Genomic DNA, 72,089 nt, shown 5'->3' with positions numbered 1-72,089 from the left:
TGGTCATAATTTCTGTTTGGACCAGGGTTAATTATAGTTCAGAAATGCATTCATAGATTTACACTCTGTAATCATGTGTTTCTAAGAGTAAAATAAGACATAAATAAGTTGAGTTGAATAGCATTTGGAATTTCCAAAGTGATGATAGTTTGTGTGGTGAGTGTTTTTGTCATTACTTCTCTTCCCACCTATGTCTCTAGGTTCATAAACTTTGACTTAAAAAAAGTGTGCTTGTAACAGTAGTTTACTAAAGAGTGCTGTGAAGGTGGAATGCTGGAGTGGCCTGTGTGTGGCAGAGCTAGCTCCAGCTCATATTTTCCTGCTACCCAGCTCCCTGGCTTTCTGTGAAGGATTCATAGTGATGGGAAAATTCTGGCCAATGCAATAGTGCCAGGCATGAGAGTGCATATTTCTTTTACTCTAGGCAGATATAGGTTATAGAAGGATTTCTGTGTAAAGTGTATTAAGTTCAGGTTTTCTTTGTAGGAACAAAATAGACAGATATACCACCACATTGACAGAGGGTGGGCTCACTGGGAAGTAGATGTTGGATGTTTGGTTAGGATGTGCTGAGCTTTAGGATATTCTTCTGAGAGTGTTTAGAGAAGAGAGCCAGGAATAGGCAACATGTATCTGGGATGGTGAGGGAGGAAATAGGATAAACTCACTTTGTTAGCAGCCATCTGTTACTCCCACAGATACTGCTGTCTTGTGCATGAGTGGTTAAAAACATGAAACAATGCAGCAGGTTTGCTCCAAAGGATGGCTTTACAAAACCTTGGCAAATATTCCTAAGAGGGTACAAACATTCCTCAGTCAATAAGAACAGCTTGCTCCAGTCAGTGTTTGTAGGAAGGCAATGATGAGAGCCGGTAGTAAGAGCTACTGAGCAGCTCATCACAATATATGATGAAATGCTACATACATACAGAGCACCATTTCAGGTAACTACACAGGTGTTGTACACATAACATGGACGTTATCAACTGTGGAAATAGGAGCGGAAAGCAGAAATGACTACAACTAGTACAAATTTACTTAATATGAGGTTGATTAATCTCATCAGAAAGGTGCTAGTGTGTTTTCTCACATTAGTAATACTAGAAAGAACTGCTTTTCTGATTATACAGATAGTGGGGAGAGGACTAGTTCTTTTCGCAGAGGGCTGTCCTACAAATAAGATGTATTTTGACCATCTGTTGCCAGATGGAAGTGTTCTACTTCTGAATCACTGGCTACAGTGACATATTTATAAAATGAATCTTTTGTGGATAGATCCACAGCACAAAACAGTGATGTTATACACATGCTGAGGTTATATTTTCTGTTTACTTGGCCTAAAGTTCTACTATGGCCATATATTCCTGTGAACATGTTGTTATTTAGTAGACATTGTATCTTGTGGTTTGCATCTGCCCCTGCTTAGGTATCCCAATTGCCCAAGAACATGAAATCACTGGAAAACATGAACTCAACATAGAGGTCCTATTTAACTTTTGTGTGTGAAATTTGAGAATTTATTTGAGAATTCTGCAGTGAAGGCCTGTGGAGGCAGTGCTCTGGTGCTCAGGCAGGCCCAGAACATATTGTCAGTCCACTAATACACCTCCACCTACTGGTCTGCACTTTTCCTGTGAAAAAAGTTCATGTTTTTTCTTTCTTTTGCTCCTGAAGATATTTACTGTGGTTATGTATGGACTTATGTGTATTTATTTAATGATCAGTGATTCAGAGGAAGAAAAATTCTTAATAAGCTAACTGGGTGCTTTTTAGTTATGCAGTAAAATTTTAAGTTTCCAGAATTACTCTGTTTTAATGAAGTATCAAGATGATTTTCATGCTCAAGATCTTTGTGTTAAAAGACACAGATTTCATAGTGCTGTGTATAAATTAGGTCTTATTCAGTAATTGAGATTTGTTGGTAATTTTTTTCTCTTCAGAAATAATGCCAGGTCTTAAATATTACATGAGGTCAAGTGAACTGATTTATTTGGCCAAAAGGAAACAGAAAAACTAAATGGAAATTAAAGAAATAGCGTGTAGAGATTTGTAGGTGCTAACTTCTATCATATTAATCTAAATGAGGAACAGATGATAATCAGATTGCTGCAGTGACACAGAGATTCACATTGGTGATGTGGTGCACCTCTTTGATTTGGAAAAGCCACATCCTCTCCCATCTGCATTAGCATCACGTTGTGTTAATACAAAATTTACTTACATATTCTCAAGAGGGAGAGTGAACTCAACGTATTTTAAGATTCAGTTTAAAGGATAGCAACTGTTATACCGGTTTTCTTCCCAGTGTTTTGTTAAGCTCAGATTTCTAAAAGTTGCCTATCAGCAGTTCAATTTGAGATGCAGCTATTAATAAATATGAATTACTTTTGATATCTGTGCGACCATAGCAACTTCTGATTCTCCTTTGTGTATATTTTTGGAGAATATTCATTGGGAGATGTGTGAAGTAACATTTAATTTGTATGAGGTGGGGCTGAATCTTGTAATAGAAAAATGGTCTAAAAATCATATACTTGCTTTGTTTTGTAGTTATTCCTTCAGAACTTTTAGAACATAAGACTTGTTTACACTGGGTTTAAGGTAGATGCAACATAGGCATGGCCTTTGTCATTCCTGCCTCTTTGTACACTGATCATAGTTGATTTAGTCTTGCCTGGTCAATCCATTCCTGAATGCACTGCAGGATGCAGACTATTTTAAAAGTTCTACATATTTGAATATTTTGATTTGAAAAGAGAAAAATGAAGACAATAAGCTATTTCAGGATCTTTATGGGGAATTATTCCAGACAATTACATTATAATAACTATTTCTGTGAGTGTCTCCCTGCAGAGATTCCCACAGTCAGCTGCCTGACTGTGAGGAGGTGTTTTTGTATATGCTTTCTGAATGGCAGGTACTTTCTGCTATTATGGTGGACAGCCATCATTTCACCCATGTCAGCGCAGGACTTTGCTCTTTCATTCCAGTGGGGACTTTTTTTAAAATGCAAAACTACAGGATTAAGATTTGCTTTGATTTCACAAGTGAAGTCAGTTTATGAAATTCTTTTATTGTTTAATTCCATATTAATTTGCCTGCTTGCAAATAAGTACATTCTTCCTTCATCTTCTTAACATAAAAAATGACCTTGTTATTTCTGATAATGCAGCTTGTTGGGCAAACCCTAATCCTATCTCTGTAAACATAATCCAGTGAATCCTCTTCTTCCTGATAACACTTTTTACTATTTGAAGTCCTGTGGGAGATTTTGATTCAGTGTTTGACAGACTTACAGGTCTTTCTAATATTAATCTTCAAATAGCGAATAATCTAGGAAGGAGAAGGATACAGTTTCTCTCATTTTTAGCTTTCATCTCTCATGGTAATAAGATTTCCTCCCAAAACCATTTGCACTATTTGTTTTGTGTGTTTTTTTTAACTCTTCTTTTAAATTTCAAGACAGAGTGCACCATTTAGATCTCAATATTATTACATGTGTACACTCATCAGAAGTCCAGCAGAGAAAGAAGTAACAGGATTAATTTGTGCAACATATACCATCACATTTTCCCTAATGATTTCTACATATGTTGCACTGCTTCCAATACTGATAATGTTCTCTTCTGCATTCTGTTTTTTGCTCTTTACCTAGATTTTGCTGTCTCTTGGTAATCATTTAGGGCTTGGCAGGTGACATAGGGTCCTTTTTGACTATAGATTAATATATTTGTGAGGTGAAAAGATATTTAGAGGAAGTGGCAGAGTAACTGCTCAAGCTTCAGAGGGAAAAATCACCTGAAGTTCATGACTACAGATTCACCAATTGATAGCGTTTATTAATTTTCAAGTGACAAAAGCAGTTACGTGCCTTTTCTTGCTCTCATCAAGATGATTTGCAATTGTTCTTCTTTTGCATTTAGCTGATAGCAGCCTACTCTTACGTATTTTAGATTTCATTTGCTTCCATTTTGTTTTGGATATGCATGGATTTTGATCTGTGTTCTGTGTCCAAGTTACCGATACAGCAGCTATTTCTCCAGCATCTTGCCCATCAGTATGGACTGTGTTCTATTCCTTTTTCCTACAATACTCTTAGGAGAGAAATAAAACTTTCCTACGGGGGAGAATTGGTTCTCATCTTTCTCTTTGCTTACTCTGGCAGATCTAAAGCCTGAAAGAAAGATCTTTTTTTTTGTTTTGTTTTGAAATTTATTTGTATGAAAAGGATGATTGGGGAAAAATGTAATGTTTGTACTCAGCCGAATACTCCTCAGCATTTACTATTGAAAAAGAGGTAGTTATGTTACAGACTCCAAGATTTGCTGAAGCCATTTTCTATTTTTCCCAAAGCTATTGCTTTCCTTATGCAACATTTACTGGATGAATGAGCAGGCAGGTAGTGCTAATTTTATGGAAGCTTTGCAATGGAGAAACCTGCTTAGGGTCCTGACAAATTCATTCAAGGTGGTTTTTGTATTTCACTGCAAGAAATAGTGTCATTTAATTGCATTATTAATGATGAATTTTTGAAGTACTTAGGCTGGCAGGAATTAGTATAGCAGCAAAGCAAAACCACAGTTGAATCAATTCACTTGAAACAGAAAGTGAGAAATATTGTGGTTATATAGATGCAAAGATATTTCATTTAAGCACCTTATTTTCCAAGTTGTCATCCTGAATGATAGGAAAGACAAGTGAAGAAATTCTTTTAGCTTTAATAATGTTTACTAATAATGGCTTCTGAGAATAAGGTAAAACCTGATAAGACTACAGCATTATTTTCAATCTATTAACATTCTACTTGTTGTTACATACAATTCAGCTTCTCAAAACAATGAGAAATTCTGCTTAATGGTACAAATGCACTGAATTTGTGCTTAAATGAAATGCTACCTATGTGTATAAAGGTCTGTAAATTGCATCATCGGATTATGATCTCCTTTAGCACACTTATACCACTGCCTTGCTGCATGTCAGAATTTGATGATGTTTCCTGCCATTAAAATATTTTAAGTGTGTACAAATTGCCTTTTATCAAAAGTGGAAGACATAAGATGTACACTAACAATTACTGTTTATAAAACTGAAATTAGATAACACATGAAACACAGCACAGAAGCCATCTTAGTGCAGCATTTTTGTTTCATTATTGACAATAAGACCCTGTCTCTTTCATTTTAAACACCTCTGCAACAAGAGCTCTATTCAGTTATGCAGAGCACATTGCCTTCCCTCAGATGGAACAATTCTGGAGGTGAAATACCCCCTGTTTTCACACTATCATACAGAAGGTTACTAATGTATATGTTTTCTTGGTATTTGATTCTGGTATCTGCTAGTGCTGTCTTACTACAACTACCAGCTGGAAAGTAGATATAACCTTTGTGAAAAAACAAAACGAATTCACAGTAAGGAGTGGGAGAATACAGGAAGGAAAGAATACACAACTGTAATACTGGGCACTGGAAAAGACAGAGGTCATGGTAGCAAGCTGATAGAATTCAAGAAGCATTTGTCAGCATTTGCAGGTGTAGGGTTTGAATTCTAGATGATCCCGTGTAGAACCAGGAGTTGGACTTGGTGATTTCTGTGGGTCTCTTCCAACTTTTGGTACATATATACATGTGTAACAAACTGTGGAAGGTAGGCAGTACCAAGTTCTCAAATTTTCTTCACTCTTGTCTTTCACCAGAACAGGGACAATTGAGAAAACATCCATACAAATGGCAGCAACAGATAATACATGTAATGAAGACTTGGGGGACTTCCTTTCAGTGTGAAAGATTTGAGTTCATTTTATGTAGAAAGCTTAGTGGTGGCTTATAAGCAGCCTTCATTCCAAGCTGCAGACATGCTGTCTCTCAACTGAACTCTATTGTCCTGAGCTTCTCCTGGAAGCTTGTGCCTACTATTTCAAAAAAGGGAGAGAGCACAGACATATGATTTTCTTGTCTAGCAGTGAGGTGGACTGGTGGTGACATATGGCAAGGGCAGGCTTGTCTGGGGACTGATCCTGTAGGATGTTGGTTAGGCATATCCCCAGAACAGCAGCTGGAAACAGGCATGCTAATGCATACAGTGGGTTACTGCCAGAGTAATTGTTTCATAAGCTGCCTAGTAACTAGTTGCAAGAAAAGACTTTGTATTACTAAAAAAGAAGGTGCTCTTTACTGAGATCTATTTATAGGGATTCTTGTAGCATTTCTACCCTGCTCTCGCAGGTGCCTCATTTGGGCTTACTGATTTTCCTCCAAACTCATAGCAACAAAGTGTGGAAAGGCAGTTTCATACATGGTGTGTGTTCCAGGCTCCAGCAAGTGTCTGCTTCCACGTTACAGAAGAGGAAGTCTTGGGCCATACCACAGGCTCTACAGTTCATCCCCATTTTGGTACTTTGAGATCTTCAGGCATTGGCTAACACCCAGCTAAGTACATTGCAGTACTTAAGTGATGAGCAACAATGTGTCTCTACTTTGATACTGTGCTGGAGAAGAGGAATCTCTGGTTATGCTCATTCCTGAAGTAACAGCTAAAGAACAGCTGTCTATTGGTTCTTAATGCTCAGAGCTTGTTCTCTTCAGTGCACTGTCAGCCACTCAGTCAATAATAAATTACTGTTACGTTGGTATGTCTTTAATGAGCTGAGCCTATAGTCCCAATGTGTGTATCTGTGCATGTGCATCTCCATATGCAGTATTAATGCTCATGTTACATAACCATAGAAGCGAATGTCTGTAAGTCCCTGGAACTCATCAAGTGAAGATTGGAATCCAGTGGAATGTGGCCACAGAGTTTGGCACTGGATAGATTCATAGAATCATTAGGTTGGAAAGGACCTACAAGATCATCTAGTCCAACCATCTTCCTATCACCATCTCTAACCACTGAACTACTAAATCAAATCCCTTAGCACCTCATCTAAACGCTTCTTGAACAGTGTTAGGGATGGTGCCTCAACCACCTCCCTAGGCAGGCCATTCCAGTGCCTGACCACTCTTTCAGAGAAAAAATTTTTCCTCAAATCTAATCTAAATCTTCCCCGGTGCAACTTGTGGCCATTCCCTCTCGTCCTGTCATTATTTATCAGGGAGAAGCGGCCCACCCCCTCCTCACCACAACCTCCCTTCAGGAAGTGGTAGAGTGCAATAAGGTCTCCTCTGAGCCTCCTCTTCTCCAGACTAAACAATCCCAGCTCCCTCAGCCGCTCCTCATAAGACTTGTGCTCCAGACCCCTCACCAGTTTTGTTGCCCTTCTCTGAACACGCTCCAGGGCCTCAATGTCCTTCTTGTAGTGAGGGGCCAAAACCGAACACAGTACTTGAGGTATGGCCGCACCAAATAAATTGATTAATAGCAGAACCATTGTCTTCTATTTGCTTATAGAAGATAAATAAGTTCAGCCTTTAACAGTCTGAAAGATTTCAAGATATTCCATACTACTTGCTTATGAGGCATTTTCTTTTTTGTCGCTTTGAGTGAACACAAGTTGAATACGTAAAATTACTGCTGTGTTTGATAGGACCAAAGACTGCTAAAATATGCTCAAGGTGACAGGAATGAACAGTAATGGGTAACTGCTGAGGAAAACAAGAGAAAGCGGGATGGTTCTTTTATTATCTGGTTCTTTTATTATCTTTATGAAGAGATGAGAGAGAAGTTATTTTTATTTCATTTTTAAAACATCAATTTTAATCAGAGCAATTATTTTGTTTATTTTAAGAGTGAGATCTCAAGGGGCTGCCCAGGACTTAAAAGCACATTTTTTGCTCTCAAAGATGCTACCTCTAGAGATTTTATTTAATTTACTATTGGAGTCATGGACTGGCTCATGGGATCATTGTGTTCATGATGTGTGGCTTCTGCTCATCTTTTTCTGCAGCAGATTAGCACGGCAGGATTTTCTTCTAGACAGTCATAGCTTTTTTTTTTTTTCCTCTTTCTTTAACAATGGATTTTTTTTTTTTAATTTTTAACAAACTTTTTTTTTTGTTTTTAATTTTTTTTCTTTTGTGTTTGTGGTATTAAGAATAAATATTTTGTGGATTCTTCAGAACCAGAAATCTTCAGTACTGTAGTTGCAAGACATGACTTCACAGCTTGGTAATTCACTGTATTCTCGCGTTCCTGTGCTTCTGTAGAAGCCTGGTAGACTGAAAACTTTTAAGCCTTCATTCAAGTAATGCCACCCAACAAAGCCCTCTCATGTAAACTTCAGGAGCATACTTAAATTTCTTTGAAGTAATTGACACTAGAAAAGTTCTGCTGAAGAGATAAAGGATTTGTTTTGAAATGGAAGAGGTTGAATTAAGTAGGGATGTGATTAAAACAATTTTATGGGCAAATCTTTGCATACATACTCTTATTTAGAAAAAAATGGAATCAGTTTAATATAATAGTCAAACCTAAGTTATCTTGAAGCTCTTTCACAGCGGAAAGAAATGTGCAGTTCTTTATTCTGCTTTATTTCTCACCGTTTCTTATTTTGGTATGTTTATATTTTATCCAGGCCTATTATAGTTTGTTGTGGGTACGTTATTTTCAGCAGTGCTGGCTTCTCACAGGTGGATGTAACGTAGATTTGTTCTTTTCACAGGTGGACATGAATACAAACAGCAGACATCAGTCTCAGAGGAGCCACAAGGCGTTGCCATGCTTTATGCTACTTGAGGTAAGACAAACTGTAGATAAATTGCTAAGTATTTGGGGTGCATTTTTGAAGGAAGTATTCTCACCAGCGATCCTTAGTCTGCTGTTAATTTTATGTGGATTTTATGATCTGAAGTTCCAGAATCCAACCGAGTGAAGTACCTCTGGGCTGATCTCATGTAGATATTGGTGGAAGGGACTTGATAGTAATGCTTCATCAGTATGGAAGATGTTTCATTCATCAGTTTTAAAGGTGATGAGCAGTAGAATGGAATGTTATAGTACTTGTTTAAAGTCTTAATCTGTAAGGATTGGGAGACTGTAGTGGAAATGCTAAGTCATCCTGAAGCAGTGATTGAGCACCTGGTGGGGAGGCAGGACCTTTTATCACCAGGGGAGCGCAGGTGTGTGCAATGCCCCTCAGTGAGTGGAAGGGGTGGAGCCAGGATCCAGCTCTTCACAGACATTATTTAAGCGTTGGCAGTGGCAGTAAGGGTATCTTACTGATGATCCCAGTGTACTTGAAGCCTTCTGAAGGTATACAGCTTCTTTTCTTTGTTTCTGCGTCTGTTGGATTTGAGCTGGTTTTCACTTGCTGCAGCTTAAGGCCTTGCTACTCTGCTGTCATTGCTGTGCTTTCCTTCACATTATTCCAGAATGTCTCTGTAAATTGTTAATGTGTATTGAATATTGAGCTTCATTTAAAATGTGTTCTTTTAATCTTGATTTTATTTTTGAGGCTATTCTTGATATACTTAATTAAGGTGCTTTAAAAAAAAAACAAACTTTTTTTACTTATAATCTTTTAGATCGTGCTTAAAGCAGGCATAACCTCAATTACATCTGCCCTAAAGTGGAGCAGTGGAGTTGGAGCGTGGCATATTTCTGTTGGGCTATCACTGAGTTGCTTTAGGATGGCTGACTCATCCCCACCAAGAATTCAACAGGACTTGTCACCTGTGGGTTTTTTTTTTAGAGTGGCTCTCATGGCTGAATGCCAACTGCTAACTGAACTGTGCTAAAGTTAGCTTAGCTGAGGTTAAATCCAGCAAGGGTATGGATGAGGATGCTGCACAGCCCTAGCTGTGAGTATGGTGAGGAGCACACTGCTTGCACATATCTATGTGACAATGGTAGTTATAGCCACTGAGCTCCAGTGGGAAATCTTATGCAAGCGTTTAGATGTGAGTGCATTATACTGTAGTCTCACAAATTCTGTGATGTAGATGTCTTGATCCCCTTCTCCTTACCTCACAACTTGGACTGGGAAGCTGATGCTGGTTACTGTGGGACGCTCTGATCCTTCTGTAATACACTTAGAGATACCTGCTAAACGGAGAAAGAGTGATAGCAAAAACTGAGGTGGAATATAGCAGCGTGCCAAGGAAAAGTGAGAGGCATAGGCATTGTGACTTAAGTTACACTCATGAAGTGTTGGATGGATTTTTTTATTAGCATATTCTGTGAGTAGAAGTTGCTTCCATGTGGATAGGAAATTGCTTCATTGCCTGGTATTATCTCTGTCACATTACAGCTAGTTTTGTAACTTGGCAATTTATATTCACTCTTTTCAAGTAATGTTTGTGATCCACTGTGACACAAATCACTGTGGATCCACTGGTTTTTCTTGCCTGTGCTATATCATACTGAGACAAAATCAAGATGGATCAAATTTAATGGCATTAAAAGATCCAAAAACCTGATGTTTTCATGATACTGTTACATGTAAGTTTGTTATAAAAGTTACTGGGCAGATAGTACAGAGCAACCAAATCTATAAATGGGGATCAAGGGGACGTATTTCTCTGTTCTTGGGTGTTGGAGGGGGCACTCAGCCTTATGTGCGTCCTGCCCAACCAGTTGTAAAATCTAAAGATCAAATGTGGGCACAGAATTGTTGAGAAGCGCAGATAGAAGAAAACAGGTAGGTAATAGCAGTATTTCATTCTTTAATCATATAGTAGTGTATAACCCAGATGTGCATCAGCTATAATTCTTCTTTAAAGTAACTGTATAAGCAGTTAGTAGTAAAAGAAAAGGTGGAGATCAGAGTGATTAACATTAGAGGAATGCTAAGTGCAGTTTTTCTCTTGCAACAAGATATAAGGTTTTTTACACTTGAAGCTTGCTCTCAAACATTAGCTCAACTCTACTAAGCAGTGACGTTGCAACCAATGATAATGTACTTGTTAGAGCTGCTTTCTATTCACTTGGTCTTTCTTACTTCATGCTGTAGATTTCATTCCCTTAACTTACTTCTGACCTACAGAGGAAAGTTATCTAAACAGGTAAGATGTACAGCAACTTCCAGTACTACAAGAAACAATCTCAGCAGGCTTTGTACTTCTGGTGAGGTTAAGCTCTAAACCTTTCAAAATGTTAGCTTTTCTCTGCTAATCAGTCTCTTAAGCTACTGCTGTCAGCCTTTCAGAAAACATCTGTCCTCTTCAACTCACAAATTTATTGAGAAGGTGCACCTGGGTATTCTGTCATCTTTTCCAGATACCTTCATTAGTGCTATTCAAAGAGATGAACCCTTCCTTTTATCAGTTGTTCCTAGTGGATGGAATTTGGATTCTCAGTCCTACTGCCTAAGCTGGAAGAAAAAAAATATAAGTTCTCTAGGACTCTGAAAGCTCAAAAGCTGAATCTGTATGGCAGAACCTGAGCTGTGTAAACATCTGTTATTTCCTGTTATTGCCAAGAGCTTCAGCTAGTTCAAGGCATCATTTATTCAATCTGTTTTTTTTTCTATCAGATGTGGAATTCTTATGATGTGTTGCTTCATGATTTCTCTCTTCTTCTTCCTAGAAATTTTTCCATTTAAAAAAAGTGAATGTAAACATCAGATTTTGAGATTAATCACCTCAAATCCTTGCAATATCAGAAGTTACTTTCTCCAGCAATACCAACTAATTACAGACTATAAATGTAGTTCCAAAGGTCAAGTATTGTTCAAGAGTACTCCTCAATTTTCCTTTGAAAAGAATTTTTTTTCCTTCTTAAAATTACTTAGTATCACCAGATGCAAACTTTTGCTGTTCTTGTAAACCTATGTGATTTTAGGTTTATGAAAACTTCTATGAAAACTTTGTGGTGCTGTTTAAACAATTGGTATTATCTTTTGCTTTGTGTTCCACTTCTAGTTATGCATATAGGTATAGTTACTGAAATCTTAAGAGAAGATCCAATTCTTTCATCCTGAATTCACCTTTTAGAAATCACAAATTTACCTTTTTTGAACACAGAGGTAGAATATCTGTAACTCTGGCATTGGACAGAACCTTTAATTTACGCATCCATGAGACTGTTATTAACTTCTGTACCTCATATAGAGCAGTATTTGTAAACTACCTCTCTAAATTTTGTGAAAAAGTACCTTACTTCATAATGTACTTCCATCTTCTTAGCACAGAGCCCTGAACCGTGCTTAACTATGCTGATAGGTTTTGTGGCTTCATCTTTTTTCAATTTTTATTGAGGAAATGTTTTTGTGGCAATACAACAGTGATGGTGGTTTTTTTTGACTTTTTCTTTTTAATTTAATGCTTCTCAAGAGCTCCTGGCTGACATTCCTCTTTGTCTTGGTTATGCACTCTGCAGGGCTCTTTATGCAGTTTATTCCCTATTGAACTGTGAGCTTTCTCATAGCTGAGAATAAAGATGACTCAGACAATTTACAGCTGATTCAACAGTAGGAGGTCAATCTTAGTTTCTCCTTTACCCTTTGGGTTCTAAAGATTTATTTTCTGCCTAAGAAGGGTATTATGTATAATCTCTCTCTTGTGTAATTTTCACAGTCTATTTCTTCTTTTTTTTCCCAGCTTCCAGTACCTAAGTAGCTTGTCAGCAGTCTTAAAAACTGCAGCTGGTAAAGTACTTAACAGAAGATGCAGAAAGTAGTGGCATATGAATAGGTAAACTGCAGTTGTATGAATTTGTGGTGATGCTGGAACACCAACAAAGAACTAAAAAGCACTTCACGTATTCCATTGAAGTACGGCCTTTAGAGTCACCACTTGTCAAACATCTTTATTTTTAACTTTCAAAATATATCTTTAAATTATTACTTTGTTTTCAGTGGACACTTAAGGTATTTCACTGAGTATGTAAACTAAAGTCTGTGTTTAGGCAATTATGATTATAGTGTAGTTTATGACTACCAAGTGTATTTGTTATTGATTTATTTTTTTATTTATTTTTATTTCCATTTCAAGACTTGAAATCCTTTCTTTCATATGGAGTAAGATGCCTGATATTATGCTCATTATGCTTCAATGTGAAATGGAAGTGCACATAAACAAGGAAATGAAATATTAAAATGGCATGCAGATTTGGTTCTATTAGTACTGTTATGTATTTCTGCTCTCTTCTCCAGGATTTAGCTCTAAATATTCTCTGTAATCACTTGAATGCAAAATGTAGATCCTGAAAGGAGGTGCATAAAGTACCAAGATTCTGGTAGTGGCTCTACTCCATTTAATAGTAATTACAAAAAAAAAACCAACAAGTTTTTGGTTATGCTTTTAAGGAAATGAAAACTGTTTTAAAGCAATGCAGAACTTTGAGTACCATACATAAATGTGAACTACCAGAACAGGATTAAATATACAGAATATTTGATGGAATTGAAATTATACAGAGACTTAATAGGAAGAAGAAAGTAACAAAAAAAAAAAAAAAAACTGAAGAAAAAAACCACTGAAATTCCTGCTTACAAAATATGGCTTTCAGTGATTTCTACTGTTTTGTGGAAACGTGTTCCTTCAGTTACAGGCAATTCTTTGAAATGGTGCTGGGGAAATACATGAGTTTTGAAGGAAGGAGTAAGTGAATAACTCAGGCAGTCGGTGTTGTTAAGTTTTTGCAGAATGCTATAGAGTCGTGACTGACTACATCCTACCAAAACCAAATAAAGAAAAGTTTTTTGACCTTTATAATATTTATAATCTTGCTGAATTTTATTCAGCTCATTTAATGAAGGGCTTGTGGGGAAATTTCTCTCTAGAATTTGGTAGCCCTTCATTCCAACAGATTCTCTTCCTTTGCAGAAACAGAAGTTTCCTATTCAGAGAGCATTGTGTATGCTATTGCCAAATATTGATCAGACTATATTTTCTGCAGTTTAAATTACTCTTGAGTAGAAATAATGTGAGACATTCTTGCACAACTTCCTTTAAATTGCTAATTTCTATAGTTCATTTTAGTGACATTTTACAATGAAATATGTGCGTACTGCAATACATGTTGATTCCATATTGCTAGGCAGCAATATTCTGTTGTTAGAAACAGTCTGCAGGGAAACTTTGGCTATTTGTATAGAATTTTCTTTTCAAGAAAAGCAACACATTTTACTTGACAACGCCCTGAAAGATTAAACTTTGAACCATATCTAGCAAGATAGTAAACATTCGGAGAGAAGGGCATTTCAACACTCATCATTTACTGGGAGCAGTGCAGCTGTAGGAGAAAGAAGAAATTCTAATGAAGAACAATAATGGAGCTATTAAAACTTTTTATCTTCTACTGACAAGAAAAACATTGAAAAGCTACTGCTTCTTTGGAATATGTAAAACACAGTAAATCAATGAGGATAAAGAACATTTAAGCTATTTCTGAGCTTGGCTTTAATAAACGAATAACACCCACTAAGCAACTTCACTGCAGATATTGTTTATGTTGTTAAGCACTTGTGTAATAGAGAACCAGATGCAAGTAAATGGCCTGCACATGAAGATTGTGTTAGTCACCCCAGGTAATGCAGAAACAAGCCATCTCCCCTTCTGTATTCATCCTCACCCGCTGCTAATGAAAGCGATTGGAGTAGTCAATAAAATAAAGCAGGTGCAATTTCTCTTGCTTCTCTTAATGCCTCTTTTACTTAGAAGAAACGTAGCAAAGCACAAGGCAGATAGAACGGATGCTGAAAGAGCAGGATCCAAGGGAAGCAATTTTAGGGGAAACTAATCCATGAATGAATTTCTCTGGAATTATCTTGGAAGTCTCAAGAGATTTTCAGATTCTTTGAGCTGCTCTTCTCTCTGATGCAATGTTTTTTTTCTAGTCTTGACTGTGGGAAATACAGGAAGAAGAAAATTAATGGCATAAAGTACTTCGATTCAATTCTCCCTCTGGCTAGAGGCAGGGAAGGAACCAGGAGTTGTATGCTTGTGGACGTGAACTTTCATGTGTTTTGAGAGTAGTCTTAGTATGTGTAGGGATATTTTCAGTGTCTGTCTTTTTAAAGAACTTGTATGTGATAACTATCCCAATTAGTTTGTAAATTTCAATGCTCTGTATTTCTTTAAAACACCCACTCTAGAGATATTTTTCATGAAAACTGAAATGATTAAAATGATTATCAAGGAGTATCTATTCATTACACAAATCTTGTAAGAAACAGCTACCAATGCAGGAATAAACTGATTAACAGCATTGTATTAACAGCAGTGAATATTTCTCCCTCAATTTGTTATTTGTTATTGGGGAAGAGTTTATGACAGAAGCTTTTCTGTGCAACCACTGTCAGTACCTTTGTTTCTAGGGTTGCTAGTTGCAACATGATTGCAAGAGAGCTGCAGTATTGAATAATGAGTGTATGATTAAAATCTGTGTGGAAGATATACGTGATTTTGTGTATTATGTAATACATCATATAGGCTTTTCCTAAAATTACTTGCTACTTCAGATGATAACTAATGCCAGTGTCAACTGGGATAAATTTGAATTTGTGCAGTTTCTGTGGGATGATTTTTTTCTTTTTCTGCTGACTGAAATTTTTAATGTTCCTAATGAAATTAAATACTGGACATTAGGTTGCCTAGTTAGCTAAACATCTTGCTTAAATCCCATTTGAATACTGTCCTGGTTACTATAGAAGCAGTATTTAGCATTCTAGATATTGGTGTTGCCTTATGAAGAAAAGGTTAATGCCATAAAAATAGTGTGTCCTAAGGTGGATATGTTTTTAGCAACCACCCGCTCCATTTCACTGTTCAGTTTTCATGCTGTTTTCATGAGAATCTGATCTGTAGCCCCTATGTTCTGTCCTCACATCTGACTACTTTTGATTTCTCTAAATTAACAGAAGTCCTATGGAGGTGGGAGTAGGGGGGGAGGGGGGAGGCCAAACACTAACAGTATTTTGGTGTCTCTTTACTTTTGAGATGTTCTTTACTGCTTTACCACATTCCAGACTATTGAAAGTAAATGGACCTTAGATAATTCTAAGTTTGAAGACTTCTGGCTATGTGAAGTAAAGAAGAACTGCATGATGCTTTCAGTCTATTAGAATAAAGTCACTAGATAGTCATATGAGAAGTTCTTAGAATAGCTCTGGCAGGTATCAGTTGAGCCTCTCCAGAAAGAAATACTTAAGATATGTTCCTTGATTCTATCCTCTGTCCTTCCCATCCCTCAGTCACTTGCCAGGCCTAGGATTTTGGCTGTGCCAAATCACATTGTCTGCACGTAACCCAGTTCTCTTCATAGTGCCCTACTGTCATACTGGATCCTATCTGCTGCGTGAGCTGTTGAGCTGCTGCCTTTTAATCCTTCTACTCTGTCAGGAGCCTGCAGAGCAGTCACTTAGTGCTTTTTCCCATGACAAACCTGTAATTTTAACTTCTGATGCTCCTGCCAAATTTGTCAACGCATAATCTTTCCCTCCACTTCTTTAGTGATTTTTTTGTCCACATGATCACTAGCCATTTCCCTCTTTTATTACAGGCTGTTTTCAGAGTTGAGCTGGTTAGCTGGACGTAAGAAACATGAGTAAAGATCTCCAAAAGCAGTCATCAAAGTATTGACTTGTGTATTAACTAAACAAGCATCTATTTTGTTATGCAACAATTTGATAGTGTCTCCTAAATATAAGTTACCCTTTAGCTTAGCAAGTTCTTGAACAGAATATTTTTAAATGAGAAACAATCTTGACTAAGATAATTTAGCAAAGATCTGTAAAACTTTGATTTATGATATTAATGCTAGCAAGTTGCTGCAAAGGATCTTCAAAAGCTGCTTTATTTATTATTAGTCTGTCTCTTTACCTATCCAACTGCTCCTTGCAATTTGGGATTCACTGCTGAAAGCAGCAAAGGCTGTTACTGCTGCAGAAGTGACTTATCAGCTGTTGGAGTTTCTCTTCCTAGCTGCCTTTTCTTTCCTAGGTCTTTTTCCAGTGCTCGACAGTATGCTTTTTGCCTGGAACGTGGTTATAGTGAGCAATGTTGACCAAGTGACAGCGGTAGCATCTCAGACTGTTGTTTTTTTTTTTAAGGATTAGTCCCGTAATTGGTTTTGTATAGCAGCTTCTTACCTTCTCTAGGAAAGGGAACAGCAGGAGCTTTGTTGCTACCAGTGTCAGTAAGTGGAAGGGCACCTTGTAACTCTTCACCAGGTTAGAGGAAATATGGTTTTATTTTTAGATTTAAAATATATTAATCAAATAAATTACAGTGAATCACCATTAGAGTGGATTGCAGTCATTAAGATGAATGATGACAAATTTGTGGGTTGTAGTAAATGGGAAGTTAGATAATCACACAAAAAATAGATTTGGGGGGATTCCTAGTGGTCGTGTAACCCACTCATTTGTTCTGAGTGGGGCTGACTTAAGCAGTAGGTTAGGCTGCTCCAAGCCTTGTCCAGACTGGAATATCTCCAAGGATGAAGATTATGGTGATAGGAAGATACCAAGGATGAATATTATGGTGATAGGAAGATACTATCTGGATAAGGATGTCTGGAAATGGATGATTTCTGCAACAGTTGTTTGGTAGAGTCTAGTCATTCAGAAAAGTGCTCTGACTACCTGCAGCAGGGCAGGCCTAATGCCTTACGCAGAGATTGCCCTTTTAGTCCTGCTCTGAGCTGAGCCATGGATCCTTAAGAGATATTATGGAGGTGACATTCGGCAACACAGGGGGAGCTTCTCAAAGTACTGAGATATCTGTCCTGCAGTGGGCATTAGCAGTGGCTAGGTGAAAAACTGCTGTGGGAAATGGTGTCTCTGGCATGCTGATGGTGGTGCTCTGAGCAGTGGGATGGGACTGAATGACTGTTTTGTGCCTTTGAAGCTGTGTTTATCATTAGATTTCAAGTTTTTCTCTTTCTTGAGTTTTCAGCCTTTTCTGGATGCTCATAAGCATGCTATAAAGGAAAGGGTAGTATTCAGAGCAGGGATTTTTATGAAAAGATGAAGGCAACGTGAATATCCTAGTGTTGTTTCTTGTAGCTCTCAGGATCATGAATGGTGAGTGCTACACAAGGGAATAAATGAGCTGTGTCCTGAGTGATGAGTATTATGAATTGGTCTTCAAATGTTTTTAATATTTTGAAGTTTCAAAATAATAAAATCATCGTACCTATTTCTAGCTTGATTGTACAGATATCTAGTAGCAGTGAATTTTGTTTAATTCTGTTTGGTAAATTCTGTGGACTTTTTTTTCCTCCACTGAAACACAGTTCAGATATCCTGCTCTTCCTCTTTCTGTACTTCTCGTATGCTTTTAATTTTATGAAGGAATGGAACTTGGGAATGTGATTTCAGGTGTACCGTAAATGAGAAATGTCTGGTATCATTTGTAAGAACATAAGTAGTTCTACCACACAACTGCATGTGAGCTTACCCAGCAGAAACTGTTACGGAGAATGTACTGGACGCCTGCCAGGATGTGCTATATACACTTAATGATAACCAAATCTGGAAGTATGTAGTGATTATTGTGCATAATTTATGATATTAGTCTATTTGTCTTTCTCTTTTGAGAGAGAGTTAGCAAGTGGGTTGACTTAATCTTATGTACAGGCTTGTGCTTGAAAGTGTCTTTGGAGTCCTTTATAATTTATCTGTTTATGATACTATTGCTGAGGGCCAAGCCTGGTTATGGAGTGAGATAACTGTGCAAGTTAACTATACATCTGCCCCTGAACTGATGACTCCTCAGTGTCAGAAAGAGGACCTCAGACTTACGTACGGACTTGCCAATGTGACAGTCTAATTTATTTTACGCACTTCTGGATGCTACTTGAGTAGAACTTAAAAAAAATAGAGGTTGGATTCATCCAGGCAGAGTCCAACTTACAAGACATCAACTCGACAGGCACACAGAGGGTGATGTTTCACATGAATTTTCCTGCAGATGAGCCAGATCTCCTTTAGTTAATCCAGAAGTACTAGCATCTTCCCAGCAACTTCAGCTGCTGCTTGCAGATCTCTGAGCAATGTGTTTGCTGCATGCTTAAAAGCGCAGCATGCTGCTCTACTACAGGTGGCTAAACTGTAGGTGAGAGCATAACCACAAAAAGGTGACTGCATGCACTTAGGATTTCTTTCCTTTGTGCTTTTGTGCTTTTGGACTGACAGGTTTCATACAACACAGAATCTTGATGAGTGGGTAAACATTTACTTTAAGCTCATCCCTGTAGTATGGATGTACAGAATATTTAACTGATTAATTGTATTAATTTGCCTTACAATTTACAGTAAAAAAAAAAAGTTTAAAACAGAAGACAAATTGCAGCATGGCAAGACTGCCATACTTAAATGAGTGAAATTAATTCAGTAATATGTAGAGGGAATTTTTTGAATTGGTCTGTAAAACCTTCAGGCATTGTGCAAATGTCTGAACTAATTTTGAATTATAAGTTCTGTCCCTACAGATGCATATAGTACACTGCATTGGGTAGGTCCATGTGATTTTTTTTTTCCCACTTGACTACTGCACCATGAATAAGTGTTCTGCCTATGTCAGCTGCCAATTCCATAATCTGATGTATCGGTAGTTCAAGGTATCACTGGTTATGTATGAACGGGAAGTTCCATCATCAAAAGAGTTGTTGAACAGGATATTATTATTCTGGGTGAATGAGGTGAGGATGTTTATTACTCATTATTTTTATTGATCCAATTCTAAAGATTGACAGGTTTACAGACACTGTGTAACACTGCAGTTGCTGAAAATGTGTGTAGCTACAGTCACAACTTTGTAGTAGTGCTAACAATTTTCTAAGTAGAAGTATTTTTCCTAAGTTTATTTTAAGTTAGACTGAATAATCATTCTAAGAGCATTCAGATATCAGTTTTTGCATTGACAATAGTGTGTTCTGGTTTGGGTTGCTTTTATTTTTAATTATTTTATTTTGACAGCATGGTAGTAGAAGTGCTAATTCAGGTTTTAGTTCTCAAAATACACAGGCCAGTAGTACATAATGTGCCTCTGGCATCCCAAATTTTCTGTTCTAGCCTATGAAAATCTTGCAAGTAATAATACTTTATTTGAGGATAGCAAGCAGTTTTATGAAGATTAATTATCTTATTCATGTAAACACTGACTAGGCAACTAGTGTGCTCTGGCTGCTACTCATTATGTCAAACTCAATCATTTCATTGTTGCACTGTCCTCCTCCTCATTTGTTTCATCTCCATCTGCTCATTCTCTCATGCATGTGTAGTGCACTGTACAAGGTGCCCAAGATTACTGGGGCAAAATTCTGCCTTCTTTGGAAATATGGTCTAGCTCTACATAGCACTGCAAAACAAATAGAGTATTAATGCTTATGCTGGTACTAATTTTCCTTCTTTTTTCCCCTCCCTATGTGATTCAGGAGAAGTATAATTCCTATTTTGGAACTAACTTCCAGTTATGTACAGATGAAATTAAGAGTAAAATTAATCACATCTCACTGCAGCCCTTCAAAAGATGGGCTGTAGTCTAAGCTAGTCATCAAAGCTTGTTATGTTGTAGTAAGTGGTATCATCAGGCATTGATATTTCTCAGGATAGGATGAATGGCACTTCAGAGGATGATTCATCCTGCCATAATGTAGTAGAGCTTAGTCACCTGCTGGAGCTGTCTGTGTGTGTGAACTCCCTCCATGCTAAGACCATATGAAAAGCTTACATTAGATGCCTAACTTGTCTGAATCACATTTTGGGTGTTCTGGGGCAAGATCCCACTTCTGATTCTTTGCGGTGCTCTGCTTGCTGGAAAATTATTTTTCCTTGCATTATGAGGCTAGACTCTTCTCAGCAGTGTGTGGTGACAGGATGAGGGAAAATGGTCTCAAACTGTAGCATAGGAAGTTCTGCACAAATGTGTGTGGGAACTTCTTCGCAGTGCAGTGATGGAGCACTGGCACAGCTGCACAGAGGTGGTGGAGTCTCCTTCTCTGGAGACATGCAAGACCCGTCTGGACGCCTACCTGTGCAACCTGGGCTAGGGAGCTGCTTTGGCAGGGGGTTGGACTTGATGATCTCTAGAGGTCCCTTCCAACCCCTACAATTCTGTGATAATTTTTAGTAGTTTCACAGAATTGTAGAATGGCATTTAGTTGGAAGAGACATTAAAGACTGTCTAGTTCCAGCCTCTCTGCTAGGACAGGATTGTCAGCCACTAGATCAGGCAGCCCAGGGTGGTATCCAACCTGGTAAATGCCCCAGGCTTTACTGTTCTAATAACTGTTGGATGAAGTTTCAGAAAAACCTTTCCTCCATCACAGACACCCTTTGCTTCCCAAGTTAGTTTGTGGTTAAGTTTTTATGCATGCCTCTCTCCATTTGCCAAAATTGCCTGGATAAGCCAGGAGTTCTCTAAAAATTCAGTTTGTTCCTTCTCTTCATTGCTGCAGTATCATTAACATAGATGCAGTATTACCTTCTGAATGTGCTGGTCTTGTGTAATGTGAATATGTAACAGGGAAACTTCCATGGGGTTGCAAGATGCTATCACTGATAAAAAATGAAAGAAAAGTAAACACAATGGGATGATTTGATATCAACTCTTCCCATTAGGAAAGCTTTGTTGAGTTGACTGTACATCTTTACTGCCTTTTGCCATAGCAGTGAGTTATAACTAGAAAATTATTTACAGAAATTATGATGTAAAGCACATGAAAGATTAGCAAATTTGGTTTTGAACTGGAAATATGTCCCAGTTATATTTTCAAAGTATTACAAATAATTAAATCTAAGGTTTATTTTTGTCTGCACTGCTCTACATTGTGTCTCTTGAGATATTTCACTTACAATTAAGTAACAAATGAAAATAACAAAATGAATCTATGAGGACTATGAGGGGAAACTCTGCTCTAAGATCAGAGGAACTATTCCCAAGAAAGTTAGTTTCAAAACCAATCTGTCTGTCATCAAAGGTCAACAATTTTACCAGTGCCCTTCTGAAACCAAAATGATTGGTTCTGGGCTTTTTTTTCTGCTGTTTCACTGTCACTGCATATCACTGATAGAAATCAGCAGGGAATACTGTAATTGCAGAATATTTTCAGCTGCCTGTGTTAGTCACTGGAGACTAATGCATTCTTTCAATTCTATTTGTTTGATTTAATACATGCTTAGGTATTTAATGGGCAACCAATGAATATCATGCTCATTATAATAATAAATGTAGCACTGGTTTCACTTGATCAGCTAGCTGCATATTTACAGAGGCAAGCCAGTGATGCGCTTACCACGCTTTAAAGTATGTCCCCAATTATGGGAGTTTATGACTCTTGAAATGAGTACTTGCTATTATTATTTTTCTGCCCTTTCTAACACTTTCAGCACTGTTTGGTGCTTGGACTTGTGTTACCTATGCATTTTTAGGCATTTAGAAAAAATCATTTTGTAACGGATCGTATTCAATATAGTGCAGCAGTCAAGTTATATAGGAAGAACTACCAATTACATGGATGTGCTTTTTTTTTCTGCAAACAAGACAGAAACTAAGCCACATTTTGTCAACCATGAGAAACCAAGCCTTTCAGAACCAATTGTTTGACAATATGTAAACAAATCAATGTGCTATTAAAAATGCCAAGGACAGTTGTGGAGGGAGAAATCTTTCTCAGGGTCATATACACACCAGTAGTACTGTTGGGAATGTTGTGATTGTGCAGTACTTAAGAGGTTTGTTTATTTAATTTCTTTCATTGTGATTGGAGTCTTGGAATCAATGAAATCTTAAAATCAATGAATAACTTCAACACTCCTCTGTGACTTAAATCTTGTGTGCTCTGGTTTGCAGTTCTGTCAGCAAATGGCAAGTCCAGCTGTAGTATTTGAAACACAAAACACTAGATTTAGCCAATTATACAAGTGAATGCTGCATCTAGTAGATTTATTCCTGTCTCTTGCTTACCGTATGTTTAAAAGTCTGGAAGGCAGACCTTAGAGCTCCACTAGCATCACTGTTGTAAAGTAAAAGAGAAGCACAAATAGGCTCTCCTCATTGTTATGCCTCTCTATTTCTTTAATAGTCTGTGTTTCATCTAATGGAAGTCAATATTTAATCACTATCTTCTGTGTAACAACAGAAAAGGCAGTGTGCTGAGGAGTTGGATATAGGTACAGCCAGTAGCATTAGTAATTCAGCTTAGACTGAAAGGGTGCAGAGGAGATGGAGTCAGATTCTTGTCTTTGGGTTCCCAGTCACAGGAGGAGGGGACTGGGCCCAGAACAGAATGCAGGATGTTCTGGTTTAATGAATGGAAATATTGTCAGGGGTTGGACGCTGGCATGGTTTGTCCAGGGTGGTTTTGGCGTCTCACTTTTGAGATGTTTAACAGCTGATGACGTGGCCTCAAGAAAGCCCTGCCTGGAGCTGTGCTGACAAGGTAGTTGGGCTTTGTGGCCTGTTGAGATTCTTTCCAAAATACTTCAGGGGTTTTGCCAGCAGCTTCACAATGCTTTGTAAAGCAGGACTTTTTCTTTCCTCTAATTCCTATAGCAACCTCGGTGTATCTGTAATGCAGAAAATAGGCTCATAATAGGAAAACTCAGAAGTATTTTATTAGCTGGAAACTGGAACTTTATCATGCAGCAGTGGACTGTGCCATAGTCACAGTCACACAGGAGGAGCTTTTGGTGTTCCTCTGGGGCATCTGCTTGGCTGCAGCTGAAGAGCTGAGTGCACTGTGTGCTGCAGTCCTGCTCCTGGGTTCGAGCCTTATAACCTATCCATGTGTGACCTACAGTGGAAATTAAGGTTTATGTGTGGTTGATAATGGATATTAGACTCTGCACTACAGAAATGGGGAAATGAAGTCTGTGCTTGGCAGAATTCACCACAAGATGTCTCATGTCTCACTATGCATTATTCACAAAGGTATGCAGCTATGCAGAGCAGACTGGTGAATGCAATGCAAATGGCATGATTCAGATTATTCTGGGGAGTATGTTAAGAACATACAAAAATAGACTGGATGTGGAATCCAGACGGGAAAAGTGCATTCTTCAAGGGACAATTAAAAATAAACGTGTGGAAACTGACAGCACTGAAGATGAGCAAATCCCTTCAGAAAGGGGAAGAAAGCAAATAGTTAAACCCAAAGGGCAACACTAGAAGAATGATTGCATGTTGCAAAAGCAAGGCTATCCAATGCAATTTGTTATTTCTAACAGCCAAGATTCAGTAAGCCAAGTGCAATCTTTGAGGCCGAGGAGAAGAGTCCTTTCCAGCCCACTGCTGGTGGTAGCATGGTATGGTGTGAGGATGGGGGTGTCTGAAAGTAACTTCTTGGCTGCTGACTTCCAGCGTGTGTACTGGAGCTCAACACACGGGTAATTCCGTGCAAGCACAGGGCGCAGTTGTTTGTTCTTTGGTGGATGTGTGGATAAGTATTTTAAAGAGGAACACTTTGTGGTTATCTGTGATTTCTTCACTGAAACAGACTCGCATGTTATTTGGAGGTGCTATTTGGGCCGTGACAGCTGCTAAATGAAGGCTTTCAACATGAATTCCTTTAGAAGTTATCTGTATGCAGAATAGCACGTAATGCCCGTTTGAGGCTTTTAACATCAAAAGCATATTGCGACCGGGCGGGGTCGGGGCAGCCGCGATTTGTTCCGGGAGGGCCGCCCCGCGTGCGGACAGCTGAGCCGAGCTCAGCTCCACTACCGCGGTCTCCCGGGTACTGAAGCTGTGCCCCCCCGCATCTGTCCTCCGCTCCCGTGGGGGCTGAGGTCCGGGGCCGCGGGTGCTCCCCGGGCGGGGCGGGGCGGGGCGAAGCCACCCCCTCGCCGCTGCGCTCCGCCTGCCGCTCGAGCCGGCGCCTCGCTGGAGCCGGTGCCGGAGCGGCGGGCCGGGCCCCCGCCTGCCCTGCCCTGCCCTACCCCGCCCCGCCGCCGCCCGCGGTGGATGCCGCCGGGGAGCGGGGCCGCCGCGGCCGCCGGAGCCCCCGTACATGCGAGTGCCCTGTCCGCTCACCAGCATGCTTTACTTCCAGATGGTGATCATGGCAGGGACCGTGATGCTGGCTTACTATTTCGAATACACAGACACCTTCGCGGTCAACGTGCAAGGCTTCTTCTGCTACGAGGGCGCGTACCGCAAGCCGTACCCGGGCCCGGAGGACAGCAGCGCCGTGCCCCCGGTGCTCCTCTACTCGCTGACCGCAGGCGTGCCCGTGCTGGTGGTAAGCGGGGGGACCGCCGCGGGGCTGAGCGGGGCACGGCAGTAGCGAGCCGCCGTGCCCGCCCCGCGCCTCGGAAGTTTATTTTTAGCATCCATTTATATAACCGCCGGATCGTGTTTTGCCGGTCCTGTCCGACTGACTTTTGGTTTTAAAATAATGTGATTTGGGGGATTTTGTTTCTCTTTGGAAGTGTGTGTTTGGTGCGGGCAGGTGGCTACCTGCGGGGAGATCTGGTTGTTGGCTACTGCAGTGAACGCTTCGCCTGCTACTAATTAAAAACCAAACCCTCTGACAGTGCATTTACTTATTACGAAAATGAACTGCTCTGTTGATGGATTGCGATCATTTCTGCTCAATTCAGTCATCTCCGTATGTCACAGCTACTGATGTACATGTGAACTGAACCTGTGTTTAATGCAGTGTGACCTGTCAGTCAGGTTTAAAGGGATGCATCAAAAAAGAAGGTTTTTTTTCACTGTTTTTTCTTTGGTTTGGAGAAAAACGCTGAGATTTGTTGCATGCTCTGTTTGTGTTGTCGGATAATGAGGGCATTGGCATCATTTAAAGATCCCTGTGTATACTGTGAAGCAAAGACTGGGAAGGAGTGAGATGGAAGTATGCAGCCGTCAGGGCTGGATTAGAGGCAGTGTCACCAGGTGCACACACAGTTACATGGATGCGAACTCCCTGTAAAGAGTTTGTTTTAGTGAGCTGTTGGTCAGTAAAAAGGCAGCACATCTTTACAAGAAGAGGAGGCCTCTGATGGCAGTAGCTTCAATAGATATATAGCTTTTCAGGAAATTATAAAAACAAAATAAAATCTGGAAACAGAAAACTTCATCAAGCTGATGCAGTTGTAACTGCAGGCAGCATTCTGTTGAGCACTGAGGTAGCATTCTACAAAATCACGTGGTTGGATGCAGCCTTACTGTTGAAGATGTCAGACTGAAATCATTTACAGTAGATTTGCTCTTTTTTTTTTTCTAGAGAATGAGCTACAGTCTTCAGGAGAGCATTCTGTACAGCTGTTCAGTTTGGTGTTCCTCTGTTTTAGTATCAGTTGACTTTTTTGTTATCTGCTTGTTTGCTCTTTTGAACCCTTAAATGCTTTTGAGAGTTTAAAAGGCTGTTTTGTTAGTAGTGTTCTTCTGTTGCGTGTAGCGTTTGGTTTAATTTTAATAATTGTTTCTTTTGTTTGGCTCAGAACGCTGTAAAGATTTTGTCAGATATTTGCAAATGAGTCGGTAGTTTCTATTCATTTCCTGGGTGTTAGATGGTTATATTGGAGAAATCACTGTGGCATTTTGGTTTGCCAGTCTTGTAATTAGTCTCAGTAGACACTTAATAATGGAATGTAGTGATATTTAACTATTCTTCCCCCCCTGTGTCCCTGTCTCAGGCAAACAGGATGCACTGGTGGGTCAGGGCATGGAACGTCACGTTGCAGGTGACTGCTGCACTTTTTAAAAATTTCTTTTTATTTTACCAAGTGGAGACTTCAGTCTCTGAGAATGTCAACCTTGTGACTTTAGGTCTAATCGTTAACATTATTAAGTAGGAACAAAATCTTTCAGGCTACAGACACAATTCTGTTCTGATTCTCCTTGGGCAGTCCTCCTGAGTTTAGTGTTTCTGTTGGACAACTTCTGCTCTGTCATGCATGAGATGGAAATTGTCTTTCACTTAAAGGAGTGGTGAAGGTGATATTTCTTCACTGAAGCTGCTTGTATGCTTCTAGCAGTGGTAAAACTCTTGTTAAGATTTCACAAGGATTAATTGTTCTGTTTCCTTTGTGTTCCATCTAAGGAAGTTTTGAACATAGGTGCTCTGTATTTTTTTCTTAATTAATGAAATACGTATATTTATTACATGATTTGTTTTTATATTTCCACCTGTAAGTATATAAACACAGACCTATGAAAAAATATGGATTTGTATGAAAATGTGCTATGATTTGTCGAAAATTCCAATTTTTTCTCTTCCATTGCATTTTTTTGACATAGCATTATGTTAGTTCAAAGCTTCTAACTAGCTGTGCTCTAGTGTAACACTTATTTATTCTTGTTAGCTTGGCTTGTGGAATTAATGCTTTTTCTGAAGTTTTTAGATAGATCACTGGAAGGTCCTTACCTTGATGTTTAGGGTGACAGTTTTTGGTAGAATTGGGACTTGTTCTATTGGAGCTATGAGTACTTCAATCCAGGTTCCCCTAATGCATTGAATTTAATTTAAGTTGCTCTACAATGAGAAAAAAAGTTGGATTTTCCAAGCGACTTTGCTGTTTCCGCATACTTGCTGTCCAAAATCTGAAAAATTAAAGTGCCAGTGGCTGGCTCTGTCCTGATGAGCACCTCATCAGCAATGGGTGCTGTGCTGCTGTGAGCTGAGACACAACTGCTCCTCTACCACTTCTGTGCTACACCAGAGCTGCAGCATCTGACTTAGCAGGCATGCAGTGAGTGTCTGCTCATGGGGCACAAGCGTGGGCTGAGGTGTCTGTCAGGAGCTGGGTCCTTTGACAGGGATGTACCTGTGAGCAATATGCTAATCCTGGAAGTTCTCAGGTTAGTCTTACAAATGGTGCTTCCTAGTAACACATTCCTGCAGCTCTAGTGCCACATCACTGCCACGCTTCTGTTCTTGATTTTGCTGCTTCCCCTGCCTTCCTGTCCTGGGTCATGCCAGGACAGTCACAGCTGGTTTGCTGGTTGTCAGGTCACAGATCTTGCAGGGTTTGGATCATGCAAATGGAGCCCTTTTCCAGAAGCAGAGGCTGCTTGCTGAACAGTAACAGTTGGCTTGCACTGCTCTGATATGGGGAACTGGAACTAAAGTTTCATAATCTGCACTTGGGACTGGTTGAATTTGAATGTCTACAGTCTTCTGTCAAATATTTCAAATATCTTCTACGTGATGTAGCAGCTAGTGAGAAGTTAAATTGTTGTGCTGTCTACTTTAGTAGACAATTTATTGTCCATACATAGAGATGGGCACTTTAAGCAGTCATAACTTCATAGATGTAACAACAACTGGGTGAATCCAGCAGTTATTTTGTAGGATGAGAATTTCCTCTCCCTCTTCTCAGCTTGTTTCCAGTCTTTTGAGCAGAATACATCTATGTCGTTGGTTTTCAATCTGTGTTCTGTGGATTGTTTCTCATAGATATACATAATCTGTTAACTTTGTTGCTGTGAGTTCTTCCACTGAAGAATTGTGATGGCCTGAATTGTCTCTTTTCTTAATGGCTGTGTGCATCTGCAGCTTGCCATGTAACAAAACGTATGCTCCATCCTAATGTAATTCTATAATTTATGTCTACAAAGTCATACCTTTAGGCATAGGTAATTTTTTTTGTTGAGTAAATGTATTTACATCAGGAATGTAAAACAGATAAATGATAGAATATTCCCTGTAATGTTGATGAGGTTGATGTTGTCCTCAGAAGAGTGTGGGCATCCTATGTAGGAGATTCCAGGAAGGGAGAATACTTGCCACGTGCTTGGGACCTCCCACTTGTCTTTGTGACAGAAGTTGAAAGAGTGAGTGCTGGCTGGGCATGGCTGTGCTTTTACTGTCTGTACTGAATATAGATGGAATGCTTGATATCTTTTTTTTCTTCCTTTTCAACACTTGGGTCAGATGTGAAGGCGACAAGCAATGTGCTCTTGATTTGAGTCTACTCAAATATGCAGTGAGTACAGATGTGTTAGCTCAGAGTGCTGTGCTGTTTAAGCCATTTCCCAAAGTACCAGTTCTTGCTCAGTGGGCTGGTTTCTTTTTAGTCATCTTATGACGGATGTACCTTGGAAAATTTATGTCAGGCTAATCCTTCAGTTTCCAGATAGAAATGATTAGTAAAACTCTTTTCAGAATCTAGAGAGGGATCAGTTATGCACTGCTTCTTTCTGGTAGATCTTATTAATTTTGACCTCTTTGTGATACAGTTAACCATGCTCAAGGACTCTTACAATGAGTCCACGCACTAATGTGCATCATCTGAAATAATAAAAAAATAAAAATAAAAAATGAATCTAATACCTGGTGTAAATCTCAGTGTATTGGGCTCATGATGTATATGGACTGCTTTACAAAAGCCAAGAGGAGATTGATACATTTTCATTCAGATGTATAAACAGTTTTATTATGCTAATGTTGTCTATTTGTATTTCCAAGTAACAAGAAGATGATTATAGTACTTATTCATAAAACACACTTTTATTTGCCTAGATATTCATGTGTTCTCCATAAAGCAATTAAAGCTGATTTGTTTTAGCATAATCCTCTTAATAGCATTACTGAGAACAATATCTTCAGTTTGGACAAGGTGTTGCGCTTTTTTTTTTTTCAGGAGATCAGATGAATCTTTAAATTGACATATTTCAAGCAAGGAATTAGTATTAAAAATAAATAAATAGAAAATAATTCTGGCCTTCAGATTGGCTTTGGCCGGTAGCTTTCTTCTGACTGAATTTTAAGGAATTTTGAAACCTGTAAAAAAAAAAAAAGTGTATGTGTGTGTGTGTATATGTATATACATATATATATATAGAGAGAGAGAGACTGGGAAGGGAGAAACATTGTTTACCTATAGAATTTACTGTATATATTGATTACTTAAGAAACCACAAAGTAGCTGGGACTGAAGAGGGAAAGGAGCCACCTTTTGAAGGATCAGCACAAATGTAAGAAGTCTCTCATCTCTGCTGTCTTTGCTGGTCTCTCAGTAGTTCCAGTCCTGGGCAGGTCAAGAATAGGTGAAGGATGGACAAAGACCTGAAGGGGATGTGCTACTTGTTTCCATTGCATTCAACTCATGTAGTTGGGCATGTGCCTGTCTCCCTTTGTTTTGAACCTGCTAGTTCCTGTTTTCCTTGTTGCACTTATGGTTTCGTGTAGTGTGACACGAGGGCTGAGCTGATTTTGTCAGACTGAATTTTCAAAATGTTCTTGTCAGAGTAGCCTTAGTTAAGCTGTAGTTCATTCTGAAACAATTCTACTCTGTTATAACTTAGTGCTGAACATCGAAAAGGGTGTTGGCTTGTGATCCACTTCTGGGACACATCAAAGTACTCTGTCTCTTTTAACTTAAGGAAAAAACACAACTTGAAAGTTCTGAAAAAGGAATATTTCTGGGAATTCATTGTGCCAGGAGTCTGTGAATTCTCCTCACGCCTGAGAGCTTCAAATGCTTTAAATTCCTGGCCTCAGTTAGAAGAGGGCATCACCTTCACAAATGTTTCCTCCATCTATTTTAAGCTTTTTTTTCCTGCTTTTTAGCTGACACTAAGTTACCTTTGCTTCTATGGATACTTTAATACTGTTGGGAAAAACAAACAAAGAAACAAACAACAAAGCACCTGAGCAGAATAAAAGGCTTCTCTCCTGTTCTGCTTCCTCAAGTAGAAGTGACTTCAATGCATCCTGAAGGAGACTGAGCTGTTTTGTCACTTCAGCCAGAACTATATCAAGAAAACTTAATAAATAATGTGGGGATGCACATTGTCAGATACTCTATGTAGCATGGAAAAAAAAAATTAAAAAAAAAATTAAAAAAATCTAAGAATGCATAGTGAGGAATTCAAATGTTTGTTTTCGTGCACATCTGAAGCAAACACAAGGAGTTGACCAGCAAAGCACTCAGCCTACCCCATCGCTCTTCTCAAGAGCAATGAGCTCTCTTGCTAGGTACTGAGCTCCAATATCTGAATGTTTCTGCATCCTGTCTTGGAAATGGTAGTGATAATGCAGCAGAAAGATTATTAGTAGATCAAATTTATCCTCTGAAACCAAATAGAAATATTTTTAGTTGTATGAGGTACTGTCTTCTACTTCTTGCTGTATAGAGGTGTTTCAACAGTCCTGGAATATCCTTGAGAGCTTATTTGTGTGCCCTTCTCTTGCTGGCATATTTAGCAGCTGTTAAGACTTTACATGAAGGAGCAATTGCCAGAATAGTTTGTTTTCTGTGGGATTGAGTTGTTCCTGAAGGGCCCCTCTGCTCCCTGTCTTTGTAACTCTTCACTCAACCTGTGTGTGCAGGTGCAATTTCTTTTCTTTGGTATTTTTCTTCCTCCATTCTCACTTTTTTTTTCCTGCTAATTTTTTAAATGTGAGAAAGCTGAGGACTTCAGAAAACAACTTTTTTTTTTTTGGCTGAGGGTAGTGCTGGCAGAAGATATTGAAGCAAAGCGGTTATTTATATCATACTTTTCCTTTGTGAAGGGGTAATTGCATTGCAACTTTACTTAAGAATAAAAACTGCATCATGCTGTTAAGGTCTGCAGTAACCTTGCGTACCAGATGTCAGTACTGGCCTTTTGGGGCACATAACAAGACAAATACATGGTTTGATAGTCTGATGCTTTTTTTATCCAAGAGTAAAACCACTAATCCAGCAGAGCTGTAACCAGGAGACAATAAAAGATTCAGAACCATTGTGGGTTTTGTTGCAGCCCTTCTTTGTCTGTCTTCCTCTTATGCTGCGATGGCTTACATGAATGGTGCCAACAGAAATCATGTTTATACTTCCAGTTGAATTTATAATTTCTGCTGTGCTTGCTATGCACACCACTTAGAAACACGATACATCTTCAGGCCATATGCTTCATCCTTTGATGGGCTCTCTGGATGGAAAGAGGCAAGCAGATGTGAGCGAGGCAGACAGGGTGCTGTTTGCAGCAGCTGGATGTCTACTCGTCCTATAAATGCTGCACTTATAAGTGAGAAATTGTTAATCCAACAGATCCTGCACCATACGATTAGGGAATTTGTATGCGCTGTTTGTAATCTGAAATAGTAGGCTCAAAGTAATAATCAGCTGCTACATCAAGCAATTCTTGTCCATTATATATTATACAGGATTGAGGAGATGAGTGGCCATGTGATGCAAAATAGCAGACCACCAAAGTAGAAATTCAAGTAGCTTTAGCAGTGTTTTTCAGCCTTAAGCACTGTGATGTCTAAAAGTTTTTGCCATATTCTTGTAGCTTTTCTCAGATACACTGAAGTGCTTGGTGGGCCCACTTCCATCATAAATGGGTCTTATTTAGCCTAAGGTGCAATATCTCATCGATTATAAATAAAGAGCCTAGCTGTGGTAGATGCACATCATCTCCACTATTCAGAAAGCATTTCCGGACATGGTGCTCTAATGATGAATTTGTGATCATATTAGTCTTAACGCTCGTATGTAGTATCGCAAATCTGGCACTGGAAAAGGAAGGCAAAAGTTCTGACACCTTGTGCTTCTGATGAAAAGCCTGGTTTTGTTCACGTTTTTTCACGCCTGCAGGCGTATATACAAGGGCTGCTTTGAAAGTAATGCCTCCTATTTTGTTATGTTGACTTGTGATGTCGGAGGTGGATGTGGGTATGGTGATAGAGGTTGCACCTTCCCACAAGTATTCCATTACATTTTGTTGCCGCCTGACAGATGGCAGCAAAGAGGCAGTCTGACAAATGGTGTCTGACATGGAAGTGCATATAAAGTAAAGGTGCGTCATTAAATTTCTCCATGCAGAAAAAATGACACCCATTGATGCTTGCTGAATGTGTATGGAGATCAAAGAGTGGATGTGCACACAGTGAGGTGGTGAGGGCTGTGTTTCAGCAGTGGCAACAGTGGTTTATCTCCTCTGGAGAAGATTTGTTCAAATGCAGCATACAGCTTCTTGTTCATTGCTGGCAAAAATGCATAGTTAATGGTGGAGGCTATGTTGAAAAGCAGTGCTTTGTCGCTGAGAATTTGCTTTATTGAACAGTGTTATTTTTCTCTCTGTATCTGTTGTATTTGCCATGGAAATAAATAGGATGCATTGCTTTTGGAGCAACCTACATAGTTATATCCAGTGTTAAGAAGTAATATTTTTCAGTAGAAAAATTACTGGATATATAAATATATATAGGTTTAAATCTAGTAGTAATTCAAAATCTGTTCTGTTCCTCTTCAAAATTGGATCTTGGTCCTATGTCCTCTTTCCTGGGTAGGAGGCACCACAAACCTAAAAGAAAAAATGCCTTTTCATTAAACTCTAGTGAAAACTGTAAGCTGGGAATTCCACTTCTGCTTGCTGTTTTGGACAACATACACCGTTGCAACTTTGTATGCACTTTATTGATATTCTAATTACTAAGATGCAACTATAATATGATGAATTCGTTAATGACATATTTGCATTTATGTACATCCAGTTATATGTTCAAAAGGTTCATATAGAAGAAAACAGCATTTTTTCCTCTCAGAAAATATTAATTGTTGCTTCTTACACACATAGGGTTAAGGACTTTTATTAAAAAAAAAAAAAAAAGCTCACCAGTATCCTGCAGTTCTGATTCTTTTTTCTTTCTCTACAAAGCATTTTAAAGTGTCTGTCATTTTAAGTTGGATCTTTTCCCATCATCTCTAGAAGGGATCTGCGTTATTAATTATTTATCATTCAATCTATGAACGATATTATGAGGATTTTCTTTGGTCAGTTTGTAGCTTGCCTCTTTGTAAATCAAGAATTAAGAATTAGAATCAGTAAGTGGAGCAGTATGGGTAGTAAAAGAGACGTGTCCGTTACCAATTTAGAGTTCAGACATTACTGAATTAATTCTGATTAAAGATTTGTTAATTATCAGTCAGCTGTGCTGCGTGACCAATCATGTACCTACCTGCAGCCTGTGGGGAGGATGAAATGAAGGATTTTAGCTTGGTCAGCTTTAACTAAGACCAGCCAATACAAGCTACCTCGTTGGATATTGTGGTGTGGGTACACAGGCTGCCTGCGAGCATTGCTCTGCTCACAGCTGGGCTCCTGTGTGCTCATTCTGCTGCTGCCTGCTGTCTGGCCTCCCTGTTCACAGCCATGTTCATCTCTGTGCAGAGCAGCATGTGGACACGCCCAAGTTTTAGTGCGTACCAGAAGTTTGATCATGTTTACCTAAGTGGAGCTTGGTGTTCAGGGCCTCCCTGCAATATGGTTTCTGTGGTGTTAGCATGTCCCCATACTCTGCTGAGGCTACTCTCAGGCCATGGCTCCTGAGCATCTGACAGGTGTGAACACAAGTACCTGAGAGGCCCAGGAAGGTGGCAAGGGCTTGTGCTGTGCCATGCCACAAATATGCTCATAGCAATGACAGGGGGACAGCCTGCATGCTGGGGCCCTCTGTGCCAAATGCTCTGCTGGGCTTACATCGGTGCTTGGGCGACTCATGGGGGCTCTTCCAGAATATTTAGCAAAGGCAGATGAGGTCTGTAGGCGAACTGACCTTAGGGCATGTGAGTAGTTCATGGACATTTGCAGCTGGCAGAACAAATGTACAGAATGGGCTGTGAATTGTGTCAGGATTCACTTTGGTGAAAGGATCGGGGCACCCAAGTAGGATGTAGTTTTAGCCCTTGCTTCCTGGGTGTGAAATGATAACTGTAAAACTGGGCTTCCCTGTAAAGCTTTGAGATTTCTGCATTGAAAGAATGTTACTGTTTATTAATTAAATGTCGTAGCATTGGTGGAATTTCATCATGTGACTCAGTGCTGCCTTGAACAGAAGGGCTTTCCTGAGAGGAGTGACATGTATAAATGAGTATGGTGGTGATAGCATCTCTTTATTGAACCGTTTAACTAGTCGGTATTGTGGTTTTACTAGGAATTTCTTTTGTTTCTGAATTGAACCGTGATGGCAGTGTGACTTCTACAGTGGAAGAAATCATAAAGCAGAGACTATTCCTTTAAAGAAATCACAAAAAAACGACGACAAAAATAAAACAAACTCTAAACCTTGATATATTTACATATGTGTGTATGTACAGTGTGCGGCCGGAAACAATCAGGTTTAGGTGGTTGATTTATATTCAGAGTTTAATTCACATTTTTTTAACCTTGAATGTCAGTAGAAGAGAAGAAGCCTTAAGGAGTTAGTTCACCACACCAGAATACTTAAGAAGGTTAGCATATTGCTGAGTGTGTATAAGCCCCTTTCAACACGGCATGCTTTGAACTTAAGTTGCTCAAGTAATTAAAGATTACATCCAACCCTCATTAAAAACAGAATATATGTAAATACATTTACATAACAATTACATATTTTATCAAATGCTCCTATATTGTCTTCATAGAGAAGACTACATGCCAAGTCCTATTAATTCTACTGTGAAGACAGTGTCAAAACTTCACAAGATCTAAAACTGTGGAATAGTTTCATTCGTCCTTAAAATGTGTCTCTTCCCACTTGAGCTTTACTGAAATCATTTGATAAAGACAGCAACTTGTTAGCTTATTGTATAGTTCTATGCAAAGAAGGTGATCTTTGCTGAGGTAGACCAACATGCGTGGTTATATGAGTGGGAGGAAATAGAGGCATATATTGGAGAAGAGTAGCTGGGATTTTTTTTTGGCATAAAGACTTTGCAATTAGTTTTCAGAGTACCGTGGCCTGCCTAAAAGAGACGTTTTTATGCTCTGCTGTCTTCACAGCAAAGTATACAATCTCCCCTCTGTTTTGTAGGCATTTCCTGTACTAGGAATTTTTTGCTGAAATTTCCCACTCTTGCTACTCCTATTTCAGCTCATTGGCTGCTGTGCTAATGAGGGCATTTGGGACTTCCTCTTGATTCAAGCATTGCATTGTGTAAACTCCTAAACAGGGTCAGACAACATAGTGTTGCCAGCTGCACATCTGCAGCCATCTGGATTTGTGGCAGGAGAGCTAAAATAGGCACGGTGTAGCAGAGTTGAAAGAGTGACAAGAGCGATGTAAGTCATATTTGCACAAAACCCTAAAGTAAATGCCCCATATTTGATCAGCAGTATGTACAGAATCATTATTGAGATGTTGTATTTGCATACATATGTATCAAATACAGACCAGTGGGGTGTGCTCTGAGGAAAGCTTGCTGGCTGATATCTTTGCCAGTTGCATTGTTGCCAGATTCAAGTTATCATTAAAACCTCTGATAATCATACTATTCTCTCTTCCTACTTCTATGCTTTCCTTAAGATTTTGTTTCTAATAAACATCACTTGAGCATATTCATTTATTAAAATGACATTATTAAAGAGAAGTAATTGCATGCTGTCAAATTACAGCTCTCAAGGCTGAGGGCAGAGAGGCAGGTAAATGATGAACAGCACTTGCTACCAGCCCTTATCTGTTAGGGGAACACCTGAGTGAGGGCCTAACTCCTTTCCCTTCTGATCCTTTCTCACTGCTCCACATCTCTAGTGACTACTGGCATTACTCTGTGGGTCTGCTGGGAGTCAGTTTAGATATGGAATGGTTCCATTCCCTTAGATTACATGACAGATTGATCCATACAAGTCCTAGTCCCCTTTTCTATGGAAGCTTTAATTTGTCCTTTGTGTTGGGTTGTTGATATTGTTTTCCTGAGATTTTTGTTTTTATTTTTGCTTTCTTGGGCACTGGAAGTGTGGGTTTTCTACTCAGGATTTTTAATGCTCTTACACTATTTTGTACAAATGAAGTGAGACAACTCAGAATAAAGTTCTCGTAGTTCTAGATCAAAGTCTTTGTTTGCAATAGTTTTTCAAGTGTTTTTAACTCATTTTTAATGACATCTGGATCTTTTGCAGTAGTTGCTCACTGTGTGAAGACTGTGTTTTGTTTTTTTTTATGAAGGGTTATTTTTAAGTACTATGCTTCTGTGTGAGCATTACAGTTCTGGGTTTTTCTTTCTAATATATATGTTCGTTTGTTTTTTTAAATACATATTTCCAAAACAGGCAATACCACCCCCTTGTAGAAATTACAGGGTTTCCTAGTTTTATTGCCTTCTTGGTACGTCATTTATTGCTAAAATTTATCTCCCATTTTGATATATTGTTTTTTTGTTTGTTTTGTTTTTTGTGTTTATCTACAGCCCCTTAGATCTTTACAAGTAATCCTATTAAATTTAGTTGTTTTTTACTTTTGATTTCAGCTGGAGAAAGGTAATGACCTTTGTGTATTTGATTGGTTGGCAGTTATGCTTCACCCTTAAGATTATGGTAGAGGAGAATAAAGTTATACAGAGGCTATTGTAACTAAAGTGGAGCTAGTCAATGTGCTTTCAAAGCTCTTTAATTTTTTAATTAAAAATATAAAATCATTTTATTGAGTTATCTAATTAAATTTATTGCTGTAGGTCAAATAGTAATAGACAGTAACAAAGAAGTCAAGAAAAATGATAGATATAAGTTTTGCAGGTATGTATTTTGTCCCAGTTAGCCAGAATACAATTTTTGTGCGATCTTACAGGCGTTCCACATACAAGCAGCCTGTTTGTACTGTAGCTACGTTAAAACACCAGAGTGCTTATATCAATAGGGTACTTGGTCCTTTGATTTCAATTGCTTGATGACTGTACCATTTCAGCAAAACTGATCTCAGGAATAACATCTGCATAGTTAGCTGGCTTTGAGTAGAAGTAAGAAAGTGTGAAAAGCAGAAAATTCGGATGGTCTCCTTCCTCTAAGCCTCTGAGAACAGTTGGCTGTTATCATATACTGACTGTAAAATCACCAGTCTGTGACCAGAATCTTTAAGAGGTGCCTTTTATGTGATCAGTTTTCATTCTAAGAGAGATGAAAGAGCATTTATGTTGAATTTTGCATTGGATGTTCATCCTGAATAGGAAACTGGAGTTGTATAGACCACCTAGGCTTTAAAGCAAGAAGTAATATCACAGCTGGTAATGAACCATTGGTATGGGTATTGTGTTCTCCTTGGAATAGTGCTCTCAACATGTAAGGATGGATTAAGAAACAAACCTCTTTCAAGAAAAAAAATAAAACATTTTTTTTTTTGATAGCCAAGATAGTGCGAGAGCTTTACAAAACCGTGCCATAAGGAGCCATGGGTTATTTCATATTTCACTTGAAGTTGAATAGAAGCTGGGTACAGGGCTGAAAACCACATCATGATGATGCTACATGGAATTAATATTCTAATAAGGAAGATAAATAGTAGAGTTTTGAACATGTTTTTCTTTTCAAAATATTATATATTAAAAGTGAAGCAAAGCACTTGGAAAAAAAAATGTGGAAAGTTTTGACGAAAAGTTGCTTTTCAAAATCCCAAATGAAATAATTACATGTACTAATGACCTTTTTTCAAGTACTCACTGATAGATCCAGAAACTGAAATTAGCTGCTCGTTGAACAGATTAAAACTCATCTTTCTAACTGTGTCAAAGGAAATATGGAGCTTGGACAGTTTGGATAATTGCACCTTTAGGTGTTGTTGTTTTACAAAAAGAAAATGCAAACTTAAATGAGGAACTCATAGAAGTTTTATATAGACTTTGAGTATTTCAGCCTGAAATAACAACTTTTTGGAATGCAAATTGATGATTTGTTCTACTTGTTTTTAGAAGGCAGATTTGAATCTATTCTTTTTCCATCAGTGTTTCAGATCAAAATTTAAAATAGGAAAACTTTGTTGCATGGGGAAAAGAGCAATTCTTACTTAAGTCTGTTACCTGCTACCTCTTAGAATGGGTTCTTCAAGAAACTTTGTCTCAGTAATGTGAAACTGTGCCAGTGCTAAGTTGTTTTTGGAGCCAGATGTCTGACAAGTCAGCTCCCAGCTGCCATGTTAGCACTACTCATCTTTCCCAGTTCCTGGCCATGTCCTATCCTCTTGAGAGCTGCAGGACAGAGCAACTGAGCACTATTCATGTCCCAGTGACAGAAGGCCCCCAGATGAAAGCAGAAGATGCAGGCAGTGCCAGTTCTCTCCTGGTGCCACTTCCTTTCCTCACTGCAGCATCCTCAGCATGGTCGAGCTGTTGCAGCTGGCTTGGCTTTGGGCCTTCTGTGTGGTGGCACAAGACTGCTCACTCAGTGGCATCCTAGTGACTGTTTCTCAGAATGATCTCGTACGTAACTGAGCTTTGTTTGGTGCTGCATGTATGATGGTGCTGCAGGCACTGCCTGCCAGATGACGCAGGCATATTCTAGAGGAGAAGAGATTTAAATATACAGTCAATTGCTCAGTTAGAGAAAAAGGGGGAAAAAAGGAAGCTTTAGAGACACTATATTTCCATTTTTTCTGTTATGCAGTAAAATAATGAATGAAGAGAGACTGAGAAGTGAGTGACAAAGCTGGCAAGGTCTCTGTGGTTAAATGCTCCGAGGCTTCCCTTGAAGCTCCCCAGTTATTGAACCACTAGACATACTGATTTTTTATTATTTTTTTTGTAAATAGCCATGAATGCAAATAAAATATATATATATATATTAAAATTTTGATACGCTCTTAAAAAAAATTAAGAGCACATTGTTTTACTGGAAAAAGAGTTGTTTCCCCCATCATCTTTTTTTCTACAAAAGCAATTTTTTCTCACACCTTCTCCCTAAGTCTTCAGAAGTTGCTATGCAATATGGTGCTATACCATCATACTAAATGCAAGAAGGATTTTTGTGTTTAATCAATAGCAGGCAGACTTAGATAAGATTTATTATTTCATTTTCTTCAGAACTACTGGTCATTTTTTACTGCAGAAAATGTGCTCCTGTGGAAATCGACCCAGGCATTTGTTGTCAGTTTAAGCAAGAAAGAAGAAAATGGAACAAGAAAAACACAAAGAAAATGGCCTCAAGGGAAAGCTCTGCATAATTAACTTGAAATTGCTACTGCTAGAACTACTGTTGCTGCTTTTTCTTGCCAGCCTGTCACTTAACACAGAAATTTTAGCTTAGAGCAGGGAGTGGAGGTTATCTATAGCATCGATGAAGATCGAGGTTTTATGTGGCTTGATTTTCCAAACTCTAGAGACCACTGTGCTCTATGGTATGTTGCTAAATGGTAAGAGGAAAGGATAACAAACAGGAACAAGAAAGCCTGTCAAAGCTGTATTCTTAAAATAAACCTACCCCAGTTTTTCAAGTGAGAAACTCGTAAGTGAAATTAATGGAAAGACTATGCAACTTAAATTATAAAAATGTGTATAGAGATCAAGAGATTACTGCCAATGTTTTGGTTTGGATTTTCAGCTTCTCTTCTGCCTGTGAAGGTGGTGTGAGGAAGTTCATTTTAGATCAAAAGGAGGATCTGTGGGCTGAATGGGATGCCCATTCTCAGTATGGAGAAACCTTTTTTGTGTCAATTCTTGCAGATGGTCTCACAGAAGCCTTGGTTAGGGATTGAGTCTTGCCTGAATGAGTGAAACACAATGCGTGAAAAAAAGAAGTGAGAAGAGAAATTACAGTGTACAATATTGTCAACAGTTCTCAGCTCAAACACATCAAAACATGGATGAATATTTAGTAGTCTTTCTAATGCGATAACTGCTTTTCAGTGTTACTCATCTATCTGAGTGGTTGCCGTAGCTACTGTGTAACCCTCAGAGTTGGCAGAAAGTGAACCGTGTGTTCTACCAAATGTACCACGTTCCCTGGCCTGCATTAAATATTTCATGAATGCTTGTGTATTCTAAAGCAGATGTTAATGGGAAATGTCTGTGTATTATGCCATGACACATACATTTATTTCCTAATCCCAAGTACAAGTTGTCACTATAATCAACCCTGTTTCAGGCTTTTCTTGTTTGAGTAACTTAATGTGCCCTCAAATATCTTGTCATCGAATGCATATTTAATCCTAATTTGAATCTCAGGGTTTTATAGGAAGGTATGTCATATATGAGAGGGTAGTCCATAAAATAAACCTCATTAGTATCTCTTCAATGCTGATTTAAGGTCATTAATTTACATAGGTACATGCTGTTATAAACATAATGTGACATGGGAAAGGTTTTTGTGGAGTCAGTTTACTGGAAAATCAACAAGGTCAGAGCTGCTGTAGCTCTAATGCTTGGAATGAGTCAGGTTTGACATTTCAAGTTGAGAAAGCTCAGAATATGTAGAACCAAGTTAAGAATATACTGGAAGGATGATTTTGGGAAGGAGAAATTAGATTTTTAAATTGACACGCTGTGCTAAAACTGGAAACAGTTTGTTGGATTTAAAAAAAAGATGACTAATACAGAAAAAATTTGGTCATATTTGGGAGGAAGAAATTGGTGTAGAAATGTGTGCTAAATGTTGCAAGCATCCTATGCATTAAACAAGGAAAGGGGCAGATATTGCTAGTCTTAAGCGATCATGCAAATAAATCAGCTGATAAGTTAGTTAATCAGGAGTCAGAGGTGAGAGAAGTATTAATTTTAAATTTCAGATCTCACTCCTTCCAAACTGAATTCCTTTCTCTTGAAAGTGTTGGCACATCGTAGAATGGATAAGATTGCCATGGAGATGATTAGGAGAACTTTTAGATTTTCTGATTTAGATTTTGTTTTGTCTCTGCTTAGTTCTTATTTTCTATGCTTCCACAAAAAGAAAGGATAATCTGAATGCTAGTAATGAAGCATGTATTAATTTAAGATATCTTCATCTAGGACTATTTGTATTCTTTCTATTACGCTTCATAATGTGAACTCAGTCTAAAGGCATTCTCCACAGACACAGGGAAGCTGCTGTAGGACTGGGACCTAACATCTGCCTGTCAGAACTAGACTGGTGTCTGTAGGTTGATCCTTTTTGTCTTGTTGTTGTTTGTTTGTTTTGTAGCAGCTATGTACACTGCAATTTTATCTAAGAACTTGGAAAATTATTTGTGTAGATAAAGATACATACAGAATTGTAAGGGTTGGAAGGGACCCCTGGAGGTCATCTAGTCCAGCCCCCTGCTAAAGCAGGTCCCCTGGAGTGGTTGCATAGAAAAGCACCTAGGTGGGGTTTGAATATCTCTGGCAAAGCAAACTGCACAACCTCTTCGGGCAGTTTGTTCTGGTTCATATCCAGTATTGCATTTTGTATCATTACTGTTCAGAAGAAAGACTTAATGAAGAAATGCACAAGTAATTATATTGCCTTAAATGCCATTTGTTCACTTGTTGTGACTCACACATGGAGTGCAAGGGTCTAGTGCTGGTCCCTGAAATAATGAAGATACAGGAAGTTATTCTCTCTTGGAGTATACCAGACATACAAGTCATGGTAAAGCACAAGTGGGAGAGAGCTGTTCCTTTCCTCTGTGTTGTAGAGAAAACTGGTGCCAGAGAGAAGAAGAAAAAGGGTCCCCTTAGACTTACTGAGGCTGAAAATTTTCCATCCATTTCTGAAATACCATTAGGCTGATTACTGAGATGAGCAGTGCTTTTCTGAGCTGCCAGTACAGAAAAACACAGAATCTGTATTTATTGCCAAATTCCAGAAGGATTTTAAAAACCACAGAAGCATGAAGATAAATGCCTGTTGTGCACAGTGGCATATCCCACTCAGATTACTTCTGATGATAGAGCTCTAGGCCCACTATATCAAATATTTTGCCACTGCTGAATTCTGACCCTTGCACCTGTGTGACCTTTCTAAGAGCATTTTTGTTGAGCTGAGAATGTGAATGCTGCTCCCTGCTATTTTCGGAGCATTGGGTTTTCTTCATCCAGGTCATTATTAGAAGTGGGGAATGTAACAGCTAGAAATGGTTGCTAGCAGCAAGGGTCCACATGCAGCTGATTAAGATAAGGTGTTGGAAGTGATAGTCTCCTTTTTTATAACTGAATGAGCAGCTGTTGTATTTGCTATCCTGGCTTCCCTGGAAGCTAGAAAGAAGAGTCTTTGTGATCAACAGGTCCAAAGACTCTGCCCAGAGCTGGAGAGTTGAGCTTGCTGGAGTATTTTCTGTTTATGTTCTTGCAAGAGATTGAGCATTGTATGTTGACTGCTCCAGAAATTTATACCTCCTATTTACTTCCAAGGCAAATAAAACAGATACAGAGAGCACCATAAAACCATTTAACAGAGCAAACTCTCAGCTACAAAACCCTATTTTTCAACATAGTTGATATCATCTGCTAATCTGCACAAGCAGAGGAGACCCACTGTTTAACAGCTTCTGTGATGGCATCATTGCAAGGGAAATGTTTCACACACAGACCATTTTTCATTAGCCCAAACAGAAGGAAGTCAGAAGGTGCTGAATCGAGGCTACAGTGCGTATAGTAAGACAAACTAGCAATGGTTGTTGATGTAATCCATGGTCTTCAAACTGGTATGGGGTCTGGCATTATGTCACAAGATGGGTTGTCTTCTCTGTCCTGACTCTGGAATGTTGAGCCTTCAGCTCAGTCAGTGTTGTGGATGTAGCAGAGTTAGTGGTTTGTCTGGATTCCAAGAAGGGATCACCCCTTTCCTATTCCAAAATACAGTGCATGTCACTTTATGCACTGAGGTCTGTATCTTGAACTTCAGTGGGGAATCCACATGTTGCCACTCCATAGACTACTATTCTAACTCCAGCTGATAGTGACACCACATCTTCTTGCTGGCAATAATGCAATCCATGAAACACCTTCAGCCTCATATTGATTCAATAGGTCCTGACAAATTTCTTTATGGTGTTCTTTCTGTTCCTTTGTGAGCATTCATGGGACCCACCTTGCACAAACTTTGTGATACTCCAGTGTTGCTACCATTGTTTCCAACATATTGATGCTGATATTCAGGTCTTAACACAGTTCCCTGGCTATAATCCTCTGATTTACCCAGATGAGCTGATTGAGATGCTCTTCATTTAATGGTGTGACAGCTGTGCATGGCCATCTGGAACATGGCTTATCTTTCACATCACTGTTGCCACTGCTGAAATGCAGCACTCACTGCTTCACTGTTCTCACATTTACTGTTTGATCTCTCTAAATGTTCAGCAGGTAAAGATGAATGGCAGTGGGTGCTGTTTTTCTTGCAGGGAGGAATTAAGTTACATTTCTTTGCTTCGTGTACACTTCTGTGTACTCCATTTTGTCCAACTACCCCTCTGTTGTCATCTGTCTCGTGACAAAAAAATGCAATAGAATATTGATGAGAAGGTTCAGCCTCTGATTTTGTGGCCCAGCATAATAAAATAGGAGGCATTAGTTTTGGAGCAGCCCTTATGTATCATTCATATATGCCAGGTTCTGCTTTTTCCTAGAGTCTAGAAATGTGCAGTATTTTACTGAAATCTATTAAGTTTGGAAAAAAAAAAAAGATAAATGCAGAATGTTCAGGTTCACCTAACCCTGAGTGTTTCATCTTTCCAGAAGAGAGTTGGTGTGACTCACCAGAAAAATCTGTTTCTCATCTTTATGAATCACATTAGAATTGTTTTTTAGTTTTGTTTGTTGCTTTTCTCAAGAGACCTGTAGGAGTCATTGATCTGACTTCTCCTTACTGTTGTCAGTTTTGATGACCTTGAATTCAAGATTGAATTACATTTCATAAGCATACTGATAGTTCATTAATTACAGATGAAGGAGTTGCACTTCAGTTTGCTGAAAAATTTCTTTCATCATAGTGAAGTGGTTACTTGTTAGATAAACTGTTCATATTTCTGTTTCATCTGAAGAGGCCACAATGATATGAAGCCAGTCGAAAGTAATAGCTGATGAGAGTTTCTGTGACAAACTGAATTTTGCTTGTCACATACAACTGCAGAATTATTTTTGTTATTTGTGCCACATTATTTATGAGAAGCACTTCCTCCCTCTGTGTGTGTCACAATGTAGCTGAAAGTCATCTGCATAGATCTAAGAATAACTAAGGCCATTAATTGCATTTTTCTTGTTGAAAACGAAATGCATATATGAGCTGATGCTGATGCCTGTAGTTTTCTTTAAACTGTTTTACTGTGTGTTTTTTGTTTCGTAAACAGTGCTGTGTGTAGAACTATTCAGATCTGTAGTAATATATGACAAAGTTTATAATTTCCTGTTAGTTAAAAGTTCAGGAAGACCTAGGCAGTTGTCTGCTTTGACAACAGCATTTCTTGAGTTTGTGTAACATTAAGGCTTTAATTTGCTGATTGTTGTTCCTGATCATCAAAGTGTAAAATACCTTGATGTATCAGTAATATTTGCTGCTTTTCATATGGAAGACAGAAAATACATTTCCTTTAAGTTCTGCAGTGAATGAAAGTTGAAAGATAGCAGCCCTTCTATGCCATCTTTGATTGTACCTGTTACCTGCAGTAAAGCTTCAACATCATTGTCTTAATACATACTTACAGTTTGTACTTGGCATTAGGGCTGAATACCATAACTGTTGTAAGTAAACTAGGAGTCACGTTTTTCTCTACAGGTAAATACGTGCCTTGGAGGGGACATTTTACATTCACTATTTACATTTTTTTCTTATTTTTGAGCCCTTTTATTTTTCCCTAACTGTTATATGAATGAACTATAAACAAAATAATTTTATTTTTTTTGTTGCAATGAATGTGAAGCAAGCCATGCATCTCCTTAAAACATCAGTAGTGATATTTTGTTCAAGCTTGAGGATAAAAGCTAAAGCCAGACTTAGTAAACATAGTTAGCAAACTATGAATCAAATCCTGTAGAGTACTTACTAGCAAACCAGTCCTCCAGCATGGGCTGGAACTGTCTTGTGAAAGTTTCCCCTGTGGTCTAAAATCCACCCTTGTGAACTGCCGAATGTCAGTGAGAGCCATGTGGGGAAGAGCTGGGAATCTTCCAGGACTGGCCCTTTCTTTGATCCCCATCCTGTGTGTTATGCAGTTTGTTTTTCTTGAACTAATTATTTTCTTTGTTTTTCCCCTCATCCTGAAAACTAGGCTATGTTATGTCAATTTCAAGCCCTCCTAATGCAAATAAAGAGGGCCATATGGCCTATTCACCTTGTAAGAAGATTAACGTACAGAACTTGGTTCACTTATGTTGTCTTTTGTTCTGCTTTGGTTTGTTTCCTTAAGATGAGATAGCCATCTCTGTAATATTAGTATCTTTTATTTACTGTAATCTGATGTACCATTTCTCTCCCCTTTTTCTCCTCCCCCTAAGATTATCGTTGGAGAAACGGCAGTGTTTTGTCTACAGTTAGCTACAAAGGATTTTGAAAATCAAGAAAAAACAATATTAACTGGAGACTGTTGTTATATAAATCCACTGGTGCGCAGAACCATCAGATTCCTTGGTATGAGCAAAATTAATGTTTTCATTTTCTGAATGATGAAAGTGATTAAATATGTCTTAAGTTTGACCTGGAGAAACTATTCAGGTAACCATACGATATTTCATGTATAGTCCTAACTTGTGTACGATGAATTTTTTCCTTTTGGACAATGAATTAAGTGTCTTGGAAGAATGGATTGAAACAAAAACAAACAAACCAACAACAACAAATAAAAAAAAGATTTGCAGAAACAGTAAGAAAAATAGAAAAACTTGGGACCACAGGGGAGCAAAAAAAAAAAACAAAAAAACCAGCACGCCTTGAATAATGGGAGATGGAGAAGGGAAGGTATCTTTATACCAGATCTGTGGTCAACAGTTCTCTTTTGGCTATGCACACATACAGCAGCCAAAGCTGAGGACATTAGGATATAAGTGTGTGTTTGAAAGCCTGCCCAGTTTAGGTACTTTCATAGCCTAGAATGTGTGTTATAATCTATAATGGATAACTGTATGAAATCCACCGAGGTCGGCTGTAAAACCCACCTCCCCCAGCTTCACTAAATACGAGATGTGCTTTCTACTTATTTCATTGTAAATGTATTTTGGAGAGGGAAGTACCATTTCTCAGAATGTCTGCTACATACTCACAGATGCTGCTTTTTAATACGCGCAGGGATGTCACAGCCAGACTCCATTTTTTCTGCTGTGTGTTTCTTGCTCTCGGCTGTATCTAAGGGCAGCAGCTGGGGAGCAAAGCTGCAGGGCAGCTTATCCTGTGCAGGGAAGGGAGGGATGCAGCTGGGTCTGTGCATGCTGTGCCTGTGACACAGCCGTGCTGCTGTCTGCCAGCGCAATAGCTTGCTGTCGCAGGGGAGTTCTGGAGTCACTGAGTTGGAGACTGTCCTGCATATAGCTGCAGTATGTGGGCAGTCATACTAAGGAGCTCCTGCTCCTATTGCTTTGTGCAGGGTCTGTGTGTGGCCAGACCTCATCTGTTGGGCTCTGCTTGCTCACGGAAATGAAGCCAAAATGTGGTTGTAGGGCAGGAATGAGCATGGCTTCACTGTTGCACCAGATGAAGCATTATTCCCTGTTACTCTCAGAAGTGATGTAGCTGCCTGTTGTGGGTCTGCACACTCTTTGGAACTCACTGGAGGGCCATCCTGCACAGCACCTGGGCTGGACACAGGCTGATGCTCATTAGTGTTGAGCTGCTTATGATGAATCAACATTAGTGTGACATTGTTGACCATACAGAATCCCAGGAACCATTCTTGGATCACCAGCTTTGCTGAGGAAAAAAACTGGCCTTTAAAGATGCACACATTTCTGTGGTATCACATCTGCTGTGGTGTGCATCCATTAATGTCCTCATCCTCATAGTGTTACATGAATTGGAAACTGCCAGAATTCACGTATTCACAGTTAGCTGTAGAACTGAGCTAGGGGAAAGGCAATACAATTTGCCCATGGGATCCAGGAATCCTTTAGCTAATATGGAATTCGAATGTTTGCTGACTTGGCTGCCCAGTCAGGGTGTTGTTGCGTTTTCTTCATTTTCTTCTAGAGCTTGCTTTCTGCTTCCAAAAAGATAGAAAGAGACTTCAGAATAGGATCTTTCTTTTTTTTTTTTTTTCCAGGTAATCAGATAAATGCATTTCTATTCTTATGAACAAATACACATGCTTAATGCTTTGCTGATGTGTCTGATTAAAAAAAAAAACTTTAATATAAATAGCTTCTCAAATATAGAGATCTTTAACTCATTTTGTTGAAAATGTAATTAGTATGTAGTACATAGAGGTGTGCCCAGTAACAGGCAGATGGAGACAACTTGCATGGCAATATTAAATTATTCAGTACTTCAGTTTGCTTACAGCTAAGAGAGAAAGAAAAAAATATGTTTGTCTAGTATGTGCTGTGACTTTTGAAGTTACTTTGCCATTCAGTTTCTTACTTCTCTGGCTTTCAAACAGGGTTATAGGGTGGAGAATCTGCCTCTGTTATTTCTGTTTAGTGAACATGGGCAAAGGCTAGATGCTAGTTTGGCTAGCTGCCTCAGGTATGTGGGCATTTATGTCTAGGGGACCAGGAAAGCAAGCTTCTGCATGAGACATGAGCATACTCCTCTGAAGGATGGAGAGAGATGCAGTGTGTGTGTGTGTCACAGTGTTGCTTCTGCCATTGGATAGGAATATATCATCTCCAGCATCATTGAGGATCTGTAGGGTTATGTGCTTAAGGTTTGTTCACATAGTAGGTCCCTATGTGCTTAAGGTTTGTTCACATTCTTAAATGAAGGGAACTGATTTATTACTGTGATAAATATTATAATATGTTGTCCTGGAGTGAAATTGTCAGGAAATTTAACTCTTTGTTTCCCTCTTTAGGAATTTACGCGTTTGGACTGTTTGCTACGGACATCTTTGTAAATGCTGGACAAGTAGTAACAGGGAATCTTGCACCGCATTTTCTTGCACTTTGTAAGCCCAACTATACAGCACTTGGATGTAAACAGTATACACAGTTCATCAGTAGTGCACATGCCTGTACTGGGAACCCAGACCTTATTATGAAAGCCAGAAAGACATTCCCATCCAAAGAAGCAGCACTAAGCGTATATGCAGCTATGTATCTGGCTGTAAGTATATTGTTCTGTTTAATATCACCGTATTTTTGATAGCATATGACAAACTATTTGGGAGGGAGAGAATGGAGGGGGAAGGTAAGACAACTATTGACAAATTTTATGTATGTAATCCTTCTATGTGTTACTGTGAAAGCTTTGAGAATCTGGTTCTTTGGACTTAATTCTGACAATTACACCTGTTGTTATCCTTAACAGATGTAGTGAGCTTTAAAAGCTAAAAGAAATGTTTAGCGCAGTGCTGAGAGAGGATAAATTGTCCAGAAATTGTTATAAATTTAGAATAATCAGATTCTTGGTTTACTTTTTCCCTGTTTCTAGACAATCTGGAAGAAGGCTCTGTTGTGTGGCAAGGGGTAGGGGGAAAGGATTGTCTGTAACCAATTGGTAGTAATCTCCTGTGTTATAACCTAGTTCAAATAAGTGGAATTGCACGTGGCTGTATTTGTTGGTGGACTGAAGCGAAAGAGTGGGCATATGCAAGTCTGATCTCTCCAAGTTTCCTGAGGATCTATGCGTGTCCACATGTACCAGAATTGGTATCTATAGGTACTGCAGAGCTCTTGCAATCAGTTTGGCTCTTATTCTGCATTTAGGTGGGCTACAAGACAATCCAGCCCTTCTTCCCTCTCTCCTTCGTAACACCAAGTGATGATTAGGGCTGGGATAAACTGCTGTTAGCTAGGTGGCATCAGAGCTGCTGCTGAGGTGGTTCAGAAGTGAGGGCAGTAGGAATGGCCCTTGCTCAGGTAGCTCAGTGCAGTGCTCCCTGTCTGAGTTTGAAGTGTGGGCTGTTCTGTCTGCAAGCAGCAGTGCGTGTTCTTCATCAAGATTTCCTGGGGCACTTTTGTGGAAATCTTCCAGCTGACATGCAGCCATAGGCCTTTATAGCCCACTGGAAGGGCTCAAGGCTTTCCTCATGGTATCAGTGAGGAGTAGGGCAAGTGTGTGGCTCTGGTCATTTCAGGAGTCAGCTCTTTAAATCTGTCAGTATGCAAACTCTGTGTGTGTGTGCGCATATGTATGTGTGTTTATCACTTTTGAGCATATATATTTATTGAGCTGCCTTTTAATTTTTGATTGATCTGGAAGCTGATACTTGCCAACTGATACTTGATATGTGTCAGTGTACCAACACCATGCTTCTGAGTATGGTTTCAGTATCAGTGCTCAACATCTGCACCCCTGACAGCAGTGTTTACCTGAAGTTCCTTGTGAGCAATGCTTTCTTGGAGATTTAGATTATCACTTAGCACAGGAAGGAGTTAACTGCAAATAAGACATGAGAAATAATATTCCATTCTAACTTGTGGTAAATGAAAGGCTGCTAATAGTATTGTCTTTATTTGAGAGATATCTGAGACTTTGCTTCATTGAACCGTATGTCCAAATTTGGTATGAACTATTTTAGAAAATGTTCAGCATTCTACATTTTAATTGCTCCTATTTTTCTCATCCATCTGTAAAGTTGGATTTCCACTGTTGCCATGAGTCACAGAAGAGGAAACCAACTGTTCAGCTACTGCAGAGCAGAAAGGAAAACAGTACTGATGCATTACAAAAATAAAAAGGAGATAGTTACTAAGACTTAATACCTAGTATCTTAGGCTAGTACCTAGGATTTTGATGGGAGTTACAGTGCTTTATGCAAACTTTATGTTGCCTGTGATCAATAGTTAGTTAACAAAATCAAAATTGGAAGCTGGTGTGATTTATTTTATGACTTTATAGTCTGTAACAGCAGAAATGGATATATCCTGTGTCATTAGTGTATTGTTATGCATGACAGCATCATCATTTAACTAAAGCACTGTAAACTGCTGACAGGACCGATGAGTTGTTCTTGTAGGCTGCCTGATGAACTAATTACTGTGATGTATCAGCTGAGTGCTAGCCTACACATTTAGGTCCTTGACGCAATATTGGCAGTCTTTTTTTTTTTTTAAATCCAGTTGCACTGTTGCAGTTAAAACTACTGTTTCTTACACAGCAGGCAGAGAAATGCAATGTTCCAGTATCTAGGGTCATGTCCTTACAGTGTCGTGAAGTTTATTGGGAAAATTGGCTCTGAATGACAACTTTCTCATCATTATTCACTGGAGTAGAATGTTCAAACAGTAGCCTAGTCTTTGTATGAACAGTGGTACTAAAGTTATTGGGAGCATGAACATAAAGACCTTCATATACTACTCAGCTAGTATTTCATAAGCATATCATTTCTGATACAAAATGTGCTTTCTTTTATTATTAACAGAAATATGTGGGTGAGGAGAGGTTGTTACAGAATCCTCCCTGGACAATTTAGACAGATCTGCACAAAACAAAACTAGCTTAAAGATATAAACAGGCACTGTGCACCTAGCATCTTGTCAGCAACAACTTTTTCATCTAAGTTCTTGAGTCTTCCTTTTTCACTCATCGCCTCTTTGAGAGTGGGTGGCTGCTATGGTAACTCTGAATTCCCTTCCTGCTGGAAGTAAAGGCTTTTTCAAACAATTGTACTGCTAATATTTAGACCTCTCTAGCATTTGCCTCCATTACTTTTCTCAGTACCTATCAAGAAAGACTTAGCAAATGAAATGTTAAATGGTGGCAGTACACTTTGTTTTTTTTCTCTACCCTATCCAAATGTGAATGCTTCCAATGATTCATAACTTATCTTCCTAAGACTTCCAGGTTTATTTATCCCTTGTATACCTGATACTTCAAAATGAATTACCATAAATCAATTTCAGAATTTCTACCCAAAATGGCAATTGACTGGGTATCTCCTTAGATGTCTGCTCAGCTAATCTGAGATCTCTTTTGCGTGTGCATGAGTTGGATTACTAAGTTCAGTGCAATAACTGATCACTTTGTATCAGCATTGCAGTTCACGCTTTCTCAGCTAGAGTAACATCTGCTGACATGGATATTAAGGCAAGTGCTTCAAGCTTATTAAATTGGTATAACTGTATAAGCCACATTTTAATATGCATAAGCTAATGCAGTTTGGATGATTAGAGGTATGTTTTATGACTTCCTTGGTGTTTGTTGTTGTTGTTTTCCCATAAGCAACACACAGAAATGAGAAGTCATGAGTCTTTTTATTGGTAGGATTTCAGAGTGGTCTGTGAAGATGTAATCAATCTATTCCCATGGTTTCAGATATGAGTCTAGTGACTAACAGTTGTCCTTTGATGTTGCAGATGTAGGGGATTGTTCATTGCTAGCTGAATGTTAAAACAAGTTTTAATTAATCATATAAAACTTTGTATTTTCTTGCTGCATTGGATAAGAAGAATTGGCAGCTGACCTATCTGAAGTACAGATTTTGAACTTGGTGTTATCAGATAAATTTCAGACTTTAGATTTGTAATGATAGAGGAACATGTTTAGTGTCTTGAGAATTACCATAGCCCTTAGGTGTGTAGGCTGTTCTTGTTGCTTTGAACTGGCTTCAAGTACAACTTCAGGCAGGGCTAGGAGATACAGCTGACAAATTATTCTTCCCTATCTGCTAAGCTTTTGTTGAGATCTTGTTCTCCTTGGCGATGTTCAGGCTTCTGGCGTTCTGCTGCATCACCCTTGTGGTTCAGTGTGTTTCTAAGTCACTGGGAAAAGACATCAAGGCAGACTGGGTCACAGTGCTGGCAATGTGACACTGCCTAGTGTTACTCCTTCATTCGGTCTTTAAGTCTTAAGGTGTCATGTCATCTGTGAAGACCTGGTTCTTGAAGTGTCTCTATGGGTCCCACTCAGTGGGTAGCGGCATGGTGAACCTCTGTTTGATAGGCTTTGAGTGTTGAGATTTAACAGAAACATTGTATAGAATTTGCTTTTTTACTGTCGTCTTATTTTTTATTTTTGTTCAAGATTAAAGGATTCTTCTGTCTGCTTTTCAAGGATTTTCTTTTCACTATCTGTCTCAGTGAGTAAAAGTATTTTGATGCTGATTGTACAGCATATATAATGGTCTTCATCTAATGGATGCATTGGATTCTTCGTATTGCTTAGCAAGTTAACATTACTACTTGATCCAGAGATTTATCTAAAGACCACTGGAGTTTTCTTGTCAGTCAGTTCTTTGTTACAATTTAGTTGCTCAAGATGACAACCTCTGTAGACTGAATCAGTTATAGTTAACATTTGGGTATATCTTACAGTCTTGATACATTGAAGAGTATCGTCTCCTCTATTTGTTTGAAGTTGCATCTGTAAGAAACTCTTTGTGGGACAATTTACAGTAAGTTCCAGCATTTCTATAGGTTTATTTTCCTTTTGTCAACCCACACTCTTGACTTTGAAACCCAAGTTTTGCCTAATGTTATCAGTAATCACTGCAAAACACATGAAACAAACAAACAAACAAAAACAACTGGAGAAGACTCCAAAAGAACTTGAAAAGAATAAAAAAAAAATCTTCAGTGAGAAGCTTTTGTTGGAGTAATGCTCAGATAATTTGAAAATAGAATTGTTCTTTGCTCTGTTAATAATTTGACCCAATAGTTATTAAAAGTGAAGCTGAAGAGCTTTTATGTTGTCAGACAGGATTCTGACAAACGATTTAACTTGTTTGTAGTCTGTAATCCTCTACAGCCCACTACTTTTTCAGCTTTTTGATCTCTGAATATCTCTTTTATTGCACCTATGATAAGGAATATAGAAATCTGTGCATTTCAGAAGTGGAAGAAGTATAATGTAGTAGCAAGTAATATAAGTAATAACAAGCAAAATAAAACTTGGAAATTTATATTTGGAGCTCTGCTTGGGAGGAATCACAGTACAGGCACCAATCTCCTTTCCACTTGCCACTTCATGAGTCATTATTCTCTGCCCACTAACAGACTGATTTGTCCTTTTGTCATTTCCCCCTGCCCATCTGCTTCATGAAGGACCAAAACAGCCAGCATGGAGGACGTCTTCCTCCCCACATCCTGGGATCTCAGTCTAAAAAAACAGATAGGAAAATTAACCTTCCTCCTAGTTGGTGTGTCCAACCTGATACCTAGCTCCACACTAAGCAAGATGAGACTCTGGGACTTGCTGCATGTGTGCGTGTATGTGTGTGTGTATGTACATCGCTTTTCCTCCACAATTAAGAAGAAATCTGCTGAATTATATATTCTTAGTGCAATGCAGAACTTTGACTGAACTGACTTCATTAATATAGTTCTTGAGCTATAAGTTTAAAAATGAATGTCTGTAAGTCCTGACTTGCAGAATTCTGTTTCCTATGCAGAGCTTTGCAAGTGTGTAGACTAAGTTTTTCCAGAAGGTTTGCTGTACTTCAGTTGATTCTTTAATAGAATACTGTTCTTAATGTCTCAATGGGTGTTCTTTAAAGAAAAAATAAATCTGTGCTGGCAGAACCCTTTGATTATTGTTAATAATGAACTGGACATGGCAATCTTGATTACGTATAGAGGAAGGGACTTGTCACATGTAAGTCTTTGTTAGTGCATGAGTTTCTGCAGTTGTTTCTGCTTGCTGAGTGCTTTGTCTCAGTAAGGATCTGAAGGATGAGCTTGACTCTAAAAAGTGTTTCAGAGAATTTTCTGCAGAGTACTCTTCAACTTAATTTTGTATTAAAAATGCTGAAGTTTGACTGAAATACTAAATAATCAATTATTAGTATTTGCATTGCGATGCGTTTTGACTTCATAAAAATTGAGGTCATCTTGGGTGATGACTAGTTGTTATAGATAACTGAAATGCATTGCTACTGCCTGCCTTAAATAAACTAATGTTTTCTTTTCAGTTGATTTTTTCTTCTCAGTAGTCATTTTGATTTTGCTTATCCCAAAAGAGATTTTCATGCTGGATAGCTCACTGCTAGCTTCTTGTGTTATCTTCACCCAAATTTATGTGAAATTTGATGATCTTGCTGTCTGTTCAAATTTTAGACTGTTTTCTCAAACACCAGATGTTCTTACATAGAGTGCTAACGAGTGTAATGCTGGTAGTATCTGAAAGGACAGTGAGACTTACTGAAAGAGAGAGTAACTGAGCATGGGCAGCTCTGTAGCTTGAAAAAGAAGTGGGGCTAAAACACTGAAAATGAGGTTTGAAGTCATCAGCATTCCATGTTAGCCACTGAAAAGAGTTTGCAAAACTGTAGGGAACTAATGTAGCAGTGGTAGAAATGCTGTATCTTAAATGAGCTAGGAAAAGGAAAGTAGAAATATGTGTTGGAAGTAAAGACTTAATCTCACTTTCTAAAATCTTGCTCTGTCTGCATTAGTGGAAAGCTGATCATTGCATAAAATACATTGGTAATGTGTTGCAGTACACTGCTGTGATTTTAAGCTATCTAGTTACATTGTGATTCTTTCTCTCTGCTTTAATATTTCTGTAATGTTTTGAACAAAAGGACCGGAAGATGTTCTTTTCAGACAAGTTCTGACCAGTACTTCCTTCATATAACTTGATCAATTTACTATAACTAATCCTAGACTTAATTATTGCACTAATGCATAACTTGTTACTGAGCAAATTCAGTTGAAATTTCAGACAGTACAGAGGGTTGCCTGTTTGTTAACCAAGAAAGTACCAGTTTGTCAGTGCAGAATTCATCTGTTTCTCTTTCCAGTTAAAAGTGGTAACATTACAGGCTTTGAGTTTCCAGGGAAACTTCACAAAGAAACTTCTTCATTTTTTAAAACTACAGTGCTTTACTGAAACATGAAGCTTAAAGACTTCAGTGGGTTAGCTGCGGAAGCTGCAGAATGTAAATATGCATGTTTCTCAGAAACCTACATGGTTGAAATATTGTTTTTCGGGGTGAAATATTTAAGCAGTCGTAATGCCAATATTGACTATAAACAAGAGAATGGAAGTTCAGAGTTTTTAAATTCATTTCTTCCATTGGCCCATCAGAGCTCAGAAAGTACTGGTTTAGACCCTGCTCTCTAATGCACGTAACCTTGGGACAAAAGTGTGCTGCTGCATTTCCATGCATTGCATTTAATCCAGTAGTACTTGCAGACAGTAAGGCTGCAAGCAGGGCAGAGGTAGGGATCTCCGTTTCTTGGGGGATGTATAAAATTCCTACACTTGGGTTGGTATATGTGCTGTTGGGAATTAGTACTAAATATCCTCAGTCAGCCTATGTGAAGTATGGGATGTATTGGTTACACGCTGGTTGAAAGTGTTATGTTTCATTTTTAAGAGTAGATGCTCTTGTTCAATTTTCACTGCTTTTTTACAAGTATATACCTAATCACACAGATAAGCTGCATGTGAGGAAGGAAGGCATTTGTTAATAAAACCAATGGCTTAATGTAGCCCCTGCCAGGACAAGATTTTTTCTATCATTGCCAACATGAGGCAGTGCAAAATGAGTCTATTTACCTCTTTGCATAAATAGCTTGATTGGATACGGTTGTAAAAATAAAGAAATAAATATAAATCAATCCCACAATGCATAGTCTGTTTCAACCAAGTTTCTAGTATTCTGTTCACCAATTAGTGGGAAAGTATTATCCATCAGCATTAAACTTTTTTCTTTTCTAATTTTCAGATGTATATCACCAGCACGGTAAAAGCCAGAGGAACAAGGCTTGCAAAACCTGTTCTGTGTTTGGGCTTAATGTGCTTGGCTTTCCTTACGGGAATCAACAGAGTAGCAGAGTATCGAAATCACTGGTCAGATGTAATAGCAGGATTTATAATTGGAATATCTATAGCAGTATTTTTGGTAAGTGTGTATTTGTCACTTTTTGTGGAAAAATATTACTATATTAGTTTGTATCTCCTAGCACATGCTGGTAGACTTGACTTTTCAAACAAATGTCCAAGAGTTGTTTCTATTTTTTTAATTGTCAGTTTCCTTAGATATATTTACATGCACTCAGAAGTGTCAAATCAAAAAAATAATTGATCAAATTATCTATTTTGACTTCCTTATAAACCAAACTGTAGAGTTTCTTCCAGTAATTTTTTTAACATTAAGCCCCGCATTAAGCAAGTACATATTTCTCAGAATAATGTCTATTCATAATTTGAAGTGTAAAGTAATACATGCAGTGGAGGGATACCTACACTGATCAAAGAATGAGTAGTGTTTCTTTTCTGGCTTTAAAGAAGCCCCCTCTGATTTTTCAGTCATACTAATTCAAGCATAAATTGAAATTCTATTTTATCCAGTCAAAAATTCTTGCTCAGTCTTCTCATTTTTTCTGGAGTTGCGTTCCAATGCTAAATCTTTAGTTCCAGTTATTAATGGTCTGTGTCTGTGTTAGAAAGCTGTCACTAATTTATTAATCACCTTCACCAATAAACTTCAGTGTGAGACTATAGAATAATGTAGTCATTGCTGTTTACTGCCTATAAATTTGTCTACTTGGCAGCTTGTATTAGTACTAAATATAACTGATTTTTTTTCCCTGTGAAAATACTTTTGGTATTGATTCTGGGATCTCAGGATCTTAGATCTTGAAAACTTGGCTGTGAGCTCACACAAGAATAGCTGAAGTGGGCTTTTTCATTCATCTGATAAATGTGAGGGCAGCTTTCTTTTAATACATACCTGCTGGTGCTTCCAAACATTCCTTTCCACACAAGGTGTCCTGGTATAGTATTATGTTGTGTGTTCTTAAGTTTTATTTGTTATGTTTTGCCCCTAAAGTCATAAAAGGAAAGAGTAGAAAAAAAAATTTTGTTCCAGCGCTTTTTCTTATATTTTGTGATGTGTGCTGTAAAAACTTCTCCGAGTAGAATGGCATCAAATTTAGTTGTGTTTTACAGACAATGTAATTGAAAAGAACTGCCTTAGTTGAGTGTCTGAATTAGCAGAACCTTCCCACCCCTCCCACTCCACGATGATGTATGTCACTTTCCTAAATGCCTGTGCGAGTCACTGCTATGCTGCTGCTGCCCTGAGCAAGTTTAGAATCTAGGACAATCCTGGGACAATTGTTGTCTTTTATCTTCCCTCTCTCTGCTTGAAAAATTCTTTGCTGGGCAAAAGTTACATGGCATTGGCCCTTTCTAGAAACACGAGATTTCCATATATTCTGTACATACTCTGGCCATCGTTCCCTTATAAGGAAAGGCTGAGTCCTGGAACTGTTGAGCTTGGAGAAGAGTAGACTGAGGGGGGATCTTGTCAATACTGATAAGTATCAGACAAATGGCAGGTAGCTGGATGGGGCCAGGCTCTTTCTGCTGCTGCCCGGTGACAGGACTAGGGTAATGGACACAAACTGGAACACAGGAAGTTCCATATGAGTCAAATCTTCTTTACTGTGATGGTGATGGAGCAGTTTCCTAGACAGATTGTGGAGTTTTCTTCTTTGGAGATACACAAAACCCACCTGGATGCCTACCTGTGTGACCTGCAGTAGGGAACCTGCTTTAGCAGGAGGGCTGAACTTGAAGATATCTAGAGGTCCTGTCCAGTCCCTATGAATCTATGATGCTGTGACATCAATTCACGACACTGATAGTAATTAGTATTATATTGTTTAGATTCAGTAATGGGTTTACTTTTAGATAAGTGAGTTTTCTCATTGGTGGATAACGTATATATAAAAAACTGCTTAAAAATCTTTTGTCTTGTAATATTAATTAAGGGTTTCCTGTAAAACATGAACTTCACATTTGTGTATTTCTGCTGTAAGAAGTGACTAAAGCTAGTGTCAGTTTTGCCTAATTATGGATGTCAGGATCAAAGCTCAAAAAAAAAAAAATAGAGTTCCTTAGCAATTCTGTTTATCTTCTGTTTATCTTCTAATCCCTTCTAGGTTGTTTGTGTGGTAAATAATTTCAGGGGACGTCAGCCAGAAAATGAACATTCTCATATGGATAATCTGGCCCAGATGCCCATGGTCAGCATACCCCCAGTAGAAAGCCCTTTAGAAAAGGTAATGTCTCACTTTCTTAAAAACATTATTGAAAAATGTGATCTTGTAGTAGAGCGTGCTAGCAGTAGTCTTTTGGGTATCCCAAAATGTTCTTCATTGAGTAACTACTGCAATGTGTTTAATTTTTTTTCTTTTTGTTTCTAGTAGTAAAAACAAACAAACAAAATAAACTAGCTTTGCAAAGATGATGCAAGAGTTAGGCAAGGTTATGTCTGAATAATACTGTGAGCAAGCAGACGCTGAAAAAGAATAACATATCCAAATGAAGAAAACATTTCAGGCATTTTTACCAGAAGGAAAGTTAGAGCTACAAACACGAAGTTTTAAAGCATTGTTAATTTATAATCACTTTCTGTCATTAATTATTAAGATCTCTTCTGTTATGCCCATGCTTGAAGATAGTAAACAGTCCTAAACATTTTAGGTCACCAAAAGTGCGTTCCTATGACATTCCTTTACTATGACATTCCTTTAAGTTCATACTTCTACTGACATTTCTTCTGTTCAACTGTAAGAATCAATGTTTTTAACCACTTCGTAGTCTGTGCTAGTCACTTTAAATTGGTGGAAGCTGTCTTTTAGTAAGAATTGCTGCCAGCAGTAGGTTTGTTATTTATTTGCTTGGAGGGGAAGATTTCCTTTCTGAATAATCCAACATGTCTTTTTGAACCAAATGTGTCTAAGCTACTTCTTCTGATATTTTGTCATAAGGAGGTCACAGTATCATTTGCTTGAACAAGAACAAGCATTTAGATGATGAATGTGTATCTTCAAAATAATCCATTCAGTAAACTCTCTGTAAAATGTCAAAACAAAACGATGTCAGTTGGCTTAAGACATAACATATTAATAAACATGTCTTATTTATGTGCTAGGCTCTCCTACAATAAAAACTGTAGTTCAAAAGCCATTGTAGGTCAGAAATGTACATTCTCTGCAAATTCTGCTTATCAGAGATCTAGTTTGGCTGCTTAATTTTTTATTTTTATCCTGAGGATAAAAAACTCAAGTTAACAACGTTTCTACCTAATTTGACACACTTTTATCCATGACAAACTGTTTTTGTTTCCTAATACTCAGCCTAGGAAAGATGAGGTGATACGGGTAAAGCTATGGGAGGGAGGCTACAGAAATAGTTTGCCATGCTTGACAACCACTGCTACCATTTGTGAACTTCCCAGGACTCCATTAGAGAATGCCATTCAGAGAGAGCCTTTCCCTCTGAACTCTCTATGTTGCTGTGACAGTGGAGGGTAGCTATTTGCTGTCGTGGGACTTCTCTCTAGATACTTAAATCAGGAGACTTCCTGCAAGGTGCTACAACTGGTGAGATCTTAGTGTTTGGGTTCACCTTTCCTTCTGTTGCAAAGCCTTTGTTCTTTGCAGACCGAGAAGATGAAATGGAAGGATGATTATGTGGAGTATTTGGGAAAGGCTTTTCTTGTTTCCACCTGCAGAAAGGCTTGAACTAGAATTAGCAAATAATTGATGAAAAATCTGCTTTTATCTGAGCGCTGCAAGCGGTGAGGTGTTTGTTTAAATGTCTGGTCTAAAGTTTTGTACAGAAGCCAGAACCTATTAAATAAAAGGCATTAGGAATAACATTTACGTGGAATTAGGGTCTAAACTGAGCCATTTCAGTTAACTACCATCATTTCAAGAATTAATAAATTGTCTTTCAGTTTTTAACTATTTTCTTCATTCTCCTCTAGAGAGAGGTGATAGGTGATTTGTTTGCTACTTGTGTTTTGCCTATTCTAGCCATGTGCAAATTGCTTCTTGCTACTCCTCAGCTGGGGCTGTTCTAGTTATACAGTCTGAATTCATAAACATTCTTATTTGGCTTATTTTAAATTTGTTTTTCTCTGTTCTCAGTTTGAAAGCTCCCGTGCAAATATTAAAAGCAGCTTACTGTCGTAAATTAGCTACTAAGAGTGAACAGATCCTGACTGACTGAAGTTAGATCTGAAGTCATGGGGCAGAGCAGTTCTGGGATGAAGCAGAGTTGCTTCTCTGTTACTGGTATTTAAAAATAACAATGATATGGGCATTTGGAGTGAGCAATTCAAAAATGCTGTCCAAAAGAATAACTTCATTAGAAATGCATACCAGATAGGACCTCTTTCTTTGCAGTTTTATTTGTAAATCACTCATAAATGAATAAACACAAGTTCTATCACACAGACCTGGTAGCACCTTATTTTGAGTTTCCAGATCTGCTACTCATCTGTTGCAGCATTTTTTTTCCTGCTGGAGAAAGAATGTGCTTGGTATGTTCTCTGTGCTGTCACTGTCTTAGTTCTGAAGGAGGTCAGGAGTCATGTCCACTTAAGCAGGAATATGTGTACTTGGGGTGCTCTGAATTGATATTCTGCTGGTTAATGGCAAGGGTGGATCACTGTTTGCATGCCACTTGTTTGATTGCAGTGCATGCAGATGATTAAGTTGTTCTGCAGAAGTGCCCAAATCTTATGCACTCAAATAGAAGGTAGTTGCAGTGTCTCCTTGAAGAACCCTTGCCAGCGCTGGCTCAGCGGTGCAGACTTCAGACTTATTGCTTTCACCTTAACTACATTCATCCTTAGAATTAATGAAAAGAATGAAAGCCAAGAAACCTCATCACTCACCCATCTGCTCCTTTTTCTCTTCTGCCTCTGACCTTCATCATCTCTTATAAGGCAATTTGTGTTGCAGTCAGCTGGCACTTCGCTGCAGATGGGAGGCCCGCTTTCCACCACGGTCAAGGTTTTTCTTTTTTCTTTCTTTCTTCTGTTTATAATTTATTTTCTGTTGAAAGAGTTCCTGGGAAATAGGGATATTCTGGGTGGCACTCAGGAAAATTTGAAGTTCAGCATCATTCAATAGTCAAACACTTTTTTCCTGTTTTGGGAGGGAATCACACCCTTTCACCTGAATTTGGGTGTGGCTGCTGACACTGCTAGCCTTTTTATGCAGGTGTTATAGCTTTGAAAAATCAAATACAAGGGAAATACAGAGCATTTGAGGATGAACTGGGGCAGCAGGTAAAATAGGTTATAGAGGTTTTAAAATGAAGTTTTGAGTTAGACTGTAGTTCATCTCCTATGAGATGTTTTCAATGTCTGATCATCAGGGCCCAAAATTACATGTTTGCACGCTGTTCTGTTTAACTGATGAGCTGAATTTGTATCCAGAGCTTCTGCCTGGCATTCCTTTGCAGTGTTGTTTCTGTCAGCAGTGTCCAAGCTATGTCCCCAGATGCAGCTGTTCTTTGCTGCCGTGAGGTTGCTTTTACTAGTGGGACTGACACTCGAGCTTATAGTGAGATAGAAACAGGTAGTTTGTAGTCTTTACCTTTACAGATGGGCTAGCCATGGTAGCAGTGGTTTAGTTTGCTCTGTTTATTGCCTTTTTTTTGAAACACAGCTGCTTCTAGGTTTTTATGATAAGTATTTGCAGTTTCTTTCAATATGACCTTGATGCCTATCATACCAGTAACCAGTAACTGTTAGGGCCAATTGTTTCAGAAGTCTTGTTGAGTTTGGCACTTATTCTTGTTCTATCGTGTACTGCCAAAGGTAATGGTGGAAATGAAACATTTTAACAATAGTAAATATAGAGGTAGATGTGCATTCCTCTTAAATTTCTGATTAAGACTGAGAAAGCTTTTTCCCTTCTGTATCTCAAATGTAATGTTTGTTTGGTTTTTTTTTGTATTTACTCCTCCCTGATTGTTCATGAGATATAGAGGTCTTCAGCACTGTGGTACTAAGGAGTCTGTCACTGGCGCACTGTGTGCACAGGATGACTGGCTCTGTGACCTGGTCCCCAGACTCTCTGGTCAGGCTGATGGCTTGTCATCGAGCTTGCAGGCTGAATTCAAGACACAAAGATGTTTTAGGTCACTGTGCTATGAGAGAATGAAGGAGAGGACTTGTGTCTAATTCTGCTGCTCTAAGATACTTCAGTTGAGAAGTATCTGAATACTGAATATATGTTGACATCCACAAGAGTACGCAGGTATCCATGCAGGCTGTGTTTTAATACATGTCTATGTGTTTCCAGCGCAGCTACTAGAGCCTGTGTGCTGACATGAGCTTATGGGCTGGTTTTCTGATATCTGTGGTCATATTGGTTCTCTTAACAACACTGTTAAAGGAGACAGGGTACAACACTGTTTCAACACAAAAAGACAATAAGTAATTTTGTTCTGATGTTAAGCGCTCAAATTGGCATTCATGTCTGACTCTTCTGCTTCAATCTACTTCTGTTAGGGGATTAGAAAATAAATATTTGTTTTGGAATGCAAACTGTTATCACAATGTCTAACTTTCAAATAAAATAGTATTTAAACATAGAAAAAGGAACAATATATTCAGAGTGACTTCCTCAAATATGGATGTTGTAGGTTTTAAAGAATCAAGGTATTAGTAACAACCAAGAAGATCCCTTGCAACAAAGCTCCTTCAAAGCACGCCTCATTAGATTCTTCTCCTGGATCTCAGGAATGGACTGTTTAGACTACCTGCACATAAGGCAATAAACGTGTGTGTGCAGGAGTGCATCGAAGTGTTTGTGTCTGGATTTAAAGTAGAGGCAGATGCAGTGTGCTGGCAGCGTTCTGTGCAGGTCTGCAGTCTTTTAAATGAGGACTTTCACTTGAATTCATTAATTTCTCTAAAATTGTGACATAACCAGGAAAAGTATAAAATATGCTTTGCTGAGCAGGAAATTTTTTACAGTATCTAATCTATAGTTACTTTTTGCCTGAAGTACTACTGTACTATTTTTTAAGTTTATAAACCCCATTATGTGAAGGACTATAGGCAATTTTTCAAAATCCTGTTTTCAAAATTGGAAACAATTTTTAAGGTGATGACTATTACAAATATTTGTAATTGTATTAATGATTGCACAATAGAAATAAAAGATCAGATTAAAAATATTAAATATATGCAATGAAAGCTGCAAACAGAAACTTGGTGCGTGTTTTTCAATTATTTAACATTATAAATAGCTTGTGAATATAAATTAATTAAAATCTTAACAGAAGATATACAGATATAGATAATTTTCCCAAAAAAACCTGCACTCAAGGCTTAGTCTTTTAGACTTCCATTTTTCTGCTAGTGGTGTGGGAGCATGCTTATGAAGTATGCTATGTTTGTGATGCTGACACCAGGCTGATGCTGTCGGTTTAGAGCAAACAATACAAAATCTGACACATCTGTCTGTGAAACTGTGTCTGCTAAGCAGACCCTTAGCATGCTCTTCTTCTGAGTGCTGTAGGTGAAATCATTTCCCATGGAGTTGAGTTGCTGAGATCTTGTGCATGCTTATTGGCTTGTCTCTTGCATCTGTGAATCTTTGGCTGATGATGGTTAGTATCTCTGAAATTTGTCACAGAGGGATGCTGTATTGGTTGTTGTTGTTTGTTTTGGTGGTTGGTTGTTTTTTTGTTTTTTGTTTTGTTTGTTTTTGTGCGTGAACCATCTCAGCAAAGCTTATTTATAGTTTTGCCTGGGAAGTTAACATATTAAAAAGCATGAATACTCAGACAGTTGCATGAGTCAATATCAGTGATTCTTGCCATAAGAAAGTCATTACTTTTGACCTAGTTATGCATCATCTTGCTTAATCCGTTGGAAATGAATCAACCAGTCTACTGAGTCCAAATCAATCGCTCTCCAACTAGGAGCTTAGCATTTCTCCATGAGGATTTACTGAGCAATGGGGATTTTTTTTCTGTGTGATTCTGTTCTGTGCTCTGCATATGCTTCCAAGGATGGTGACCTGCTCATTTTGGAAGTATAGCTGGCAAGAGCACCACGTTCACCTTTCTCAACGAATAGCTACCAAACCTTGAGTTAATAGCATTTGAAATACTACTTGGTTCTCTGCATCACTGGCAAATGTGCGCCACTTAGAGAATGGAATATTGTATAGTAGGAAGTGAAATAGTTAATTAGAATAAATAATGATTGAAACACTTTTTTTCTTCAATTCCCCATTTTTCAACTATTTTGCTTACTAACAACAACAACAAAAAAAAGTTTGATGCTGCCTTAAGTTGTAAGGATAATTTCCAGATCCAAGTAATAAAAAATGCCAGACTTAATAATAGCCTCACAGCAACTTTAGACTCACTGAGGTTGCCCAACGCATTCTCTTCTCTCTGCTGAAAGCAGAAGACCAAAAACGGAAGTGTTTTGAATTGCTTGCATTTTATTTTCCAATTAGGAAATCTTATTTTGCTTTTATGCTTCGGAATGCAAATCTGTAAACAATGACTGATGCCTAGTATTGTTTACTGAAAATATTTTTACAGGAAGTTGCATGCTGATTATTTTCCTTCCTCACACTTTAAAAAAATGACTGCTAGCTATGGTTCAATCATTGCTGGTTATTTGAAAAAAAATACTGTTTTGGAGAAAAAAGTATGTAGATGTGTATTGCTTGATGTTCCACAATTCCTAAGGTTATCACAAAATGCAGCAAGGATGTTGCTGGAGCTAAAAATCCTTAGTGTACAAAGGAAGGGAAAAAAAAAAGAAAGAGCTCATCTTCCTGTGCCCCATACGGCCATGGCAGAGCATGAGGAGCAGAGATTCCTTTCTGTAGTGTGAAAATTGAAGATGCTCATCTCCTTTCCCCGGCTCTCTGAAGACTGGCAGACAAATATCTAGGCAGTGCAGTTACATATATAGTCATCCAGCATTTGACAAGGATTTGCTGTAGGAGCGAGGAGAGCACTACAAAGAAAACCAGCTTTATTTACATTAGCCTGCAATACACTGCAAACATGAGGCTGTCACTAAAGCAGAAGATGCAACAGTTTTCACAATGGTGACTGATGTCTACATGTGTGGTTTCTGGGTTTTTATTTGTTTGTTTTTCCTTTAACTCGTAGAACCACATCACGGCCTTTGCAGAAGTCACATGATGTTGACGCTGGTGTATATTCACTCCATTGGACTTCATCTCTTTTCACAGCCCACTCACGATAATTGCAGTGTAACAAAACCAAGAAATTTTTAAAGTCCTCTTTCTGACTTGATTTTTACATCATTAAAATGATACCTACATTTTGAAGATTTCTTAAATATTAGAACGTCACTTTACTTTCTAGCAAAAATATTAACTGTTTACTTTTTGATGGAATGGGACAAACTAAGCACTAATTACCTTTATCTGACACTTCCCTCTATTTTGGCTTCTCGATGTTTTTTTAATGGTTCATGTACCTATTCCAGCAGTACTCCATATTTTGATTCAAATTGATTTTTAAAATCTGCATTTTTAATTCAGCATGAATTTGTTTCCATTTGAGGCAGTTTTAGTGTATAAAAACTAGAAAAATATTACCTTCTGTATGAAAATGCTGTTTGCACATTGTATTACTCTGTATTCCATGTAATATACCATTCAAACAATGTTATATGTAAAACTGGTGCTTCTGCTTTTGAAGAGAAAAAAAAAATGCCAATTTTTACTGTAATAAGTATTGTATCATAATTAAAAGTTTATTTATTTGGATATTTTCCTGACATAATTGTAGTTGAATTGTTGATTTGTAGTTCTTGAATGTCTTGAATGATATATATGTATCTAGGTTAAAAGAAATGAAAATAATATAGACATTTTGATCATTGATATATTCTTTATTACTAATGCTATCCCACAAAAGGTTAAAGGCTCCATTCTTAGCTCAGCATATCTGATGGGAAGCCCTGCTATCACAGATCATTTAAACAAATTACCGAAGGAGCCCTGCATCTTCTCTTCATATTCGTTGTACACCCAGATATTGTGCTGGGAGAATGGGGTGTCAGGACAGGAAGAGGGTGACTGATATAGTGAGGAAAAGTGCACGTGTGTTTCTGCCCTCTTGTTGGAGCATTTATGGAAAGTAAGCAATGGCTGCATTAATTTACTTCAACTGGAGTGACTGAGAAAGGCAGAATTTATCTCTAGAAATCTCTGCATCCCTGTTTCCTTTTTAGGGCCATGTTCTTGTAAAAAAATCCTCTGTCAGATTCTGCACTGCTGACAGGATTTTTTTCATTCCACATCAATGATGTTCTCATATCACTGTTATCACTGTGAAAAATCAAATTGAGCCTCCCCTTCAAAAGACAGCCTCACTGACTATTCATAGTGAAGATTATAGATGCTGAAGATACTCTTAACTGCTGGAATGTTTTCCTCTGGCAACTGCAGTTGCAGTGCTAGCTCTATAGACATGTTTAGGGTATAGAAGTTCAGTGTGGTCTGTTGAAATGAGTATAGAATTCTAGGCCTTAAGTTTTCCATAATTCACTGCATTTCCTCTGCATTAATCATGGGTAGAAGATATTTAAAACATAACTGTGGAATCGGATATATATTTTTATATTCTGAATTTTAGTGCATTCCTGTGTCCGTGCATTTTCATTTTTATTTCTCTTTTCACTAAAAGCAGCTACCTAAATATTGCTTGACAAGCAGGGCAAGGCCAAATCTTCTTTGAGTGTATTAGAGCAGTATATCCCATGAAGTCATCATACTAAGCTGAGAATTAGAGAATAAAGAAATACATCAGTGAGGAAAAACATCCTAGAATAGAGCCCTTAGCTACAATAGTGTTACTTAGGTGATTGAAAATCCACCTTTATTAGGCTACCAACTGTGTTTACAAAATTGTAGTAGGTCCAAAGTTTGTATCACCGTGTTAGGCACACCTACCCTTCTCTTATTAGTATAGCTTTTTAGGGTCCAAGGTACTAATGATCTCTGTGTGTAGATTTAAAAGAGGTTCTCACTCATTTTTGCATGGTAGCAAATCAACATTTTTTTAATATCTGATTTATAAGATTACCAAGAGATTCTTTTATGTTAAAAGAGATGACTCTTTTCCACTGTACTGTATATCATCAACTTGTAACTGGTCTCTTTCTCTCTCAGGATCTTTCCCAGTCAAATATTTGGGTTAAATTTATCATATTATCTCTGTGAACCAGCAGTGAGAAAACTAAAAGAGAGACACTCTGCTGTATAATGTATTTTTAAATAAAATAATTTTTCAATCATATACAGCGTATTTATTTTAGATATCTGTTGTAGACTTACGTTCATAGCTTGCACACAATGAAATGATGATTTTAAAAGGCAACTGTATTTGGTGATGTATTTTCATAATTAACCAGGAATTCCCAGTTACCTTCCCCTAGAGATTGTTCTGGTGAAATAGAAAAGCAGGAGTGGAAGACCTGTATTGCAGAAGTGTCTGCTGCCTGTTGTTGAAGGACTCTCTCCTGATCAAGCTCCAGATTCTGCCTTGAGTGATTTGTAGAAGAGGCAAGAGTTTACCTCTCTCCCACAGTCGCAGTGGATCCACTAACCTTGAGCTTGGGCATTCACTCTTTCCCTCTGGACTTTCAATAGGAACAGTGTGTCAAAACAAAAGTAAGTTGGTGTTTTCTAACTAGCATGGCTTTTTGATGGTTGTTTTTTAGAAAAATCCCAGTGAAGAAAACAAGTGTCATCCCTTGCTCAGATAAGATTTTAGCTCAGAGTGGTTCCCAGTGGATATTTGGTGTTTGATCTATTTCAGTGGGTTTGAATGCATTTGTTTCTATGATCATTGTGGTCCTTTTGTTTTTATGATTCTTATGGACCTTTCTATATGTGCGTCAGTGAAACAGCTCCACTCTATTTATAACATCTCTGTTGCTGTATGCTGTGGTGTTCCTAAAAGAGGAATTCATAAGGCGTATGGGGACACCAGCTGGGCTCATATCCATACCATTTTAGATTTCCTAATACGTATTCTGTTGTTTGTTCGTAATCATGAACTGCATAAGACATATGGCAATAGCATCTGGGCTTACATCTTTTCAGCTTTTAAAAATGTTCATTTTAATAATATGTATTAAAAGAGGATAATGTGGCTATTTTTCAGCTGTAGTTTTCTTTGCTCTTTGCTGTTGCCTTCTAATTCTGTTGCTGTCCAAGATCACGAGTGTGACAGTCCATTTGCATGTTATGTTAGCATGGAGCTTTTTATACTCTTCTGAAGTCTAATTTTGGTATTTCTGAGTGTTGCCATGATGAGAGGAAAGTGCAGTACATTTTAGGAACAGCCAACCTGAGTCTGTTTTGAGCAAATACATCCCTTGCCATCTGCATTGCCTTGGCCTCAGGGATGCTCAGGAGTGTTTTCAGGCAGGTGGGCTGAGGGCTGGGATAGGGGGAGCAAGCATCCTCTGCCCCTTTGGGTCCATGCAGCCTCTCTCAGGTGCACTGAGAGATCTGCCTCTGATGGATAACTTGACCAGAGTGCCAAGTTTTCCTGCCATAGCTCAGCATCTGTCATCTCCCCCTCAAGTTACCTCTGGTACTGAAGGGAGAAGCTGGACAGATCAGGCAAGACAGCAACCCTAAGCTGAGGTGCTATATGAGTGTGACTGTAGCTGGAGCCAGTAGCTGCCATTTTTCTCTTAGACAAGCAGAAGGACAGATGAGTGGGGACCTGTCATGACTTCATCTCTTCAGACCTTTCAAATCATCCTGACATTAAGCAGATGTTGGTGGCTTTCTTAGTGGGTGGCATTTAAAGCTCTGCCCTGGTGCTAGAAATGGAAATGAGTATAGCATTCTGGGATCACCTGTGAGGCTACTGAGCCTGTCCTCTGAGATGGGGCTTCAGTCCCATAAACCAAATTCTGTGCAGCAGTGTTCTCATTTGACAACATTCAGATATAAATCTAAAAAAATAAAAAAAAAAGAAACCAAACACTTCTTCTGGCAAATCTCTCCCTAGATAAGTGTTGCACATAAATACATATTCTCTGTATCTATAGGGATTTCATGGTATTGCTGATGATCTTTGATGTGGTTCTGAGTGAGATTCTTGGATACTCAGGATTGATCTGGAGTAGGCAGATATCCATAAAGAAGAAAGTAACCATGTCTATACCTGTAAAGTAAGAACTTGAAGAGCTACAAAATGAGAAAGGGATGAATTTCAGGAGTGTGGAAAATGCCTTCATATACTCATTAGCAAATTTCAGGTAGATTTGCTGTGTTTTTCTAATCGAAAGTCTCAATGTTGTCATTTCTACATTTTTACTGCAATAGAGAACTGCTGTTCTTAGTCTGCTCTTCCTCCTCCTTTCCTACTGTTTCTTAAAGAAGCAGCTACTATTCCTTCCTTGACAATCTCTGCTTAAGAAACAGTAACTGACAACTTAAAGATATCTATTCAAATATTCTGAAAGTAAGTCTGATGCAGTGAGAATGAAACACACATTTAGGAAAACAAAACAAAAGCCTTTTTGGCTTTTGAGGCAGAAGGTTTGAAGCAAGTCCTAGAAGGAATAAAACAAGACCCTTGCATTTTGACAGTACTTTTGACAGCCAAGTTATGAAGACATGGTGATGGATATTTTTAATACCCTGTCTTTCTGAGAAAACAGTATTAAGTTGTAGTCTTGGAGCATATAGTTTTCTAGAGAGAAACAGAGAATGTCCTTGTTTGTATTTTATTTGTTATACAGAGTCACACTGAAAGAAGGTAAAACCCTGTGCAGAGGAAGAGGAATAGAAATACTAAACAAACTATGTATTATCAATGAAGGGTGAGAGCTTTTCCACTCTATTTAGGAAGTAAACAAAGTGAACAGAGACTTAGTGTCAACTGATAATGTGACGGTTATTTTGTCCTGTGTCTCCTATGGGAATATTTTCTACTTATAATATACACATTTCTGTCAACTAACATTTTTCTTACGAGAACAAATAAAAGATGTTTGATCTTCAGTCCTTTTTCAGATTACAAAAAACTGCTACTCCCTTTGCACTGGAGACTATGCTGCTGCTTTTTATTTTCTGCCTGATGATCTGCTTTCACAGCATGTTTAAGATAAAAGGGCTGCATTCTGCTTTTTGAATGGATTTTTTCTTCAGTAATCTGGTCACCTATGTGCAGAGGTTAAGAAAATCTCTCTCATGTATGATTTATTTTTAAAATTTGAATTGAAACTCATTTCTTCTGTTTAATGCTATGTAACTAATCTGCTCATAGTAGAGAGAGAGGGTGCCTATGGACTGAAAGGAAGAGCCAGCTTCTGCTAGCCTTGAGAACCACAAACTTACAAGGTTCTCTGTGGCAAGCTTAATCTCAAGTGGTTTGATTTGCAAGCATAGCACTTCAGTATGATTGTTGTTTCATTTGGAAGGAAGATTGCTGAGAAACATACATGTCAGCACAAAAGGAAATAGTATTTGAACATGTGTCTTCATCCTCATTGACCTGTATATCTGTTCCTTCTATTATATGGCTCTGTGCTCTGTCTTCACTTTTGCTTCTGGCATCCATCTTCCTCATTAGATGTTGCATAGCACTGTGTCACATTGTGTAATAACCAGCAAGTGCAGACCCTACAGGTAGTGGTCCAACAGTTGTGTTACAGACACAAATATGGCCTGAATTTGTCACAACAGCCACAATACTAATGGGATAGCAAAGTTGTACAGGGTCATGTGTATTATGCCTTTTGCAGTCTAGCAGAAAATAAATAATAATCAAGAAAGTCCTAGGTAAAGCTCAGTCAATTCTTCTTTGTGCAGCTCCTGGTGGGAGTCAGGGACCTTATTCCAATTTCAAGTAGGAGAATTAGTAGGGGGTGTAAAGGGCAGATTTACAACTTCTTATTTGTTACAATTCAGACCATATGTTTGTTCATTCTTGCAAGTGCATGTGATGTTTGGAAGCAGAACTCCAGATATGATGAGTGGCCCCTTCCAAAGAAAGATTCATAGGTGGATCTACTCAAAGAACATCGTGAGACTGCTGAAGATGTGCAAGAGGCAACACACAAGCCCCAAATGTCATTCCTCCCTTTCTGCCTCCTTTTGTCCTTCTGATTTGAGAGGTTCCTGTTTGAAACCCACACCCCATCCTGGTCAGGCTTTGGTTAGAGCTCCAATGCTGGCCAGCAGATGCGAGTCCAGGACCTCATCTCCCCAAAATTCCACTCTAACTTGCACTCATGGGTCATTAGCAAGGCTCCAAACACAGTTTTTGCATTAGCTGTGAGGAGAACATAGGACAGCTACACTTTCCTCTGTCCCTGCTGTTGGACAGATGGAGCTGAAATATGTAGCCATCCTCCCTCCCACCTGGGTAAAAGGGAAACCTAATGTTTGCAGCAAGACAGCAGATTGTGGGAGACCAGGTCTTAGCTGCTGACAAGTATTTGCACGTTTGTATTATTACATAGCATTACTTTTCCTGATAGGCCTAGCTGTGACAGGAGGCTACAAACTTGTGCAGATCAGTGGCTAGCCCTAGAATGGGGAAATGCTCTTTCACCTGCCAGATGGAGACTGGATTTATCATGTGAATTTATCAGCTGTTTCTCCCTGAAGCTTTAAGATGTCCTGGCATAGTCCACTTCCAGGACAGTATGTTATCAGAATAGGCTTTCAGACTGTTGTTTCTTATTCTTTGAGTAAGAAATAGATGTGTTTTCCATTAATTCTCTATAACAGATGCTGTCTTTTTTTTTTTTATATACGTGCCTGTTTCTTATTCTTGATTACTTTTTTAACTTATTCTCTTGCCCATATTGGTCTTTCATAG

The 72,089-nt window shown here is 38.5% G+C and overlaps 1 protein-coding gene across 1 annotated transcript; it reads left to right on the top strand.

The window, feature by feature from the left end:
- The first annotated feature begins 24,831 nt into the window (after positions 1-24,831).
- PLPPR5 (phospholipid phosphatase related 5) lies at positions 24,832-66,459 on the top strand. Its single transcript, XM_065742305.1, has 6 exons — positions 24,832-25,062; positions 45,881-46,013; positions 48,385-48,635; positions 56,143-56,319; positions 58,367-58,486; positions 65,376-66,459. Exons 1-6 carry the CDS (start codon positions 24,832-24,834, stop codon positions 65,406-65,408), a joined length of 945 nt encoding a protein of 314 aa, XP_065598377.1. The 3' UTR covers positions 65,409-66,459.
- Positions 66,460-72,089: the final 5,630 nt, after the last annotated feature.

The sequence above is a fragment of the Cyrtonyx montezumae genome, unplaced genomic scaffold (assembly GCF_038088225.1).
Source record: "Cyrtonyx montezumae isolate F1298 unplaced genomic scaffold, pur_monq_1.0 scaffold_1, whole genome shotgun sequence".
Lineage (NCBI taxonomy): Eukaryota > Metazoa > Chordata > Aves > Galliformes > Odontophoridae > Cyrtonyx > Cyrtonyx montezumae.
This window is presented reverse-complemented; position numbering and strand designations above follow the sequence as displayed.

What these genes read in the sequence shown, in the direction of transcription:
- PLPPR5 (XM_065742305.1), top strand. Translation starts at nt 24,832, where the DNA reads ATGCGAGTGCCCTGTCCGCTCACCAGCATGCTTTACTTCCAGATGGTG. An exon ending in ATGCAGCTATGTATCTGGCT is followed by an intron (nt 48,636 to 56,142) that starts GTAAGTATATTG and finishes TCTAATTTTCAG; the next exon opens with ATGTATATCACCAGCACGGT. An exon ending in TAGAAAGCCCTTTAGAAAAG is followed by an intron (nt 58,487 to 65,375) that starts GTAATGTCTCAC and finishes TTTAACTCGTAG; the next exon opens with AACCACATCACGGCCTTTGC.